We start from the raw sequence: 72,089 nt of genomic DNA on the forward strand, positions 1-72,089 counted from the left end.
CACAGGGAGAAGACAGCTGTCCGCAAGCCCCCGCGAGACACGTCAGCGGGAATTTCCCCTGCCACACCTTGATCTTAGGCTTCTACTCTGCAGGATTGCGAGTAAATTAATTTCTGTTGTTTTATGCCACTCAATTTCTGGCACTTTGTTATGATCCCCAAAATGCCCTAATACAACTTCCTTGAAGACCCAGTCAGCTTTTAACAGCCACATTATTTCACACTCACTCAGGACATAGCATATATTAGACGATTTTTATTTTTACTTTTAAAGACTTTATCCCCAGTTCCAAACCTTGGACCTTCGAAGTGAACTGTTGTTGGTAGAGGTAAATCATAAAAAGAAAACACAAGATTTTACACACACACACACACACACACACACACACACACACATCAATGTAGCTGAGTTTGTTATTGGGTTCTGTCTCCAGCTAACATGTTTCATGGCAGAAGTAACCACTGTAAGTTCAATACTTTTCATCTTTTCTGGAGCCTGGAGTTGGGCCTGGAGTCCCAAGTTCTAAGCATCATCACCAGTCCCTTCCCAACAGGTAATTAATTATGGCACCTCTTAATCACAGGAAATGTGATAAACCCGCCTATCATTCCCTAATGATAGGTGATAAGCATTGTTGGAAGCATGCTATTTATCCTCCCAGGTTATGTATTTCCATGATAGCAGAACTCTTCTGGAAGCCAGGTTTTAATGCAGACAGACTACTTTAATTTTAAGAGCTGTGGCAGAACCAGCAGTGTGTGGTTTTATCCTGTGAGGCCTTTTAGTGTCTCCAAGCACAGGGGTGTCTTGAAGGGACCAGGCAGGCCATCTTGGCTTCTGAAAACCTGGTGATGGCCTTGGATTGTTGGAAGAAGGGGAATAATGGCCCTCCAAAGATGTCCACATCCCGATCTGGAACCTGTGGATATGTTACTTTACATGGCAAAAGGAACTTTGCAGGGGTGTTAAGCTAAGGTTCTTGAGATGGGAGATGACTTTGAATTATCTAGATGGACCCAATGTGAACCCAAGCATCCCTATAAGTGAAGGAGGGAGGCAGGAGATGTGACTGATGGCAGAGCAAAGATCAGAGTGATAAGCTGAAGAATGAAGGTGGCCTCCGGAAGTTGGAAAAGGGAAGGAATGGGTTTTCCCCTGGAATCTCTGGGAGGAATGCAGTTCTGTCCACACCTTGCTTTAAGCCCGTAAAACCCATTTTTGACTTCTGACCTCTGGAACCATGAGATAATAAATTTGTGTTGTTTTAAACCGCTAAGGTTATGGTAGTTTGTTACGGAAGCCACAGGAAACTAACACAGATGTCCAGTCACTGGGTTGTTCGGCCGTGCCTCTGCAATGCGGGACTTCTAAAACCTGAGCAAGGTGGGAGCCTAGATCTTGTGAGACTTATTCACTATCACAAGAACAGCATGGGAAAAACCTGTCGCCGTGATTCAGTTACCTCCCACTGGGTCTCTTTCACAACACATGGGGATTACTACAATTCAAGGTGAGATTCGGGTGGGGATGCAGAGCAAAACTGTAAGCAGCTCCTCTTCAGAGCCCAGTCACCCAGTGCACTCGGTTTAGCTCATGATGCCCTGGGAAGACCTTTTCTGTTCTGTGGATGCTTGTAAAAAGCATTTGATTAATCTGATCGAATCGTCTGATCTTTCTAGTCATCTAATAAATCAAACCAGAGCAAACTGGTCTGCTGCCTGCTTGAGCTGATTATTGGCCTAAATTGATTGATTAATTTGGTAAATGAATTCATAGTGATGCATGAATGGCTGTCAGTGCCTAAATGAATTACCTCATTTAGAAATTATCAGGTTATTTTTTGTTCTTTTCAAAACTTTAGGATAAAATGTTAGGCACACAACCAGCGGACAAGCTTTGTGGTTGTTTCGTTTTTACTGTTGAGGAGGGGTGCGGATGTGGAGGCAGCATCAAGAGGAGAGGGGAGGATTAAGCGACCGCTGGCTCCAACTCACTTGTAAGAGTACAATAGAAGAAACAGGTGGTGGAAGAAGACATAATGGAAGAAGACTCTGGGTGACCAGCCCTACGGTCCTGGATTTCATTCACTTCAGTGCATTTCTAAGACTCTTGTTGGGATTCTATTCCTGGGCAGAGATGCATCATAACTCCATGTATATGATAAATATACTGTGGCCATCAAGTGAGATTTCTACCTAGGCCCACCCAACACATCTGGGTCTACACATTTCAGTGCCAATGGGGCCTGGCTGGTACCTACATGAGGGATGTAAGGTCAGTGGGAACTACTGTGAGGCAGTCACTGCCTGCCCTGGGATGCTTACTCCACCCTTGGGCTAGCAGTGTTTGACCTCTGGGCATATGATTAGAGATGATGCATGCAAAATGGTAGTGATGAAGGTGATGGTGATGACATTAATCTCATTGGTTCTAGTGAATCACATCCCTGAACAGATGTTAAGTGGTTCCCCCACTATTTTTAAATTCTTTTCTGCCTCCTCTTTTTTTTATTTTTAATTTAGAGACAGGATCTTGCTCTGTCACCCAGGCTAGAGTGCAGTGGCACCACCCTAGCTCAGTGTAACTTCAAACTCTTAGACTCAAAGGATTTTCCAGCCTCAGTCTCCCAAGTAGCTAGGACTACAGGAGACTGTCACCATGCCTGATTAATATTTTAATTTTTTTGTGTTAGAGATGGGGTCTAATTTTTAAATTTTGGTTAGAGATGGGGTCTTGCTGTGTTGTCCAGGCTGGTCTCAAATTCCTAGGCACAAGAGACAGTCCTTCTTTGGCCTCCCAAAGTGCTGGAATTCAGGCATGAGCCACCACACCTAACCTCTGCTCCCTCTTCTTTTGCTCATTCTTTCTTCATTTTCTTGCCTCTTTTCAAGCAAACTATTGCCTTCCCAAGTCTTTCAGGTTTAACCATCTCCAGAGTACCCACTAACTTCAGGGTAAAATCCAAACTGACAAATCTTACAGCAAAAACATCTTTGAACCACTCACAAGTCGGTATTTATCTCACATAAAACCTTAGGGAGGGGCTTCTTGGTGCAGCTCCATTTGTTATAGATGTGTAAATGAGAGTCCAGGAAAAGACAGAGCCTCCCTCAGCATATCTGGGTTGGAGGGGTGTGGTCAGCAGCAATAAAAACATGCAGGGCTGTGATCCTGGCTGCTACATGAGTGCCCCCTTGATCCCATCCAACCTCTTCCATCAGGTCAAGTGAGGATGGTGAGATAAGGTCTTGGAAGTCCTGCTCCCCACGGCCCTCTTCCCATGGAGTGCCAAAGATGCAGAGCTAGACTAAACTTGAGTAGATATGCGTGTAAGTGCAGTTAGGAGGAGATGGTCTTGCAGAGTCTCCCAAACACCAGCGCTTGGAGTAGACTAGTGTTTCCCAAGCACCCAAAAGATCTTGGGGGAAGTCAGGCAGGATTGCTATCTGTAGGAACAATGTGGTGACAACTTCTGTGGTTTGATGGCTGAGAACCAGATTCCTCATCCGGATCTCAAATCTCTGTTTACATTCCCAACTAACTCAGACATGACCCTAGGAAACATGGGTTACGCTGGACACCGTGACCTTTGACTGAGATTAAGTTTCTGCAATCTAGTGGAGTATGGGCTTGCAATTCAAATGAGATTGCATTTTAGAAAAACATCCCAGATAACCTGTCTCCTCTAGTGAATAAGAATGCAGATTCCATTCACAGACTGCCAAATTTAGTATCCCAGCTGTGCCTCTTCACCTGTGTGTGGTTGAGCAAGTGACTTGACATCCTTGTGCCTTCATTGTTTTAATCCAGAAAGTGAGTCTAATAGTACCTACCTTATAAGGGTTTTCAGTTAATACACTTTCAAGCCTGCAATAAATATTTGCAACAAACCATTGCCAACAGCAGCAAACACCTGAATTTGAGACCTGCAATTGACAAGTAATATGTTAGAATTTATTAGCTTGGGAGGTGTGTTAGGCCATTCTTGTATTGCTATAGAGAAATACCTGAGGCCAGGCGCAGTGGTTCATGCCTGTAATCCCATCATTTTGGGAGGCCCAGGTGGGCATATCACAAGGTCAAGAGATCGAGACCATCCTGGCCAACATGGTGAAACCCCGTCTTTACTAAAAATACAAAAATTAGCTGGGTGTGTTGGCACACACCTGTAGTCCCAGCTATTCAGGAGGCTGAGGCAGGAGAATCGCTTGAACCCAGGAGGCAGATGTTGCAGTTAGCTGAGATTGCACCACTGTACTCCAGCCTGGCAACAGAGCGCAACTCCATCTCAAAAAAGAAAGAAAAGAGAAAGAAAAGAAAAGAAATGCCTGAGACTGAGTAATTTATAAGAAAGGGGGTTTAATTTTTAATTGGCTCACAGTTCGGCTGTGTGTACAGGAAGCATAGCACCAACAGCTGTTTCTGAAGAGGCCTCAGGAAGCTTACAATTATGGTGGCCTTTTAGAGACTGCCTGCTGTAGTAGCCTTTGGAAATTGGAAAAACTAATATGAACAGTACAGATAATGTTAGCTGTAAATTGTCATGAATGTTTCCCCCACATTTTCCAAAAAGAAATGCGTTTTTTTTGGTTTTGTTTTCCTGTTTTACAGAATTAAAATAATCTTACATTTATATCTTTATTAAAACATAAACTCAAGAATATGAGACAGGAGGATGGTTGAGGTCAGGAATTCGAGACCAGCCTGGACAACATAGTGAGAGCTTGTCTCTTAAAAACAAACAAACAAACAAACAAACAAAAACAGAATTATTCTCTATTTCTGCATTGTTTTTGGTATTTCCCCAAGTAAGCTGTGTTGAGTAGAAAGGGGTGCATAAAGCAAGGTCTTGCACGCTATGGATCCCATGGTTTCCCATGTTGGAGAACTGCCCACTAATTTTAGGGTTGAGCTCTTCTTCTTTTTTTTTTTTAAATAGAGTCTCACTCTGTCTGGTGCAGTCTTGGCTCTCTGCAGCCTCCATCTCCTGGGTTCAAGCAATTCTCATGCCTCAGCCTCCCCGAGTAGCTGGGATTACAGGCACCCACCACCAAACCTGGCTAACTTTTGTATTTTTAGTAGAGACGGGGTTTCATCATGTTGGCCAGGCTGGGGGTTGATCTCTTCTTGCTGGAAGATGAGGAAATAGCAAAGGTCGAGGCCCTGTCTTGCTCTATCTCTCTTCAGCCTGGGAGACCTTCCCATTTCCTGGCAGCAGCTATCCCTTTCTATTCAGTCACAGTCACACCTCAAGTCCCTACCATTTCATGGTGCTGAATTAAAACTAGGTCAAGCTGTTCTTTCATTAAAATTTCCCCCCCAGATATACCTCCGCCAATTCCAGAATGGTTTTTCCAAGCCTGGTCAGTCAGTGAGAATGCCGGAGGAGCCTTGGGGGTTGCCATGGTAACCGCCGGATCAGCCGGGAGATGAGGCTGCACGGGTTAAACAAGCTGTCTTCCTCGCAGGCCGCGCGGGGCTGCTAGGGCGGGGGGCCCTGGTTGGGTTCTGGAGCCTAGAGCCAGCCTGGGATGCTGCAAGCATACAGAGAAGCAGGGAGGCCCAGCCAAGGAGCTGCGGCAGGAAGCAGGTCAGAGCCGGGCATCTGGAGAAGCAGATCGTGCCACTCAGCAGCCCGGCCCTCCCTGGGGACTGCGAGGCAGGGCCAGCCTTCTGCACTCCAGGTCACCCCAGTTTTACCCTCCCTGTCTCAGAATTCCCCAATCTGAGTGTGCCATTAATTTAACATCTCATGTGCACAATTTCTCCTGAATAAGCAAGCAGGGTTGGGTAGAAAGGGGTGCATGAAGCAAGGTGTTGCGCTGTATAGATTCCATACAAAATGCGCATTGGGCTGGGTACGGTGGTTCACGCCTGTAGTCCAAGCACTTTGGGAGGCCAGGGTGGGTGGATCACCTGAGGTTAGGAGTTCGAGACCAGCCTGGCCAACATTGGTGAAACCCTGTCTCTACTAAAAATACAAAAAATTAGCCTGGCGTGGTGGCATGGAGCCACTTGGGTGGCTGAGGCATGAGAATCGCTTGAACCCTGGAGTCGGAGGCTGCAGTGAGTCAGGATGCTCTACTGCACTCCAGCCTGGGTGATAGAGTGAGACGTGGCAAAAAAAAAAAAGTGTGCATTGCCCTCTCCTGCAACAAAGGCAGTGTTTTGTAGCACGTCTGCTTCTCCACAGGTCCTGTGTTTTCTGTCTCTGGCTCTTTATTTTTAACGCAACCTAAATAATTATTTTTCTTTCTGACAAGATGTTCACTGCCATCTGCTGACCAGACTCAGTTACTGCACATACAACTGCAAACCTGAGAGGGAGAAGGGAATACTGTGTATTGCCTGTCCTCATTCCTCTGAATGAATTGAAACTTAGATAGATGTCTCTATTTAAATACGATCATTGTGTTATTAATAGCAGAAGAAGATGTTACAGTATAGCTTGATAGAATATTGGAAAAATAGAAAAGCAGAACACAAATGACAAATCATTGAATTAATACCAAAAAGACATCCATCATTTTTCCTTCTCAGACATGTGAACCAAAGGCAAATGTCACAAATATCAATGTTCATTCTGAAACATTTAAATGAAAATATTGCCATTTAATGCTTTAAGGAGGAAATGACACCGTGAAATAAAATCAAGGGAAAATGAATCATTAGGTCTTGGTTTTGGAGTCAGTGGCTGAGGAGAGCATGTTGCCTTCAACAAGCCCAGATGGAGAGCATGTTGCCTTCAACGTTGCACAAATGGGCCGGGCACGGTGGCTTAGGCCTGTAACCCCAGCACTTTGAGAGGCCGAGGCTGGCCGATCACCTGAGATCAGGAGTTCGAGACCAGCCTGGCCAGCATGGTGAAATCCTGTCTCGACTAAAAATGCAAAAATTAGCTAGGCATGGTGGCACACACCTGTAATCCCAGCTACTCAGGAGGCTGAGGCAGGAGAATCACTTGAACCTGCGAGGCGGAGATTGCGGTGAGCCGAGATCGTGCCACTGCGCTGCAGCCTGGGCAATGAGAGCGAGACGACCATATGTCCAACACGTAAAGTTATACATTGAGCTCCATACTGTTACATAGAACATGTTTTGTCCTCCTACCTTGGCAAACAGTGCTTCATAAGGACATGGAATACAAGGTTTGACTTCAGAACTCGGGTTCCTCTGTGTGACGTACCAGAATGTCACCTCTCAAGGAGAACCAGCCTCCACTCCCCCAGCCTGTGACCCTGCCCTTTCTCTTCTCACTCTTGGCTGCCTCCTGCTTGGAGAGGTGATTAATGATGGGTGGACATCCCGGCTTCACATTTAAGTTCCACTGCAGCCCTCCAGCTCCTCAGAAGCCCGCTTGACCCCTCAGAAGGTGGACCCTGGAAAGAGGCAGGCAGGGGTGCTGGAAGTGGGCTTGGGACTGTAGGAGTATATCATTCCAGGGTCCCAGGTACTGGAGGGTGTGGTGTAGAAGGAGGTGCATGGGTTCTGGGGGACATGGCCCCTTGGCCCCTTGGAATCATCACCTAGTGGTGACCAGTCTGGCTGGGGAAGGGCAGAGAGCATCTTCTAGAAAATGGCACTGGGGCCAGGGTCTCCTCTGCCAGCATTTACAGGAAGGATTGATGTGACAGGAGGTTGGAGGCAGGAAGGCATGACAGTAAGCTGAGATTGGGAATGTTCTCTTCCCCCACCTCCTTCCCAACCTTTCTTGATCCTCCTCAAATAACACCCACTCTTCAATTACTCGTGCTCAGACACCTGGACTGTCTCCTGTATCACATCATCAAAACTCCTCTGCCTAGCATTTCAGGTTTGTGTCATTTGCCTTTTGTTCACCTTTCTGAAGGGGCAAGGGGATGGATACTGTTTAAAATGAACTCCATTAGTTTTTTTGTTCAGTTTCCTGTTTTTCCAGTGGCCTTATCAAGCCAAGACACTGTAATTTTAAAAAATGTTTCAACAGAGATATCCTTAAAATGATCTATGTGATCTGACCCCTGAGTTTAATCTTCCTGACTTCATCTCCCACTTCCGTCCCCTTTGGTTTTGAGAGTGTGACTGGATCTGCAACCTTAACTTGTGCACACATCGCTCCCTCCAGGACGCCCAAGCACATTCATAACAGACACAGCCAGGCAGACCTGGTCACTAGCAGAACTTCCACATCCTTCCTACATTGGTTTGCTGGGGCTCCCATTACAAGACACCACAGCCTGGGTGGTTTAAACAACAGAAATGTCTTTTCTCGCAGTTTTGGAGGCTAGAAGTTCAAGATCAAGCTGTTGGCAGCTTTGATTTCTCCTGAGGCCTCTCTCCTTGGCTTGCAGATGACTGCCTTCTCGCTGTGTCCTCACATGGCCTTTCCTCTGCACACGCACAAGCCTGGTGTCTCTCCCTTTTAAAAGGACACCGGTCGTACTGGATTAGGGCCCACTCTAAAGGCTTCATTTGAGCATAATGACCTCTTTAAACACCCTCTCTCCAAATACAGTCACATTCTGACGTTCTGGAGATTAGGACTTCCAGATAAGCATTTTAAAGGGAGAAGAATCCATCCCATAATACTTTCCTACTTGTGTTAGGCCATTCTCATATTGCTATAAAGACATACCTGAGGCTGGGTAATCTATAAAGAAAAGAGTTTTAATGGTCTCGTGGTTCTGCAGGCTGTACAGGAAGCAGCATCAGCTTCTGGAGAGGTCTCAGGGAACTTACAATCATGGCGGAAGGTAAACAAGGAGAGAAGTGTCAAAAACGGCGGGAGCAGGAGAAAGACAAAGGGGCCGGGGGAGACGCTACACACTGTTAAACAACCAGATCTCATGAGAACACCTTCACTATTGCCACGACAGTACCAAGGGGGATGGTGTTAAACTATCCAGGAGAAACCACCCCCGTGATCCAATCACCTCCCACCAGGCCCCACCTCCAACATTAGGGATTATAATTCGACCTGAGATTTGGTGGGGACACAGATCCAGTCTAGATCACTACTTAAAGGAGATGTTTAAAATAACATCAACAAGTAAGGGAAGGAATGCTCATGAAAAATGTCCCGGAATGAAGAAAGGAAAGACTGGACACATAAAAAGAAGTCATATGCTTAACCCTTTCATTTCTGGGGCTTTGAACTGCATACTTTCATGGAGACACACAAAGAAGGGGGGCACAGAGGCCAATGGCTAAGAGTGACCAGAAGGGGGGATCCTGTGGCTCATCCTCAGCACCTCCAAATCCAATAAATATGTATTTATATTTCTTTCTGACTTTTGTTATAAGTTTCATGCCTTAAGGTACTTGCTTTCCTGAGCCTCTGTAATACCATTCTCTTATGGCACCAGCACTATTTCTTACCACCCACCTCACAAGTTCGTTTTCTGGCAATCTTCAGTCCATTCACAGCACAAGGCTCCATCCTTTACTATCTGTCCTTGTCATTCTAGGTACTTTCCCTGGGTCTCCCAATGTTATATGGCTTCAACTGCAACTTTGATGCAAATGGTTCCTAGCTCTGTCCTTAGCATTGATGTACCCATGACACATCACCCACTTGGATGAAACATGGGACCTTCACACTCAGCACTTCCAAAGTCAGATTCATCACCTGCCTCCCCTAACCCGCTCCCTGTTCTCTATTCTATGTTATCAACATCAGTACCAGCCATAAAGCCCAGAGCCAAAGTGTGCATCTCCTTCTCACTGAGTCCCACCCTTAGACATTCACCAACACATATTGATTCTCTTTTTGTTATCATTTACGTTTCATCCCTCCCTCTCCACATTCGTGCTTTTGTTTCTGATTTTGTTGTCCAGACAATTGCACTTTCTTCTTGCCTTCTTTCTGCTCACCTTCTCTCTATTCATTTTTTCCTAAATATTTAAAAAACATTGGCCAGGCACAATGGCTCATTTCTGTAATCCCAGCACTTTGGGAGGCCAAGGCAGGAGAGCCTCGTGAGTCCAGGAGTTTGAGACCAGCCTCGTCAACATAGCAGGATACTATGTCTGTAAAAAAATAAAAACGAAAAAGAAAAACATTAAATATACAAGAATTCACAATTTTGTTGGTCACATTTGATTTAATTCTTATTAAATAAAACATAAATTAAACTTTTTGAAGTGAACAACTAATTTGTCTCGCCAAAGTTATTCCATTATCTTTTGAAGCAACTACTATATTGTAAACTTTAAATTAATTTTTGTAACAGTTACATGTCTGTATTTTTTGTATCCAGAACAAGCAACACATACTATTGTTTTCAATGTATATAAATGGTATTATGTATATATTCAATGTCGTTTTAAATTTTATCATTTTAATTTAAGATTTATCCTTGTCCATGTATGTGTGTATACAAAGTATATATATGATGTGTCTGTGTGTATGTATGTCACATATTTATATGTCTGTCTATCCATCTATCTAGAATACTGGTTCACTCTACTTCTAAATGTAGTCTGACACATACAAATAGCACAATTAATTATTGATTTCTCTGCTGAATATTTACATTTTTTTCCAATGAACATCATTGTACTTGTTTCCTTGTACACATATGCGAAATTTTTCTTTGGTTGTATACTTGGAAGTATATTTTCTGGGTCATTTTATGACTTAGAAAAATGTATGTGAGTGTGTGTGTGTGAGAGAGACAGAGAGAGAGAGAGAGAGAGAGAGAGATGACACTTGGGGACTGAAGCTGGTGTTAAAAGGTGTAGGGACCACACCAGGTCCTCCTCCCTTCCATGTCTGCCCTGGGCCCAGGACCTCCCTGGTGGCATCCCTGATTCTCTCTGTATGGCCTCTCCATTCCCTTCTGTCTTCCTCCTGGCTCCGTTCGCTGTTGCACTTCTGTTTCATCACCACGGTAGCTCTTCAGAGTCATGGCTCACTACTGCCCAGCCTCTATCTCATAGAACTTCCGAGACTCTGACCCCTCCATTGACTCAATCTCTCTCTGTTGATTTATTTAAACTCTTTGGAACCACCATGCAGTCGGCTTGTCTATTTTCAGAACAAGGCTTTAGTGATGGGTGCTGTCCTCCTGTGGCTGCTACGAATTGGAGATGGGCTGGGGGCTTGGGTGCTGCCATGCAATCTTCATGCCAGCAGGGCCGTGGGTGAGAGGAAGCTTGCCTTAGAGGGAGGGGTGACAATGGCCAGAATTCTGAGTCTGGTTTGTCCACTACACTCCTATTTTCCCCCAGAACTTAGCCACAGCATCTCTTCAGGACACATTCCTGACCTCCCCGTCTGATTCAGATGATCACTTTTATTTCACGACCCCACATACAACTCTAAGATCATGTAAATTACCGTGATCTGTTCTTTCTGATAGATGTCAGTCAGCTTGATAGCAGGAACCACATCTTGCCTGGCTTTGCTCAGGCCCCAGCACAGCATCTGAAACACATTAGATGATTAATAAATGAAACAGGTCGAGTGGATAAAAAATGCCCCAGATACTAGAATAGTCAGGGAACGCTTTATTGTTGAATTGGATCTTGCACAGGTCCCTACATTTAATCAGATTACACTGAACTTTTTCAAGCTTATCAGATTGTTTTCCCTTAATTTCAGGCAGGCTGACCTCAATCTCATGGCAAACTGAGCACATGTTTCTCTGACCCTTTCTGTGAGCTCTTTGCTCCATCTTCGCTCTCTCCAATCACTCCCACTTCCCCACAGACCTTTCCACATACACAATTTTAAAATTTTCCCCAGGTTTCTAGATCTGTCCAAATTCTACCCAAGTGGAAAACAAAAACTCAAAAGAGCGTCAAAGAAGTCTTGAATCTGGGATAGTCAACTAAGAGTGTTGGAACAAAGGAAGAGATGGTGAAAGGGTAGAGAGTTTGCAGTCGGGATCATGGAGGGGGTGGTGCCGTAGACACAGGGCAGGGCATGATAGAAGGAGAGGCTGCAGCAGGTGAAGAACTGATTAGTGGAGGAGAGGAAGGTAGGGAAGGGAGGCCAGGGGATTGGAGAGGGCATTTGTGGTCACTGACTCACCAAGGAGCCTCATGAGGATAGCACTGAACAGTGTGTGTCAAGGAAGAGGTGCTAACCTTATTGAGACATGAGAGGAGCTCAACTTAGTGATGCATAAAGGGACGTGGCAAGGAGGGGTGGTGGGTGGTAGTCTGAGAATGTGAGGACTGTAGAGGGGAGAGGAAACATGGTCTTTAGTCACTATGAGGAGCACACCCAAAACCAATGTGGGATGTGGAGAGGAAGCAGCTGCCCCTTCGAGGGGCCATAAGAAGCAGTGGCCTCAGAGCAGCAAAACACTAAAGGGACCCATCAGAGGGGTGGCTGAGGATACAGGGATTTTACCTAAAACTGGCTGTGATCCCAAAGGGTGTGTTGGCAGCGTTTCAAAAGTCGAGGGTGATGGAAGGTGGGGTCAGGGTGGCAGAGGGGCCTCACATGTTGGGGTGACATGGAGTCTAGGTCTTCCTGTGGATATGGAGTCACACGGGAGAAAGGGCACAAGGAGATGCCTCCGATGGCCTCAAGACAGTCAGTGCTTGCGAAGCTTCAGGGCTGGGGTCAGGGAACGGGGTTCTTTTCGGAGACGTGCAGAACTTTGAGGTGTCCCGTTCGTGCCTAACAGTGGCTGGGAGGAAGCCAAGAGTGTGGGAGTCTGGACTCCCTGGGTCGATGTCAGCTAGGCTGAGACTGGCGGCCCGTGAGAACCGGGATCTGGCTGGAGGCACCTGCATCATTACGATGGCTGTGCTCACCTTTCCCCCTTTCTCTCTCTTCTCGTAACCCACCCCAGGTGTGACTGGCCCTGCCCTCTGCTCCAACCTGGAAGCTTTCACAGGCCTCCTGGTATTGCCTGGGGATCTGGGGATGGAAAATTCCCGAGGCTTCCAGGTCAGGTCGGCAAGAGGGTTGCTCCGTGTCCTCCAGCACAAGAGAATTCACTGCACACCACTCCACTCTCCTCTTGTCCTCGGGCCCTTGTATCTTCCCCCAGGACTCCCTCATTTAGCACGTTCCATCACTAGATTTTACTTTTGGTCAGTGTCAGTACAGTGTCCATTTATTTCACAATTTCACTGAGAATTGCCCACCAACTTCGCCTCTTTTTAGAAAAAAAAAAAGTCTATTTTTACAAAGACATGGAATGAACCCAGGTGCCCATCAGCAGCAGACTGGATAAAGAAAGTGTGGTTCAAATACACCATGGACTACTACACAGCCATAAAAAAGAACGAAATCATGTCCTTTGCCACAGTGTGGATGCAGTGGCGGCCATTATCCTAAGCGAATTAATGCAGGAACAGAAACCCAAATACTGCATGTTCTCACTTTTAAGTGGGAGCTAGACATTGGATACACATGAACATAAAGGTGGCAACAATAGACACTGGGGACTCCAAAATGGGGTAAGGAAGGAGGGAGGCAAGCATTGTAAAACTATTGGCCAGGCGTGGTGGCTCACGCCTGTAATCCCAGAACTTCGGGAGGCCAAGGTGAGTGGATCACCTGAGGTCAGGACTTCGAGACCAGCCTGGCCAACACGGTGAAACGCTGTCTCTACTAAAAATATGAAAATTAGCTGGGCATGGTGGCGGGCGCCTGTAATCCAAGCTACTTGGGAGGCTTTGGCAGGAGACTAGCTTGAACCCAGGAGGTGGAGGTTGCAGTGAGCCAAGATCGTGCCGCTGCACTCCAGCCTGGGCGACAAGAGCAAGATGCCATTAGAAAAAAAAAAAAAAGGTATTGAGTATTATGCTCACTTCCTATGTGACAGGATCACCCACACCCTAAACCTCAGCAACATGCAGTATACCCAGATAACAAACCGGCACATGTACTCCCAGAATCGAAAATAACAGTTTTTAAGGCTAATTTTGTAACCATTTAAAAATTGAAAACAAAATATAATGGATAAGTTAATGTCGCTATGCTTATTTTACAACCTAATTATCATAATTAGAATTTAAATTTCCTACAAGTGACTCCAATTCAACTGTTAGCCATGGGAAATGCCATTTTACAAGGCAGTAAACTCTAGCAGAAAAAAAAAAGCCAGCGTTGAAACAATTTTTCCTTTTTACACAGGTCCTGGGTCAGATTTTTAACTGCATAAAACCTTAATAGTTTCCATCTACATGTGGTCATTCACCCAATAGTTATAGCTATGCCTTGTTCAGGGACAGGACCATGTCTCTTTCCAAAAGCTGAGCTGTGCTGGTGAGCAAAATGCTGAGGGGATCTGACTTTACTCACTCCACAACCCCATCAACCCCCAGAACTCTCTGGAAGCAGGCTGAGATCCAGTACGGAGCCACATCGTCCTGGGAGTATTCCCAGGATCTAGTCCAGGATTGCAGTGGAAAGAGTCCAAGGATGTTAAGGCTAAGATCAGACAAGGATGCTCTGGGAAGTCAGGTTCTGCATGTTAGCACGCAAGCCACAAATCTTGTAGCTTTCCTCCCTGAAAACTACAGTGGTCCCTTTGAGCTCTCTCTTTAGAAGATAGATCCACATCTGTCAGGCACAATGTGGCTCTGTTGAAGGTTAATGCTGAGAGCCTTAACCCCATCATCCTTCAGAGATAAAGCAGAAGCTGCCTCTGATCATCTGAGCTGGCAGGTGCTTCCTCAAGGAGCCCTGTGGAAAGTCACGATTCCTACACCTGGTCCCATTGTGTCCTGTGGCTCTCAGCAGTAAATGACTGTCTAAGATTACATTCAAAAAAGAGTTAAATTCCTGAGTGAGGAAAATTAAAAGCTGCCTCAAGTACTGCTCTTGTCAAGAATTTGTATCATGGGCTGAAAGCCACATTCTGCACCAAGAGATTAAGGGACTCACAGGGACAGGCAGTGCTGGAGGTCCTGTGAGAGGCTGGGGGCCTGAGGGAGTTGGTGCCACTTCACTTACAGGATGTTAGAGCCAATGAGAGGAGAACTCACAGCCTGCGTGGACTCCACGCAGTGGGAGGGGCTGGTACAGATGTGTGGAGAACTCAGAGACCATCTGGGCAGTGCAGATGGGCTTAATTCTTCCTTGACCTTCTGCCATTTGCGAGACAACCTGTTGTTCCAAGATTCTTTGTGATGTCCTCTGTACTTGCCCGGTTGGCCATCCTTGCTACGTTGATAGAGGCATCAGTTCTTCTCTCTGCCATCCTCTTAGGATCTTGTTTTTCTCCAAAGTAGTCACAGAAATTTGAACTTCAGTAGCTAACTGTGACTGAACTTAATATAAGTGAACTTAAAAATGTGACTTTCTCATCACTCTGGGGGATCTTCAATCTCATCCCTGGAGAAGTCTGAGAAAGGTTACAGAACCATCAGGAGAGAAGGCCAAAATGTCACATCCATCGGGTTCCAGGTACTACCCATGATGGCATTACCAAAAAGCTTATGCATAACAATCAGAGGTCGTTTTAAAAGGTGAGCCAGTCAGAGAGGGAACTGTCTTTGGTGCCAATGCACACAACCTTGGAGGCAATGGTGCCCCCAATCTACTGCTTCCTTTTGAAGGTCTGTAGGCTGAATTTGACAGTTACTGTCTTTTGTGTCCCCACAAAATCCATGTTGGTTTTGTAGTAACCCCCCTGGATGACCTGCACAGTTATCATGGTGTGAGCAGACATGAGGCAGTCTTCATCATCTATCAAGCTGGACCTGAGCTCCTAAGTTGTTCCTCTGCATTCATTAAAGGCTTGGTTTTCACCAGCATCTTCACACGGTTTTATTTATTTATTTGCTGCCTTAAAAAACTACACCCAAACCCAATGGCATGAATCATTAGTGATACATCTCTTCTTATGATTTTGTAGGTCCACCACATAGCTCTTCTGTTTCATGTGATGTTAGCTGGAGCATTGGGATGTCTGGAAGTTTCCAAGTGTCCTCACTAGCCTGGATAAATGCCGGTTGGGAGCTCAACTGGGGCTTGACTGATAAGGCCTTTGATTCTCTTCTAGTGGATCTTGCCACGTGACTGATAGGGCTTCCTCTCATCATGGCAGCAAGGAGTGAGAAGCTTAAAGGGCAGGAGGAGTTGACTGTTGCTCAATGTTGTATATGTCTTGACTCCTTTCCATTCCCATTGGGCCTAAACTTTGGAAACTCAAAAGGTAAAAGCTAAAACTAGGTTAGCTTACACCTTTTTCTTTTTAGTGGTGGTGGTTGGGGAGATGAGGGGGCCCAGAGAAAAAGGAAGTATCCGTTTAAAGAAATTAGTTAGTGACATTTCACAAAAGGACATCCCATTATGCTTATTTTAACACTACATAGGTTTTGCATAATATCTTGTTTCGTTGTTATGCAGATTTTTCACCCTTGGTCTAAGCTTCTTAACTTTCTGTAATTACATCTGCCGTTTAACACACACAGCAGGCCTGAAGGATGTGTCTGCAATAATTATTTCTGAAATCTGTTGATTTAGGTAAAACTGAATACTTTTTTTAAAATAACAAGAATAGTATATTGCATTTTTGTAAAAGCATTTGTTCTACATATCTGGTGGGCAGAATAATGACCTCCCCAAAGATGTCCATATCCTAATCCCCAGAACCTGTGCATATGTTATTTTATGTGGCAAATGGGGCTTGTGGAGGTGATTAAAGTTAAGGACCTTGGGAAGGGAAGATGATCCTGGATTACCTATGTGTGCTCAATGTAATCAAAGGAGTCCTCTTAAGTGGGGGAACCTTTCCTTAGGTACGCTCAGAGAAATAGACCTTTGGAAGTAGGTCAGAGAGATGCTCCAATTCCTGGCTTTGAGAAGAGGCTACAACCCAAGAAATAAAGGAGGCTTCTAGAAGCTAGAAAATGCAAAGAAATCCATTTGCCCCTAGACTCTCCAGAAAGGAAGATAGCCCTGAAGACACCTAGATTTTAACCCAAAGAGACCCACATCAGACTTGTGGCCTACAGAACCACAAGGTAATGCATTTGTTTTGTTTTCAGCCACAAACTTTTTGCAATCTTCTATCAGTTTGCTCAATGCTATTGATGATTAATTTTATGAGGCAACTTTCTTTTTTGGTATTTTTGCATGACTTAGATTCTTCAAAAAAGTGTGCACTCTTCCCCCCCCGCCCCACCAAACAATGAGTTTCTGAGGAGAAGGAGAAGAAAGAGAGGCATAAGGAGAGGGGAAAAGAAGAAAGCAAGACAAAGGCAGAGGAGAAGGAAATACAGAAGATACTGGGACACATTTCTGCTCAGATTTTATGTCCCATTGGACACTTGTTGGCGAAAACAAAGCCAGCCTCATGCAGAAGAAGCTGAATGTCAGGCAGAGCCAGCTGGTGGCTTCTCCCTGTCCATTCATGTGCTCATGTGTGACTGTCACATGAATCCTGAGGAATCTGCCTCACTCAAAGGGAGGGTTGGCATGGGGGAGTGTTGAGATATATTTTTTTGGATTAAAAAAAACTACACCGAATTTTAAAACTTGCTCTTGATGTCATGAATTCTCACTCAGTAGCCTCTGATGTGTGTTTCTGAAGCTTATATCCCGGGGATTGCATTTTCTCTCCTTGACTTGTTTCTGATGAGACCAGGATGCCTTGTAGCTTTTGCTTGGCTTTTCCTGAGCACTGGGGCCTTGCCATCAGCTTCTTGGCATTCGTCTGTGCTGTCCTCACAGCAGCCTGAGTGATCCTTTCCAACACGTCTTGTCACAGTTTTCCTTGCTCAGAGCTGCCTGTGGCTTCCCGTCTTGCTCTGAGTAATGCCAAGTCCTTTCCGTCATCTGCAAGGCCCGTCATGAGCTGGTCCCTGTAGCCTCTCTGACTCACCTCCATTCCTTTCTCACCTGCTTCTGCCACCACAACCAGGCTGGCCTCCTTGATTTCCATCATCACTTGAAGAAAGTGCCCCCTCAGGGCATAATACCTGCTTTACCACTGCCTGCAGGGCTCTGTTCTCAACAGCTCTGGTGTCTGTTCACTGATTCTTTTAGATCTCTGCTCAAACGCCTCTTTTCAGAAAGGTCTCCTTGTCACTCTACATAAATGGTCACTCTATCTTCTATGATTTACTTTTTTTTCTTTAAAGAAATTATCATCACCTGTCATACTTCATATATGGAATATATAATGTCATACTATATATAATGCCTATATATGGACTTATACATGTATATAGACACAAATATAGACATTATGTAAAGTATAATGTATTATATACAAGAAAAATATAGTATAAATAACATATATACTATACATATATACATATTATATATGCTGTATATATACACTCTATAATATATACTATGTTATATATGCTATATATAGTATGCATACAACATATATACTGTATATAGTATATATAGTAGTATATATAATATTACACATAGTATAGTATATATAGTATACTACATTATAATATATAGTATTATAGTATTCTATATAGTATATATAGTATTCTATATAGTATAGTATTCTATACTATATTATATATAATATACAATATTAACATAATATACTATATATCATACTAATGTAATATACTATACTAGTACCTATAATATACTATATATAATATATAAATATAATACTATATAACAGTATTATATTTATGTTATAGTATTAATATAGTATATACACTATATGTAATACAGAGTACATATAGCATATACTATATAATATATGTATACATTGTCTATATAATATATACCATATAGTATATGCATATGTATATATTGTCTATATAGTATATACTATATAGAATGCTATACTATACATATATAACCTATAGTGTATATGATGTCATATTACATATATAATAAAGAAACAGACGCACATGTATAAGTGGATTTGCATTTATTTGTTGATGAATTGTTTCTACCCAGTAAGAATTTAAGCTCCATGATGGCAGGGACTTTTTTTTTCACTCTGAATCTTTATTGCACATCCTAAGTGTTCAGTAAATATTTGGTGAATGAAATATGTTGTAATGAATGTATAAATAACAGCAAAACTTAGTATTTTTCCAGTTAAACAGCATGTATGCATCTGTGTATTCCTATGTGTCCATAAAAAGCAATGTTTTGAAATACGAGGGCCAGAAGATGCCTGCCTTAGAAAAACCTAAGGATCTTGTTTAAAATGCCTATTTCGGGGCAGAGACACTGAGTCTGAACGCCTGCGGATGGGTTCTAAAATCTGCTTTGATAGCAAAGTCCTCATGTGATGCTCTCACCAAAGCATGAGATCCAGTGGCCCGTGAAGTCCTATGAAAGAATGGATACAAGAGAAATGCAGATTACTGTATTCCCTCCAAGATTTTACTTCCTTGTTTTGATGGAGAGATAGCATGTCACCTAGAATAACGCAGGAAAAAATCACCAGAACCAAACGATATCACACAAACAAAATACATCAGTTGTGGTGTATTGTGATTATGATCAGCCCTTCTTTACACAAATTTTAAGAGGCTCCAAGTCTCCTGGGTTTACACAACCAGTGTTATAATTGGGCAGCAGTGCTCTTTGTCATTTCCCAGGCTCTGAAAATTAGATAATTTTAAAAACATCCACAGCAGTAGAAACCACAGCGATAAAACTAACGACAATTTTCTCTCCTTCTGAGAAGAGTTCCCTTTCTTTGGGTCTTCTGTTTAGCCCTAGGTGGGATTTTTTGGACATTTACTATGTATCTAGTTCTGTTGCCATTTATGGTGTTAACTCATTTAAACATCACAGCAACTCACTGAGGCAGGCACTGTTGTTATTATCCCCCATTTACAGAAGAACACACAGCATAGAAAGCTACTACATAGATCCTGAAGTAATAAATCACATTGAGTCAAGGCACTTACATAATGGGAAAAAACCCACAATTTCCATAGAAGAAAATCATTTCAAGTTATTTTGGGACCAAGGACAAAAAGGGTTCAGACAGGGGAATTATGGAGAGATGAACATTTAAGCTGGATATTAAAATTTTATAGGAATTGTAGACTCAGAAATGATGTGTGGAGAACAAAATGGGCTGTGAGGAGCAGGGGGAAGGCATTCCAGGCAGAACGATCCTCAACAGTGTATCCATGCAAAAGTTGGCATCTGGACCCTTGAGTGGGAAGCATTAGTGCCCACCAGGATTTGGGGTTTCAAGGGTGTTAACACTTCACTGGACTTGAGGCCTTGCCTTGAACTCTTGAGTTTCTCTGTTCACCAATGGGATCCATTGGGCTGGTCCCAATTCCCAAATTAGCCCAGACATTGACCACAAAGCATAGGAACAAGATTTTAGTGAAAGTTCTTAAATGCCATATGTTATACAGCAAATTAACTCAGGAGTGGGGTCCATACCTCCGCTCCTGGGCCCTAGAACAGGATTTGAAGCTGTGCCTTCTGGGTGATGCCTTCAAGTCTCCTGTTACCTGGAGAAAGAGAGCAGCAGAGCTCAGAAACCCAGCTCGGCAGGGCTGCAGATCGAAATGCCTCCTCTTCTGACAGTATTTTCATGCACCCTCAAGATTAAGAATCCCCCGCCCCCCGCTCTTTCTTTCTAACTGCACTGTTTCTTTTCTCTCTTGGTTTCATTTTCGATCTGAAAAAACAAACATTGGATCTTGTGAGAACCAGCTAAGTTGCTGCTTTGTCCTTGGGTTGAGAAAGCTGGGGAGAAATTCACTAAGGACTAGTTTAAATAATTTCCCACTTTAGACCCTCACTGAAGAGTATTAGAAACATCTAGGTTGAGAAGGATTTGTATCCTTTCATCATAAAGAACCGTTTCTTCACTTTATACTTGTTAGGAAAAAAAAAAATTTTCTGGAATGTAAATAACAGAATCCTACATAGAAAAGGGATTAAAGAGTGGGATAGGCCGGGCGCGGTGGCTCAAGCCTGTAATCCCAGCACTTTGGGAGGCCGAGACGGGCGGATCACAAGGTCAGGAGATCGAGACCATCCTGGCTAACCCGGTGAAACCCCGTCTCTACTAAAAAATACAAAAAACTAGCCGGGCGAGGTGGCGGGCGCCTGTAGTCCCAGCTACTCTGGAGGCTGAGGCAGGAGAATGGCGTGAACCCGGGAGGCGGAGCTTGCAGTGAGCTGAGATCCGGCCACAGCACTCCAGCCTGGGCGACAGAGCGAGATTCCGTCTCAAAAAAAAAAAAAAAAAAAAAAAAGAGTGGGATAGAGTAGGGTGGGGTGGGCTACAGGGTGGAAATATTATGTTAGGAGAGAGAAAGGAGGGGGATAAAATATTATCCATAAAGTTGGGCTCTCCATCTGGGACTGATGGAAGAAGAAATTTGCCTACCTTCATTGTGCAGGATTTTAAGTCCTGGTACCCAAAGGCAAAGCATCTCTGTGGGTGTGTTCCATATCATTAACCCCGGTCATGCACGGCATTTTTCCTGGGGATAATTTCCTCTCCTAGTCTATCAATGTCAAAAATGAAATATTTAGAGTCTGTAGCTGTTCTACAAGAAAGCTACATGAAACATTGTAGCTTCTTAATTTAAATGACTGATCACCCTCAATTACCTAATTCAGGCCCCACATGGGCCTTTGTTGTAGGATGCCCTGTCACTAAGCCTTGTCTCTTGTTCGTCTCTCCATAATTCCCCTGTCTGAACCCTTTTTGTCCTTGGTCCCAAAATAACTTGAAATGATTTTCTTCTATGGAAATTGTGGGTTTTTTCCCAGCCTTTGTTAACTATGTAATTCCCGACTTCCTTTCTTCCTACTTTCTTCTTTCTTTATGCAATGTAAGCTATATGTACCTGGGGTAATATTAAGGTTTTACTGGGAGTACAAAATAAGGGTATGTGGCATGCAAAAACCAAGCTCAACCATATGTAAACAAAGTCATCCTAAGTTATATTTGATAAAAGGGTGGGTATAGACTATGAATGCCCAAGTTCAGAGACCAGGATAAAGCTAAGGAAGGGAATAACCTTTAGGGGGTGCTCAAGATGGGAGGTTGGTTGAGACAAGGCTTGTGACAGGGCGTCCTACAACAGTCTGGGGAGGATACATGGGCCTTCCAGCAGGGAGGCAGCCAACCACATCAAGGTGCATCCCCACAGGGCAGTGCACATCCTGTAGATTCATGCCATTGTGTGCACTTGGTTTTCTAGTATGTTTTCACTTCCAACAGCCAGCATCTGCACCTCTTTGAGTCCTGCCCCTGGGCCAGTGCTGACTTCTGTGAAGCTTGCAGAGTCTGCTTTCTGCACACATAGGTGACCTTATCCAATGACTCTGGGTGCTGGAGTATAAGCACTCCAGTTCTCTTCCCCCTAATTGGGACAGTTTGATGTGGGAACTGCTCTACCTCCAGAGCTCTCCTGTGAGGTTGAAGCAAACTCACCTTCCTGGGGACTTTGCCTGGTAACTCAGCCTTGCTTACCTCACTTCCCATTCCTGTTCCACATCCCCGCTCACCTACCAGTTTTTCCTGGTAGCACATTCTGAAAAATCACTTTCACGTGAATCCTTGTCTCAGAGTCCATGTGCTTCTAGGGAACCCAACCAGAATGCCTGGCAGGCATGTCCCAGTCAAGACAGGTGAGCCAGATTACTATAGCTCAGTGATACTAGCTTTTCAGGTCATTTCATCTCCTCCACACCCACACTTTGATTCCATGATCACAACAGCTTCCAACTATAAATCTTCTTCTCAGGTAGTTTTTCTACAAAGAGAGAAGGCAGGAAGAACATTTCTAGCTCACTTTGGCAGTTTTATTTCACAGTGTACGTTTGGAGCTCTGGATTATAGATTAGTCTCTCAAGTGCCATCATTACAACTCTGGCCCCAAGCGTCGGACCACGCCTGGGAAATTGACAAGTCATATTTTAAAATCTGCAAAAGCTGAGACGTTTTAGAACCACATCAGGTGTCACCTTGAGAGAACTTGTTTGGAAACCACTTGGCTTTCCTTGGTAGTTTCTCTATTGGATTGCTCCGTAGTCACCAGAAGCTGCAGTACTTGAATCTCCTGGCCAGGCAGAGTTGAAAACATGAGTAGTAAATGTTTCCCTCTTCTCCATGAGAGGGATCCTCTCCCTAATTGCTATCATTTTAATGTTTGTCCCTTCCACAACTCATGTTGAAATTTAATTCTTGTTGTAGGAGTATAAAGAGGTAGGACCCTTAAGAGGTGGTTAGGCCATAGGGCTCTACTCTCATGGGTGGAAGTGGTGCCTTATAAAAGGGCAAGTTCCACCCCATCTTGCCTTCTTGCCTTCCACCATGTGAGGATGCAGCACCAGATACTAGCACCTTGGTCTTGAACTTCCCAGCCTCCAGAACTGAGAGACAATAAATTTCTCTTTGTAATAAATTACCCAGTCTCAATATTCTGTTAGAGCAGCATAAAATGAGCTTGGGCACCTATTCTGAGAAGTGGGCAACTTATTCAGTCAGAAGTTTTAGAGATAGACCCAAACACTGGGGTCAAGTTTCTTGGCTTGTGTGTTTTTGTTTGTTTGTTTCTTTGCAACTTTTGCCTTCTCAGTTCAAGTGATCCTGGTGCCTCAGCCTCCCGAGTAGCTGGGATTACAGGCATGCGCCACAACACCTGGCTAATTTTTTCTATTTTCAGTAGAGACAGGGTTTTACCATGTTGGCCAGGCTGGTCTCGAACTTCTGGCCTCAAGTGATCCTCCCGCATCAGCCTCCCAAAGTGCGGGGATTACAGGCATGAGCTGCTGCACCCGGCTCTTGTTTGCTTTTTGAGACAAGGTCCCGCTCAGTCACCCAGGCTGGAGTGACAGTGGTATGTTCTCTGCTCACTGCAATCTCCACCCACTGGGGTCAAGCAATCCTCCCACCTCAGCCTCCTAGTAGCTGGGAAAGTTCCTTGGTTTATCGCGTCATTCATAAAATTCCTTACTTACATTCTGTGAGCTCTAACAGTTGTGGATTAAGAAGAGAAACACAAGTCTGTTCTTGCGGATGCATTGAAAGTACGAAGTAAACACACAAATACAGAAATCTGGAACATGCTTGACTTTGTCTCTCCACAACAGGCAGAATCCCAGTCTAATCTTTTGCTTCTGTGCAAAATTAGTATATAGGAAATGCTTTCTTTTAAGAAGGCTTAAATTTTGATTAATAAGTTCCCTCTAAGATCTTTAAAGAGATTGATTATAATGATTAAAAAGTGTTTATAAGTCATATTATCTCATATGTTTATATGTGTATAAACATACATGTATGTTTATAAATCATATTACTATATTTTCCCAAATATACTTTGCTTCACAAGAATCTTCGTTGAGTGGAAGGTACTATAAGTTTCATTCGGTTTTTCTATTTCTGTACAGAGGTGCCAAATTCCTGTGCAGCATTTAATTCCCTTACTTTCCTCTTAACCATCCGTTACAAACTGGTGCCCAGGTGAGGTCGTTCCCATGACTGAGAATGTGGGCTCATCAGCTGTCAACTGTCAGTCTAGAGAGACCAGCACTGAAGGAGGAAGCTGTCCTCAGCTATCGTGCTGAGCAAGGTCTCAACCTTTCTGACAAAGGTTTGAAGTTTTGCTTTCTCGGCCTCTGCTTTTTGAGCTACACAATTCATGAACAGACAGCCGGCTTCCCCCTGCACTTCTGGGCTGGAACCACTGAGGGATGCTGCTGTACTGAGTTCCACCCTGGAGATACAAAACTGAAAGCTGGGAGAAATCAATGGTGATGAAATCACTCCCCTCTGTGTGTCTTTCCATTTCAGGTGACTGTTTTTCAGTGAAAACTCCAGACACTGACAACCATCATCTACAACCTGCCTCTTTCAGAGCCAGGTCAGAGGCCAGGGCAGGTGGGAGAAATGCTTTTTCTTCTGCGGAGCTGTCTGTGCTGTGGAAAGAGATGCCAGAAATAGACCTGGGAAAAATAGGAGAATGGGGACGTAGCAGATGCTTGGAGCCGTTTCTCTTGATAAATATATCTGTCCACTTCCCACTCTTGTCCGTGTCGCGGAAGGCCATTAGCACTTTATTTCTGTCTCTGCGGAGGCTCCGGGCCTGGCCCACCCTACCTCCCCTCCTGGAAGATGATCTCAAGAGGGCAGGACTCCTGGGATGAAGGTCTGACATCATGAGTTATTTTTATCCCAGTGGATTGCAATATCATAACAGCACATATCTTGTGGCCCCAGTGCTGACAAAGAAGAGACATTACCTCAAAGGTAAACTCCTTGATCTCAAAATGCCTCCCAAGGTATGCTATTTAAAGCCATTGCAAAATGAGTAACAAAAATAGACACATCTTGAGTGTGGCCTGGAGAACAATGTTTTCCAGTTTCCAAGTCACCACAAGAAGGCCTTAGGAAAAGACAGTCATATGTCTAGATGAGGTAGGCAGCCACTTGGCTAGATTAGAACTGAGGGCCAAGAAAGGTGTTCTATCACTCCAGATCTATGCAAAGCTATCCTCTCTGCTTTCCTTACTCTAAAAAACTCTCTTACTGTGGATTCTTTTGGGTTCCATTTTGCTCTAAGAGGGGAAGCTAAGTAATGCATGAAGCTGCAGCAACACCTAAGCATGATCCCTAACTGGAGAGTTGTGGATTTGAATGCAGTAAAAGGAAGAGAGTTAAAGGACAATGCAAACTATAGGATCCAGCAAGAGGCAACTGGCAGTATTTGGAGAAGGTTGACGTAAGACCAGAAAATACCTGGAGCACCAAGTGGACACAAAAGACAAACTTCAGGCAACAGAGCTTCATGAAGCTGAACCTTGTGGAATTCTCGGTTTGGTTGGCCAGAACTGGTCAAAAACCAGCTCTGGAGTCAAGCAATCCCGAAGATAAGTTGGGCCTGGCAGTAGTGGTGAGTGGCCGTCCTGCAATCCAGGACTGCCAGCTCTGGAATTCTTAGAATATAGTGCCTGTGTTTATCACCCCTCTCAGGCATCTGGGTGTCATCTCACATCCTTTAAACTCAGTGGGTTTTGGTGTCAATTATTCTTAGCCTCTTTTCTCTTTAACACACCTAACAGATGACACTTCCATGCAAGACACCTTCATCAGTAATGTGGCCACAGTGTTGGCAGTTACACAACGAAAAGAGGTGAGATGTCCTGAGTTGCTCTAATTCCATCTTTCTTGTCCTGAGTTGCCCCAATTCCATCTTTCTTGTCAGATTACTCTGTGGTGTGGAGAGAGAAAGCATTTAAGAACAGCTGGTGTAGAAGATCAGGAATATGAAACAGTCTTTAGGAGCAAGGTTTTACTGGGAAAATTTATCAGCCTCTCTACCACAGGTCAATAAAAACTGACATTAAAATCTAATTGGGTTGGGCTTAATCTGAAAGTCTCTGTGAGACAGAATCATGGGTCTTGTCGTTTGCATGGAGATTCGCTCAAATAGATGATGGTACAAAAGAAACACCCCAGGCCAGGCGCGGTGGTTCGTGCCTGTAATCCCAGCACTTTGGAAGGCCGAGGCAGGCAGATGGTTTGGGCCCAGGAGTTCAAGACCAGCTTGGACAACATAAGGAGACCTCAACTCTACTGAAAATTAAAAAAAAAAAAAAAAAAATTAGCTGGGCATGGTAGCGTGGTCCCAGCTACTTGGGAATCCCAGCCACGTGGGAACTTGAGCCCAAGAGGTTGAGGCTGCAGTGAGCCCTGCTCACTGTACTCCAGCCTGGGTGACAGGGTGAGACTCTCTCTCTCAAACAAAAATCAAACAGAAGAAACACTCCAAAAAAAAAAAAAGAGCCAACTCCGGTTTATGACTCTGTATCCTTAGGTTGAATGCCAAGTTCATGGGAATCATCCGAGAAGCCGGGACAAGAGCTGCTGTTGACGGGAGGCTGTGAATTGTGCTTTTAGTGACTCGCTAAGCATAGAACACTGACACTCAGGGCACACTGGGTGCTGCAATTTCCAGAAGGGAAAGGAAATAAAAAGTGTTCACCTTCTATGTCTCAATTTTATCTCTTATTAACAGGAACAGCTGGATAGAGTACACAGATATGCTGCTGTGTGAGTCCCTGTGGAAGGGTACCTCCTGGGGATCGCAGGCAGGAAAAGTCCCTCAAGCACAGAAGGCTTGGAGGGGACTGATCCGACAGAGTCAAAGGCACTTACGTTGTTTCATGTTCAAACATTAGAGAATTTTTATAAAATCATATAGCAGAATTTAAGAATTTCTTAGAAAACAGATGGGACAGACACCAAACACCAAAATACGATCACATTTAGTATGACTTTTTTCATGCTTATTTCTCTCCTCTTTTCACTTACCAGTGAATAGCCACGTAATTGTCCTACTAAACCAATCCATAAGCCTTCTTGACATTCAGCCCAGGGTTTTTAGCTGTAGGAAGGCTTCATTTCAATTCTGACAAAGTGGTCATTCCTCTTGGTGTTTTCATCGCTATTCAAATATCCAGTATTGAAAACACAGATTGATATCCTGCCAGCCTCTCATTTGATCACCCCAAGGTGAACAGATTTATGAGCTGTGACTATAAGATAATGAGGAGGCTTTTTATAAACTCTCTCTTAGAGTAATGCCAACAGGGGCACCAACTATATTTCAAATAATAACCTCATCTTGAGAATAAATGTAAAGGCTCCCACAGAGTCTATCTTGAAGGAAAAATTCATTTGTTTGGTTAAGTAGTTGTGGTCTGTATACTCATATGTCAATTTTATTTCTCTAAATTTACAAATTTCCGGACCTTGATGAGCATAGATATCTTTGGGGAAATGAACACTACATATAGGATTTGAAAGACTTTATAAGTTAGAGTTCAACTTCTCTTTGAAGAAAGTCTCTCACGTAATTAAATGCAGTACATGAGGATTTTAGCCCTCCACACTAACTACAGTAGCTAAAACTGGAGTGTTAGAGATAATACTTTTATGAGACTGTTAAATGCAGGTACAACATTCAGAGTTTAGGAGCTGTCTTTGGAGCCGGGCACCCCTAGATTGGAGTAGAGCCATTCACCAGCACTGGCAGGACCAACTGGAGTTTAGGATTGCTTGGCTCCAGAGTTGACGATTTTTACCATTTCCAGCTTCCAAAAATGGCATTTCATATGATTCAACTTAATTTTAAGCTTCACTGCCTTAAGCTTGTGCCTGTAATTATAACCATGAACCAATATTTAATTTTCGTAGGCAGGTGGTTACTGTAGTTAGTGTAGTACTACAGAACAGAAGACATATCCATGATTTAAAAGTTCAGGAGTACACTGCATGTTTTTGAGTCATTAGTAAATGTCATAAAGTACAAATATCAAAGCTCAGGTCCAAAGTAACCTACATGTTCTGTAAAGGTCTGAGCAATGTGGATACATGATAATTTCCCTACCATAAAAAACCGAAGAGTTATTCGCTCTGACCCCTCCCCCACACAGTGTTAAACTGGAGGCTGATGTTCATTTGACAATGAGTGTGAAGGTGAAATGATGACTCCCAGATATAATCACAGAGAGTTACACACAATACGGTAAATGCCTTTCAAAACCATTTGGTCTGCAGAAATTCTATTTGGCTTACAGTGACACATCAATCCCATCAATTTTTATCTGTTGTCTATTTAAGTCTTCTTTACCCCACAAATTTTCTTTTGTTGAGTCATCTCCCAAGGCTGAGTGGAAATCAACTACCGCCCAGGGAAATTATGCTCAGATATCTCATGAATTTGCTTTATTATGCAAGCATCTTAAGGACAAACAGAAAGGAGAAGTCAGTTGCAACTGGGCTCAGATTGAGTAATTGGTTTTAATTTTATTTTATGCTCCAAGGAAAAAACTTCATTTAAAAAACATGAGATCTTTTAGATTGTGTAGTACACTTTAATTTACTTCTAGTGAGATGATCATTTTTTCTGAAATTAAAAAGACAATGTTTTACTTTTGTTATTGATCTCCGTACACATGAATTGACTAGTTAACAAAGAGAATTTTGAGTCTCAAAATTTACTCTAATGCTTTCCAAACTTTTATTTATTTATTTGAGACAGGGTCTTGTGCAGTGACATGATCATAGCTGTCTGCAGCCTTGAACTCCTGGGCTCAAGCTATTCTCCCACCTAAGCCTCCCAAGTAGCTAAGACCAAAGGCATGCACCACCATTCCTGGCCAGGTTTTTATTTTTATTTTTAATAGAGGTGGGGTCTCTCTATGTTGCCCAGGCTGGTCTTGAACTCCTGGGCTCAAGCAATTCTCCTGTCTCAGCCTCCCAAAGTGCTGGATTATAGGCGTGAACCACTGTGCCAGCCACTCTCCAAACTGTCTTAATGCACTAGAGAAATTCTTTAACAGATCACAGCATAATGTATACTTGGGAGGAAATAATTATCAATGAAACCATTAACATTTCAAACAGTATTCTTGATAAATGCACTTTTGGGGGCCTCCTTTTTGTCAGATTGATTATATGAAGATTGCTTTTATTGAAGATGTGGTTGGCAGAGGGATCGTGCAAAAACCAAGACAAATGGTAATGTCATTTTCTTCTTAACTTTTGTTGAAATTGTTAGCATTGTCATGGATGTACACACTTCTGGCAAAAATCTTTTCAAGTCAATTGTTTCTTTTGTAATGATCTATAATTAGATAAATATAATCTATAAATTCATTTCATTCAGCATGAATGCAAATTGCAATGCGTCGCTGTGCATTGAAAGATCACTGGTGCAGGGATGACCATCAGCTCCTATCTTGTAAGATTCCCTTTCCTACTTTATAGGAAATTCCTGGAGACCCCATAAGATATCCAAATCATAGAATAATGAAGGCCCCAGCATCAGCTACTATTTTAAGTACTATTAAAATAAATTTTCTATTTTCTGATAAAGAGAGCTAATAGAAGTAGAATACCAACATTTTTTTCCTAAACTCAAATGAATGGTCCTATTAGATTACCAGCTCTCAAACGATGGTCCATGAACCACTGGCATCAGAATTATTAGCAATAATTATTTTAAATGTAGATTTCCAGGATCTACTCTGGATGCATTTTTTCAAGTCTTTTAATGAGCAATCCAACGAGTAATCGTCATTTAATGATAATACATATCAATCATATGTTGTTTGACAAACACTTTTCTAAAGCATTATGTATATTAACTATCTTTTTTTCTTTTGTGGAGACAGGGTTGCCCAGGCTGGAGTGCAGTGGTGCCATCAGGGCTTACTGTAGCCTCAGACTCCAGGGCTCAAGTAATTCTCTGGCCCCACCCTTCTGAGTAGCTGGAACTACAGGCGCATACCACCATACCTGGCTAATTTTTGTATTTTTGTTGTTGTTATTGTAGAGATGGGGTTTCACCATGTTGCCCAGGCTGATCTTGAAGTCCTGGGCTCAAGTGATTTGCCTGCCTTGGCCTCCCAAAGTGCTGAGATTACAGGCGTAAGCCACCATGCCCAACCTTGTATTAACTAATTCAATGTTTAGATCAACACTATGAGATATATACTATTATTATGCCAGTTTCACAAATGGAGAAATCGAAGCAGAGAGGTTAAGTAACTTGTCCAAGGCTACATGCTGAGAACTGGCTGTGAAGTTGATTTTAGTATCAACTTAACCAGGTCATGCAGTGCCCCGATTAAGCCTTATTTCTGGGTGTGTCTGTGGAGGTGCTCCAGATGAGATTAACATCAGCATCAATGGACTCAGTAAAGCAGATGACCCTGCCCAATGCAGGTGGCACCATCCAGTCCACTGAGGGCCCGAAGAGCACAAAAGGCAGAGGAAGGAAGAACTTGCCCCCCTTTTTGTCTGCCCCAGTATTTGAGCTGAGACATCTCATTCCACCTTTCCTGCCCTTAGTCTGGGCTTAGCACCAGTGGCCCCCTGGCGCTTTGAACTGGGACTTAATTACACCACTGACTCTCCTGGATCTACAGCTTGCAGACGGCAGATCATGGGCTTCTTGGACTCCATAATCATGCAAGCTGATTCCTCCTCATAAATCTCTTTCTCCATTAAACCTAATTGCAGTTTTTGCCATGGAAAGTAAAGGCAAAAATTGCAATTACTTTTCACCAACTTAATATACACACATGCATGCACACAGAGATAAATATATGTGTGGGTAAGGCCTATTGGTTCTGTTATTTTGGAAAACCCCGACTAATACACTAGCAGAACGGGTTCAAAACACCCTTAGATAAATGAGTACTTTAGATTATTCTTATGTGCACATCAGGTTTAAAACCACTGATTTACACTGTATTCTGAACACCTTAAAACTGATATATAGGCCAAGTGCGGTGGCTCACACCTGTAATCCTAGAACTTTGGGAGGCCAAGGCAGGTGGATCGCTTGAGTTCAAGAGTTTGAGACCAGGCCGGGCGCGGTGGCTCAAGCCTGTAATCCCAGCACTTTGGGAGGCCGAGACGGGCGGATCACGAGGTCAGGAGATCAAGACCATCCTGGCTAACACGGTGAAACCCCGTCTCTACTAAGAAGTACAAAAAACTAGCCGGGTGAGGTGGCGGCGCCTGTAGTCCCAGCTACTTGGGAGGCTGAGGCAGGAGAATGGCTTAAACCCGGGAAGCAGAGCATGCAGTGAGCTGAGATCTGGCCACTGCACTCCAGCATGGGCGACAGAGTGAGACTCCGTCCCAAAAAAAAAAAAAAAAAACGAGAGTTTGAGACCAGCCTAGGCAACATGGAGAGACCCCATCACTACAAAAATATAAAAATTCGCCCGGCAAGGTAGTGTGCACCTGTAATCCCAGCTACTCAGGAGGCTAAGGTGGGAGAATAGCTTGAACCCAGGAAGTGGAGGTTGTAGTGAGACGAGGTCGTGACACTGCTGCAGCCTGGGTGACAGAGCGAGATTCTCTCTCAAAAATAAATAAAATAAAATAAAATAAAAATAAACAAAAATTGAAAATAAATAAAATAAAATTGAACATATATAAAGAACATTCTTGATTTCTTGTTTCTGGGTCAAATTATATGTAAGACCACAATAAGGTATAATTATTAAACTGAATACAGATTAGTCCCTATGTTCCATGAAAGAGAAAACCAAATATGCCAAAAGTATATGCAGTGTTTGATATATTCATTTAGTTTATATATATATAGTCAATAGGTATGACCGTAATTGCAGTTTTGGTTTTTTTCCCCATTCAAGTTCTTTTAACATAAAAGAGGTCACACTGCTGTCTGAACGCACGTGTCATTTCTTAGCAAGAGTAATTGAGAACAAATGCTTCTCGAGCAATGTCCCTGGATCACAGAAACAGAAGGAAGGAAGCAGCCCTGTTTTGGGATGTTCTGTGCAGGTGGGGTCTATTTTTAGTCTCTCCCGCTATATGTGTCAGGTGGGAGTGTACACGGCAGCAGAATCGCTTAGCAGTGCATAAAGGCAAAGTGCCCCATTAAAACCGGGGCAGCAATTAAAGCACAAAATTGTTGTCCCAAGGCTCCCAACTCAGCCAGGCTCTCTGTTTGGGTCTCACCTGAAGGTATGTCAGGGCTGGGTGCATGGGTGAGATACATTCACTGATGTAGCTGCTGCCATGTAACCAAATATCTCGGTCAGTAGCTCTAAAGTGCCACGGCATTACCACAAAAGCATGTTAAGAATACAAACCCTTAGGACTCACTCTCAGAAATTCTGATCAATGGAATCAGCATGTTAGCAAGGATTCCAGGGGATCCCAACGCAGGTGGACTGATCACTAAACATTGCGAAACACTGGTAGAGAAAAGGGTCGTTTATCACTAGGATGGATACAATTTGAACAGAAGATATAATATTTATTTTACTTTTTTTACTTTTATTTTTGAGACAGAGTCTCACTCTGTCACCCAGGCTGGAGTGCAGGGGCATGATTTCAGTTCACTGCAAACTCCGCCTTCTGGGTTCAAGCGATTCTCCTGTCTCAGCCTTCCAAGTAGCTGGGATTACAGGTGCATACCACCACCCCCAGCTAATTTTTGTATTTTTAGTAGAGTTGGGGTGGGGTTTCACCATGTTGGCCAGCTGGTCTCGAACTCCTGACCTCAAGTGATCCTCCTGCTTCGGCCTTCCAAAGTGCTGGGATTACAGGTGCACACCACTATGCCCAGCTAATGTTTGTATTTTCAGTAGAGACGTGGTTTCACCATGTTGGCCAGGCTGGTCTTGAACTCCTGACCTCAAGTGATCCGCCCGCCTCAGCCTCCCAAAGTGCTGCGGTTACAGACGTGAGCCACTGTGCCTGGCCAGATACAGTTTTTAATCATGGAAAATATTAGTTACCTAGAACAGCACAGAGATGGAGTACAAAAATTGGAGGAAATAAATTACTGGGCATGGTGGCAGTATAGTCCTAGGTACTTGGGAGGCTGAGGTGGGAGGATCCCTTGAGATCAGGAAGTTGAGGCTACAGTGAGCTCTGACTGTACCACTGCACTCCAGCCTGGGCAACAGAGCAAGACTCTGTCTCTGGAAAAAAAAAAATTGAAGAAAAGAGAATAAAACAAAGACTGAGGAAAACAGTAACTTCAGGGAGAGGAATAAGGTTCTTATTTTCTGCCTCTTTTCTTCAGTTGGAATCACAGGAGTGAATGAGGACAGACATTCGATACTACCCCTGGTAGTGTGATGCCTTTTGATGGCTAAAGCAAGTGGCCAGGCTGTTTCAGTGTCCTCGAGGGTACCACTTTAGGGCCATGTCTTGATCAGCATGCAGGGTCACATGGAGGTTGCACTTGGAAACAGTGGGAACAACCAGGGATCTTGGGAGGCTGACTTTGTAGTACTAAGAGGGTGGGGTGCCCTTGGTTCTTGCATGAGGATGTGATCTGCCTGTGAATAATTCCATTAACTGGCAGAAAAGGGGAACCTGCTACTCAGGGATAAGAAAGAACGTATCCCTGATCCTGGTCCTCTCTATAAGGAGTGTTGTTTGGATGGAGGACCTTATTTATGGGTTCAGAGTAGGAAGAGGAATTTACAGTTAGGCCATTAGAGGCCTTCTCACTTTCAGATGTCAGGGGAACACATCAAATTTGTTTCAGGCCTTTCACCAGAGACCAGCTGCCTATTTGTTTATGTTCTAAGAGCAAGGCTTGGGAGAGAGATAGGATGCTGGTCCTTTCTGTTGAAAGTCCTAGTTAGGTGCCTCCATTTTTACGAAAAGTCCTGTTATCAGGTGTCATCACCTTTAAAGGCTATACTTTCACATATTTCTCACCCACACCTACGTTCCCAAGGAAAGTAATTTTGGCCTGTCAGCAGCTCAGATTTTCATCAAAAGTCTCCAAAGAAAGATCTGACATTTATGTAAAATTGAAAAATATGTTTCAGCCAGAAATACTAGAATTTACCCCTGGATAAAACTGGAGCAAAGAGACTTGCAGAGTGAAACGACATTGTTTTAACATCCTACACATTTGTAGTTTGGCAACACATGTCCCTGACTTTCAGGGACACTAGAATAAAAAGCTCTACACACTTTGTTGCTGCGCTTATGGAAATAAGTGGTTAAGAATGCCATCTACCGTGTCACTCAGTGCTCTCTCTATTTTAAGTTTCATGTAAGAAATTTATTTCAAGCTTAAGTGTAAGGAAAAGCTGTTCCTTTTGTTGATAAACTGGCATAACTTTTCTACAGATGCACTAAGACATCTGGAGATCTGTTCCAATCTTTGTTTCTTTTTATTTATATATTGATTATTGATTATTTATTTATTTATTTTTTTGGAGACAGGGTCTTGCTCTGTCACCCAGACTGGAGTACAGTGTTGTGAGCATAGCTCACTGCAGCCTTCAACTCCTGGGCTCAGGCTATCCTCCTACCTCAACCTCCCTAGTAGCTGGGACTACAGGCATGAGCCACCACACTCGGCTAATTTTTTATTTATTTTTTTGTAGAGACAGAGTCTTGCTTTGTTACCTAGGATGTCTTGAACCTCTGGGCTAAAGCTATCCTCCCACTTCAGCCTCCCAAGGTGTGGAAATTATTGGCATGAGCTGTTCCTTGTCTCAATCATCAACCTGACCCTATCTTTCTCTTTGTTGATAGTTTCTCTAACTCTGACTTGTTTTTTCTTTTTATATATATAGCTATGAATATTGAGTAATATTGCCTCAAATCTTTTGTGAAATTAGGTAGGTAGATAGGTAGATAGATGGAGATAGTACTTTTTTTTTAATTGAGGAAAATGGATTACTTCCCCTTAGCATTTGTTCCTTTTATTTTTTCCTGCAAGCTGTACATATTTAGACACGTATAATGCTACACTGTTCTTCATTGCAGTATTTCTCTGCCTGTTGACTTTATTTACATGCATTTATTTCACTGTTGAGTGAAATAAACGACTGCTGCATTGTTTTAATCTTGGGTTTAGCGATGACCATGAGCAAGAGCTCCCATTCTTAGGTAAAAAAATGTGAAAATATTTCACAAATGAGAAGGCATTGTGCACATTTTTTTTTTTTTTTCCACCAGGGGCATTTGCAGCAGCCCTCACCATGATTGAACTCAAATTTCAAGCCTGGTGATACGAGCAATAGCAGAGCTGTTCCCTGTCTGTGCGTAATGTTTCATGACCTTGGCGTACATCTTCCTGAGACTCAACTTTGAACTGAAGTTTCTCTGGGGAGGATGCCCTCCAAATGGTGGCTTTCATAGTGCACTAACTGCCCCTTTTCCTTAGAGTTTATCTGTTGGTAATGTCACAAAGGATACATACTAAGTTTGGGAAGTGTCAAGAGAGAGACATATTAATTTTAAGATTTTTTAAATCCTCTCCACTAACTCCTGCATGACAGCTCTCAAACAGAACGTATTCGCTTGGGTGTTCATCCCAACACACGCCCCATCTGTTGTCATGTCTCTAGGGCTGGATTAGATATATCACATGATTAAATAAATAAATGAATCGCTTTAGAGTCGGAGTTCCATGTTAAACCCTCTTTATTTTATTTTATTTTATTTTATTTTATTTTATCCTTTTTTGGATTTTAACTGGATGACAGCTTCAGTTTGTTGCCTTTTTAATGCTGTTTTCCTTTTTGCTGCTACTAGGAGATTTAAACTAATTGAGGTTTATACCAACACAGTTTACAACACTCTAATAAATCAAATGTTTACAAGCCAAATGAAGTTTTAAAACTTGGTAGCTTAGAAATAAGTATTTAAAAACAGCAAGTAGATCCATAACGGAGACGAAGGAGGCAAAATACCCCAAAGATCAGATAATGTTCACTACATATAGTTTTTATGAGGATTAAATAAGATAAATAGTACAAAGCACATAGAATACTTTCTGGTACATAATATGAAGGTGAAATAAATTATAGCATAGTAGGCTGTCTTAGCTGAGCACAAACTGATATTCAGTTTGTTATTTGTGAAACAAGCGGATTTCGAGTGTAGGTACCATTTTTGAGTTCTACTGGAAATGTCTATGGTGAAATATCTACTAAATTAATTGCACATTAAAGTAAAGCTAAAGGCTACAACTTGGAAATCAGTGACAATGCCAGATAGTCAATGGACAGCAAGGATGTCTGAAGTGGACCATAGTGTAGAAGAATGCTTAAAAACACAAGCCTGCGAGGGAAATCAGCAGGTCTGGGCTTGGAGAAAATTTTTTAAAGCATGGATCTTTCTCCAAGGAGGAAGAAGTCTAGTAAGAGAAGAGAGATGATGGACAAACAAAAACTTGGATGCAATAAAGAACAAATATAAGCGGTTCCACACTGGAATGTGGGGAGGTAATTAATGGGTAAGTGTGGTTAGGGGAATTTCAAAATCATGGACCTTTCATGGAATTCTTTCTTGCTTTCAACTGTTTTGACCCATGAGGATAAGAAAAAGAGAATAGCCTTCTGAGTATGTTGATTTAGACCTTGTATATCTTAACATGCTACCTGGCACAGCTGAGCTCCAAATGTATTTGTCTTAGTCAAAAAATACAGCTTTCACTGTGGTGTCTTCTGGGCAACTGCCTTCTGTTTTGATCTTTCCTTGACCCACATTTATAGTCATTGAATTTTAGAGTCACTGAATTCAACCTGAAGGTAAGCTTGTCTGATATCCCCATTTGGTTAACAGCAAAACTTTTGGATAAAGTAGATTTGGATGAAAACCACTGGTTCACTGCTCAGAAACCTTAGACAAGTTAATTAAGTTCTTTTAGCCTTGACTGCCCAACTAAATAAAAAATAAACTAAATAAAAACATTACTAGCGCAGTCATTCTCATAAATGGACATTATTACTATTCTCTTTAGGACTCTATTCTCTTTAGGACCCAGGCAGACTAAGTGATTTTTTCAAGCCCACATAGCTAGTTGTGGAATTCAGAGTCATATCAAGAGTCTCAGACAGGAGCTATTACCACTACATAATATTAGTCTTTGGATCCCCAAAAAGATTCTTTCATTTCTCAAAAAAGAAAAAAGGAAAAAGGAATCTCTCTTCTGACTTTCATGCTATCTGAATTTTTTTTTCTAAGCTCAGTTAATGATGATTATTCTTGGACGTGTACTTCGAGAAAATCTACTTCAGAAGAAAAGCTACACTTTTGTGGCAGAACAGAATAAAAGGTGTACTTGTACCTTGTAGGTGTACATTGTGAACTACTCAATATTCCAAAGAAAGGAGAACAGTGAGAGAACGAGAGAGCAAGATGAGTGTGTGTGTGTGTGTGTGTGTGTGTGTGTATTTCCCCAATTTTTTGGGCTCCAACTCTGTGCTCAGACACTGTACTAGGTATTTACAAATGTTATCTCATTTAATCTTTGCCATACTCTGAAAGATAGATACTGTATGGTTACAAAAACCTGAGGCTCAGAGAAGTTAAGTAATTCACCAAAGCCACAAAGCTTGAAAATGACAAAACCAAGATTTAAATCTGGTCTGTCTATGCCCCAAACTTACAGTAATAATGAATGAATTACATTGCATGCCTCTATTGCCTACCTGATATGAGTACTAAATGGAAATTGTACTTGAGAAAGTCTCATTAATAGACCTATTGAACATGCAACTTTACATAAAGGAATAATGAAAACCACCAAGCAAGAATCAGATTTACTGACTCTTTATTTGTACACATAACAACTTATTTAAACAAAGACAAATAACAATAACTTTTTTTTTTTTGAGACAGAGTCTTGCTCAGTTGCCCAGGCTGCAGTGCAGTGACACGATCTCAGCTCACTGCAAGCTCTACCTCCTGGGTTCATGCCATTCTTCTGCCTCAGCCTCCCAAGTAGCTGGGACTATAGGCACCTGCCACCACGCCCAGATAATTTTTTTTGTATTGTTAGTAGAGACCGGGTTTCACATGTTAGCCAGGATGGTCTCGATCTCCTGACCTCGTGATCCACCCACCTCGGCCTCCCAAAGTGTTGGGATTACAGGCGTGAGCCACCATGCCCAGCCAATAACTTATTTATTTTTATTTAAATAACGTGTCTATTTGGACAAAAAGTTTATTAAATGGATCCTTCCCCTTTAAGCATCCCCTCTTACTTGTCTGATTAGCAGAGCTGACTGCTGTGCTAGATCTGAACACAAAGTTGAGTTCTGAGAAGGGAGAGTTAAATGAGGAGAACGCTAGCTATCCTCCAAAATTCATCTCCCCTTCTTATGTGTTAACGCAGCAATATCATGGCTATCCAGTTTGATTATATGTTCTAGTCTACCTTGTAGTAGGGATGACCACGTGACTACATTTTCACTAACAAAGGGTGAGCTTGGGACTTAATCCATGTAGATGTTCTCTTCAGTTTATTTTACCCCTTACAACTGGCTGTTCTGGAAGAGAAAGAAAAAGTGGCAGAACAACAAATATATGAAAAAAGGCTCAACTTCAGTGATTAGAGAAATGCAAATCAAAATCACAATGAGATAACATCTCATACCAGTCAGAATGGCAATTATTAAAAAGTCAAGAAACAACAGCTGCTGACAAGGTTGCAGAGAAATAGGAATGTTTTTATACTGCTGGTGGGAGCATAAATTAGTTCAATCATTGTGGAAGACAGTGTGGCCATTCCCCAAAGATTTAGGACCAGAAATACCATTTGACCCAGCAATCCCATTACTGGGTATATACACAAAAGAAATCATTCTATTATAAAGATACATGCACGGGTATGTTCATTGCAGCACTATTCACAATAGCAAAGACATGGAATCAACCCAAATGCCCATCAATGATAGTCTGGATAAAGCAAATGTGGTACATGTATACCATGGAATTCTATGCAGTCATAAAAAAAGAATGAAATCATGTGCTTTGCAGGGACATGGATGGAGCTGGAAGCCATTATCCTCAGCAAACTAACACAAGAACAGAAAACCAAACACTGCGTGTTCTCACTTCTATGTGGGAAGTGAACAATGAGAACACATGGACACAGGGAGGGGAACAACACACAGTGGGGCCTGTCAGGGATGAGGGGGGAAGGAGAGCATTAGGAAAAATAGCAAATGCATGCTGGGCTTAATACCTAGGTGATAGGTTGATAGGAGCAGCAAACTACCATGGTACATGTTTACCTATGTAACAAACCTGCACATCCTGCATTTGTACCCCGGAACTTAAAATAATAAAAAAAGAGAAAAAGCAACTACATAACTACTACTAAGAAAAGTGGCAGCAATCCAACTTTGACCATGTAGGGGTTGTATCTAAGGGGTTATGACATGATGGCTTGAGAGGAGGGTTGGAAAGAGCTGCTCTGCTTACCACTCACTGCTAACCTTCAAACTGATAGCTGACAGAGAAATTTCCATATACTTCAAGGTGCTGTGTTTTATGGTCTCTCTCTCTTTTTCTTTCTTTCTTTCTTTATTTTTCTTTTTTGGCAACTGTTTAGCTTTATCATAACTAAAACAGGGATAAAACAGTTGGGTAAGACTCCCTGGAGAAAGAGACTTGAGTTGGACCTTGAAATATTTATTGAAGATTAATCCAATGGAAAGCAAAAAGGCAAAGACAGAGAAGAAAAACTCTTCTTTATATGTGGTGTAGGAATTAGACATTCCCCTGTCCATTATAAAGTAGAACAATAAAATCTGTCCTTGGCGGGAGACTCACTTTATGACAAAATAAAATTGCTTAACAAAGTAAAAAAAAGACACTCTAAATGCAAATATACAATAGAAGTATGTATTTTTAACTCTTATTAAAGTGTCTAGACCTGGTTCCCTGTACATTATGGGGAATTTTTAGTGGAAGTAATGGAGTTCTATTTGGGATTATATAAAATTGTAGGATAAAACCTACTTTAGTTCTATTGTACAGTTGAAAAAAAGCACAAGCAATTACTATTTGACTATATTTTCCACGTCCTTAATTATGTTACGCTTTACATTTTATCTTTTTGAAAACAAATGTTTTGCTAGAGCCACGATGGAGTAACTGGTACCAGATTTAATATCCTACCATAAACAACTAAAAGCTGTTTTCAGACATTGGACCAAAAGCGGTATAAGATGGATATCCTTGAAAGAAGAGAAATGAGAAAATGAACCTGACCATTACCCTGGCTTTCTGCCTGGAGGCTTTTTCTGGGCAGTCATCCAGGCAGGAGAAACTTAAGGAGAACATGGTCTTTCCAAGTTGAGAAAATAGCGATCAGAGTCTGCAGGGGTTGAGGTAACTGGAATGCGCAGTGTGAAGAACCAGACAGGAAAAGGGTATGCAGAGAAAGGGTTCCATATATAGGTAGGGAGGTCACCTTAGTATTGTGGAGTACTCAGTGGCACATGCAAAGGGTAACATTCCATGAGACTGAGAAAAGAATGGGATGGGATGTGTATGCTAAATAATTCCCACAGCTCACACAGGGTGGGAGGAGATGTTCATCTTTCAACCAGTCAGAGTGAAGTGAACAACTGGAACATTCAGTAGAGTCCCTTGAGAAGAAATGGTTTAGCAGTAGAGTGAAATGATACCTAGGGTAAAGGCAACATTATATCTGCCCCAATATAGTTTTGAAACAAGCCTCAAAATAATTCAGCATATCCTCAAGTAATTTTAGTGCATTTGAGAAAAAGTCCAACACTCTTTAAAGACAACAAAATCTAGCACTCAACATCATACCAGTCACTAAGCTTAGCTTCCAATAAAAGTTTACTAGGCACATGAAGGAGCAATAAAATGTATTCATAATTTGCAGAAAATATGTCACTGATCCAGAAAAGACAATGAAGATATTAACAGACGAGGACCTTAAAATATTTATTGTAAATACATTAAAAGACTTAAAGGAAAATATAAATATCATGAGGTAAGATATGGGAAATATAGTTTTAAATAAACTAATAAAATTTATAGAGCTGAAAAACACAGTATTTCAAATGAAATTTTTACTGGATGCAATAAACAGCAGATTGAACACTAAAAAAAAAGCAGGCGAGGCGCTGTGGCTAACGCCTGTAGTCCCAGCACTTTGAGAGGCCAAGGCAGGTGGATCACAAGGTCAGGTGATGGAGACCATCCCAGCCAATATGGTGAAACCCCATATCTACTAAAAAAAAAAAAAAAAAAAAAAAAAAAAAAATTAACCAGGTGTGGTGGCATGCACCTGTAGTCCCAGCTACTCGGGAGACTGAGGCAGGGGAATCACTTGAACCCAGGAGGCGGAAGTTGTAGTGAGCTGAGATCGCACCATTGCATTCCAGCCTGGCAACAGAGTGAGACTCCATCTCAAAATAATAACAATAATAATAATAACAACAACAAAATAATAAAAAAGCAGTGAAGTTGAATACATAGCTTTAGAAACTATTCAAATGGAAATAAGAGAGGATAAAAAGAAGCAAAACAACTGTCTCAGTTACTCATGGGATAGTATCAAGCAGTGAAACATGTGCAACTTCAGCCCCATAAAATCGAGCTGTACAGAAAACACCTTTTTAAGTTACAGCCAAAAAAGTATAAATTTGATTACAACCACAAAGCCACAGATCTAAGAAGCTCAACAAATTCCCAGCAGAATAAACACCCATAGAAAACTAAACCACGGCACGCCACAAATCGTTTAAAAACACTGAGTAAGAGAAACCTGAAGAGCAGCCAATTGCTGGGGTACAGGCATAGTGTACAGGGGAACAAAGATAAAAAAAAAAGACCGTGGCTATTTACAATCAGGCTAGAAGACAGTGGAACATTTCTTTAAATGTTAAAACAAATAAAAACTGTCAACCAAGAATTTCGTATGTGCAAAAATATCTTTCAAAAATGAAGACAAAATAAAGGATTTTTTTCAGATAGCTAAGATGCTCAGATAATTTATTAGCAGAATATCCGCCCTCTAAGAGTTTCTTCAGGCAGAGGAAAATGATATCAGATGAAAATATTGAACAGTGAAGAGTGTAAGAAATAATAAACATGTAGTACATTTTAATTTCTTTTTATATTTTTAAAAATATCAAATATTTAAGGCAAAAATATTAACACTGTATTTATTATTAGGTGTATAACATATGTAGAAATAATATGTATAACAACACAATGGCCAGGGAGAATTGAATTATCATTGAAAGTAGACTCTAATAAGTTAAAGATGCATATGAGAAACCCTAAGGCAGCCATTTAAAAAATATCAAAAGAGTAAACCTAATAAACTAATACACGGATAAAATGGAATAATAAAGAAATATAATTAATCCAAAAGAAGGCAGCACATGAGAAAAGAAGGAAGGAAATACAGATGCTACAAATAGAAAACAAATGGTAAGATGATACACTCACCATATTGAGATCCTCACTAAATATACATGGTCTAAATATTCCTGTTAAAACCGCAGATTGTCAGTCTGGATAAAAAGGCAAGACCCAACTATAAACTATCTACAAGAAACATACTTTAACTTAAAAAGACACAGGCAGGCTAAAAGTAAAAGGATGGAAAATATTTACCATGCACATATGAGTGATAAGAAAGGTGGGGGTGGCTATATTAATATTAGTCAAAGTAGACTTTGGATCAAGAAATACTGCCAGACATAAAAAAGACATTTTATACTGATAAAGGAGTTCATGCTTCAATAAAATATCATATTTCTAAATGTGTATGCACCTTGCCTAAAAACAGAGCTTCAAAATACATGGAAAGAATTAAACAGAACTAAAAGGAGAAATAAATACACATAGATAATTGTAAATTTCAACAAATCTCTTTATGTTATTCATTGAGCAGGTAGACAAAGAAAATCAATAAATACTTAAAAGTCTAGAGCAAAATTGTCAGTCAACTTAGCCTAACAAAAGTAGAATGTATATTTCTCAAAGTTAATATAGAATATTGACGAGGATAAACTGTTGAGCTGTAAAATAAATCTTAGCATATATAAAAGGATTGAAGTCTTATAGAAAATATTCTTTGATCACAATGCAATTAACTAGAAATTGGAAGCAGAAACATACCTTTCAGATCTCCTAAATTTTGAAATTAAACAACACACATTTAAATAGTTCATGGGTCAAACAAGAAATAACAAGGGAAAATCGGAAAATAAATTTTAAATTGAAAAATAATAGAAAACTTAATGCATCAAAATTTGTAGGATGCAGGTAAAGAGAATGTAGAGGAAATTTGTAACTTTTAAATACTATGTTAGAAAAAAAGAGCAGTCTCATGATTTAACCCCATACTTCAGGAATATAGAATAAAAGAGCAAACTAAACCCAAAGTATATACAAGGAAAGGAAAAGCAAAAATAAGAACAGAAAAATCAATGAAATTAAACACGAACAGAGAAATAAACAAAAGAAAAAGAAAAATCTGTAAAATATTAATAAATACATTTCTAGACAGAAAATTAAAAATGAAATTATATGAATTAGCAATATAATAAATGACAAAGACATCACTACAGATCTTCTTTATGTTACATGAATTATTAATTATTTTATGCCAATAAGGTTGACATCTTCAATTAAATAAAAATTCCTTTAAAAATTATCAAAATTTACATAAAAAGAAATAGAAAAACTTAATAGCCCTTACGCATTAAATAAACTAAATTTGAATTGAAAATGTTCCCACAAAGAAAATGTCAGACCTGGATGGGATCGTTGGTAAATCCTATCAAATATTTAAGAAAGTAATAATACCAATATTTTATAAGACGTTTTGTAAAGTAGAAGAAAAGAATTGTCCCAGCTTGATTCACAAGGTCGACATTTCCAAAAATATGCAAACATTGTGCAAGAAAACTAAATTACAGACCAATATCCCTCATTAACATGCATGTAAAATTTCTTAACAAAATATTTAGCAAATTGAATCCAGTAGTATATAAAAAAATAACATGTTATAACCAAGTGGGTTTTATTCCAGGAATGAGAGGTCAATTTAGTGTTTGGAAACCAATGTAATTACCATATTAACAAAATAAAGGAGAAAAAAATTACACAAGATTATCTTAATATATGCAGAAAATTATCTGACAAAATTTAACACTAATTCTCTAAGAACTTTCAGAAAACTAAGAAGAGAAGGTAACTTTCATAATATGGTAAAGGATAATGATACAATCCCATAGTCATTATCATACTTAATGGTGAAAAACCAAGATGAGGAAGAAAACAAAGATATCATTGTCACCACTTCAACACTTTACAAAAATCATAGTCAATGCAATAGGATCAAACTAAATAAAATGTGAGAGGAAGCAGAGCAAGATGGCTAAATAGAAACCTTCGCTGAGTGTCCTCCCTGGAGAAACACCAAATTTAACAACAATCTACACAGAAAAACACCCTCATAAGAACCAAAAATCAGGCAAGCAAACAGTAGCTGATTTTAACTTCCTATTACTGAAAGAGGCACTAAAGAGGGTAGGAGAGACAGTCTTGTATTGCCAACACCAACCCTGCCTCATCTCCTGGCAGCAGCCACATGGCATAGAGACAAAACTGTGTGCTTTGGGGAGGAGAGTGTAGTGACTGTGGGAATTGGCATTGGAACTTAGTGCTGCCAACACCAGGCAGAACTCAGCCAATGAACATGGAGGGAACATTTAGACCAGCCCTAGCCAGAGGGGAATTGCCCATTCCAGCAGTTGTAATTTGAGATACCACAAGCCTTGCCACTCTGGGTTTAAACACTCTGGGGTTCTACATAAACTTGAAAGGCAGGCTAGTCCACAAGGACTGCAACTCCTAGGCAAGTCTTAAGGCTGAGCTGGGTTTGTAGCCAGTGGACGTTGGGGGCAGGTGATTTAGCAAGACACCAGCCAGGGTGGCCAGGGAGCGCTTACACCACCCATCCCCCAACCCCAGGCAGCACAGCTCACAGCTGCAAAAGAGATCCCGTCCTTCCACTTGAAGACAGGACAAGGAAGAGTAAAGAAGACTTTGTCTTGCATCTTAGATAACAGCTCAGCCACAGTAGGATAGGTCACTGGGCAGAGTCGTAAAGCCTCCCACCCAGGTCCTACCTCCTGGACAATATTTCTAGACACACACTCAGCCAGAAGGTAAATTGCTGCCTTGAAGGGAAGGACCTGGCTCTGGAAGGATTCATCATCTGCCGACTAAAGAGCCATTGGGCCCTGAAAAATCAGTAGTGGTAACCAGGTAGTACATGCCATGGGCCTTGAGTGAGATCCTGAGATGTGCTGGTTTCAGGTGTGACTCAGCATATTCACAGTTGTGGTGGCTATGAGGAGAGACTCCTTCTGCTTAAGAAAAAGCAGAGGGAAGAATAAAGGGGACTTTGCCTTGCAGTTTAGGTACCAGCTTGGACACAGTGAAAAAGAACACCAACTAGACTCTTGGGGTTCTCAACTCCAGGCCTTGGCTCTTGGATGGCATTTCCGGACCTACTCTGGGCCAGAGGGGAGCCCACTTCCCTGAAAGGTGAGTCTCAGGCCTGGCAGCGTTCACCACAAGCTGACTGAAGAGCCCTCAGACCTTAAGTGAACATTCGTGGTAGAACATTAAGTGAACATTTCTGGCAGAAATCCTCATGAACTTGTGGTGGTAGACATGGGGAGAGATGAGTCTGTCTGGGGAAAGGGGAGGGAAGAGTGGGAAAGACTTTATCCTATGATTTTGGTGCCAGCCTAGTCACAGTAAAATAGAGCGCCAAGTAGATTTCTGAAGTTTCAGTGGCTCCTGGCTGGCATCTCTGGACTTGCCTGAGGCCTGGTGGTGGGGAGTTGGGTTGGAACTTGGCACCCTGAAGGGAAGGACACAAGACTGCCTGGCTTCACCACCAAGTAGTGGTTACAGCAGGCTTTGGGAAAGACCCAGTGCTGTGCTAGTTTCAGGTCTGACCCAGCACAGTCCCAGTGGTGGTAGCCACAGTGGTGCTTGTGTTACCCCACCCCCAGCTCACCAGAGAGCAGCTCACAGAGAGAGAGAGAGAGAGAGAGACAGAGAGAGAGACAGAGAGAGACACACACACACACAGAGAGACAAGAGAGTTTGTTTGGGAGAAAGTAAGGGAAAAATACAAGAGACTTTGCCTGGCAATCCAGAGAAATTTTCTGGATCTTATCCAAAATTACCAAGATCATACCTCTAGGAGTCTGTAAGAATCACAGCATTACTGAGTTTGGAGTGCTCCCTAATGCACATACAGCTTCAGTGACCAAAAACTTGGATCACAACACCCAAGTCCCTTCAAATACCTGAAAAGCCTTCCCAAGAAGGACAGGCACAAACAAGCCCAGACTGTGAAGACTACAATAAATACATAACTCTTCAATGCCCAGACATAGAGGAATATCCACAAACATTAAGAGTATCCAGGGAAACATGACCTCACCAAATGAACTAAATAAGGCACCAGGGACCAATGCCAGAGAGACAGAGATATGTGACCTTTCAGACAGAGAATTCAAAATAGCTGTTTTGAAGAAACTCAAATTCAAGATAACAGAGAAGGAATTCAGCATTCTATTAGATAAAGTTAACATAGACATTGAAATAATTAAAAAGAATGAAGCAGAAATTCTGGAATTGAAAATGCAATTCACATACTGAAGAATGCATCAATCTTAACAGCAGAAATGATCAGGCAGAAGAAATAATTAGTAAACTTGAAGACAGGGTATTTGAAAATACATAGAGGAGACAAAAAATATGAAAGAAAGAAGCATGCCTACAAGATCTAGAAAATAGTCTAAAAGGGGCAAACCTAAGAATTATTGGCCTTAAAAAGGAAATTAATACATATCAGCAGAGAAAAACAGCTATATTTAAAGCAATACAGGAAGAAAGAAAAGAAGGAAACAAAGGCCACAAAACAACAGAAAACAAATAATAAAATGGCAGCAGTAAATCCTTACTTGTCAATAATAAAACTGAATGTAAATAGACAAATCTCTCCAATCAAAAGACATAAAGTGGCTAAATAGATTTAAAATATAAGACAGTGTTCTGTTGCTTACAGGAAAAATATATTTTATGCCATTGGAAACCAAAAAAGAGCAGGAATAGCTATACATGTATCAGATAAAATAGACAAAATAGATTTAAAGACTAATATAATAAGAAGAGACAAAGAAGGTCATTATATAATGATAAAAATGTCAATTCAGGATGCAGCTGGAAACCATCATTCTTAGCAAACTATCACAAGAACAGAAAACCAAACACCGCATGTTCTCACTCATAGGTGGGAACTGAACAATGAGATCACTTGGACTCAGGAAGGGGAACATCACACACCGGGGCCTATCATGGGGAGGGGGGAGGGGGGAGGGATTGCATTGGGAGTGATACCTGATGTAAACGATGAGTTGATGGGTGCTGATGAATTGATGGCTGCAGCACACCAACATGGCACAAGTATACATACGTAACAAACCTGCACGTTATGCACATGTACCCTAGAACTCAAAGTATAATAATAAAAAAAAAAAAGAAAAAAAAAGAGCACTGGTGAAGGTAACTACCTAGATAAATATAAAAGAGAGAATAAATGAAAAAAAAAAAAAAAGCAGCTCACTGAATTTCCCGTGTTTTAAGGGAATATCCAAGCAAATTAAGTTACAATGTGCTAACAGTTAAAACTAAGTTATAATTTGACCTTTATTTAACTAGATAATGCAAGACATAATAAAGAACCTTTAAACTGCAAAAAAAAAAAAAATGACAATTCAGCAAGGGAATATAACAATTTTAAATATATATTCACCCAACACTGTAGCACTCAGATATACAAAGCAATTATTATTAGAGGTAAAGAAAGAGATAGACCCCAGTACAATAATAGCTAGTAAAGTCAGCACCCCACTTTCAGCATTAGACAGATCATCCAGGCAGAAAATCAAAAATGAAACATCAGACTTAATCTGCACTATAAACCAAATGGACCTAGAAGATTATTTACAGAACACTTAATCCAACAACTGCAGAATAAATACTCTTCTCTTCAGCATATGGATCATACTCAAGGATAGACCATATGTTAGATCACAAAACAAGTCTTAAAACATTCCAAAAAAATTGAAGTAATATCAAGCATCTTCTCTGATCACAATGGAATAAAACTATAAATTAGTGAGAGGAATTAATAATTGGAATCTATACAAGCACATGGGAATTAAACAATTCTGTTTATAAAACAGGTTTATCAACAGAAGGATGGATAAAGAAAATGTGGTACACATATACAATAGAGTACTATTCAACCATAGAAAAAATGAGAGCCAGTCATTTTCATCAACATAGATAAAACCAGAGATCATTATGTTAAGTAAAATAAGCCAGGCACAGAAAGACAAACTTTGCATGCTCTCACTTATTTGTAGGTGCTAAAAATTAAAACAATCTAACTCATGGAGATAGAGTAAAAGGATGGTTACTTGAGTCTGGGAAGAGTAGTTGGGAAATTGGGAGGGGGAAGTGGGAATGAATAATGGATACAAAGAAATAGTTAGAAACAATGGGTGACTGTAGTCAAAATAATTTAATAATTTAATTGTACATTTTAAATATCTAAAAGAGTATAATTGGATTGTTTGTAACACAAAGGATAAATGCTTGAGGTGATGATTACTCCATTTACCTTGATGTGATTATTATACACTGTTTGCCTGTATCTACATATCCCATATAGTCCACAGGTATGTAGACCTACTATGTATCCACAAAAATTAAATGTTTAAAATTAAAAAAAAAATAAAATGCATACAGTTGTAGAAAGAAATAAAACTGTATACCTTTGTATATGTCATGATAATTTATATAGAAAATCATAAGAAAACTTCAAAAATCTACTAGATGACTTTGACAAAGTCATAGGGCTCAATTTAATATAAGAACTGCATTGTGCTTCTATATACTGGTAATAATAACTGGAAAATAAAATCTGATCAACTACACTATTTAGCATGGTATCTAAAAATATGAACTATTTAAGAATAAAATATTTGCAAGATCTGTACTTTAAAAACTTCAAAACATGTTGAAAGAAATTAAAGATAACATAAACAAGTGTATATATATACTGTGTTCATGGAACAAGAAACTCAATATATTAAGACATCAATTCTACTCAAATTGGTCTATAGCTTGAATGATATGCTAATCAAAATCCCAACAGTCTTCTAATGTAGAAATTGGCAAACTGACTATAAGATTTAAATAGAAATGCAAAGAACATAGAACATAGAATAGACAAAGTAATTTCGAGGTAAAAAAAGAATAAAAATTCAAGATCTAACCATCTGATTTCAAGACTTCCTGTATGGTAACAGTGATATGGTTTGGACCTGTGTCCTTGCCAAATCTAAGAATTGTAATCCCCAGTGTCGGAGGTGGGGCCTACTGGGAGGTGATTGGATCTTGGGGAGGAGTTCTCATGAATGGTTTAAAACCATCCCCACTTGGTACGGTATAGTGAGTGAGTTCTCACAAGATCTGGTTGTTTAAAAGTGTGTGGCACCTCCCCTCCTCCCTTCTTGCTCCTGCTCTGGCCATGTAAGATGAGCCTGCTTCCCGTCGGCCTTTCATCATGATTTTCAGTTTCTTGAGGCCTCTTCAGTAGCAGAAGCCGCTATGCTTCCTGTACAGCCTGAAGAGTCATGAGCCAATTAAACCCCTTTTCTTTATAAATTGCCAGTCTCAAGTATTTCTTTATAGCAGCCAACTGACTAATTAGAACTGACTAATGCAAACAGTCATCAAGATAATGCAGTATTTGCATACAGATAGACCTGTAGACCACATATGTGGTCAACTCATTGTTTATAAAGGCAGCAAGGTAATTCAGTTAGGATGGTCTTTCCAATAAACAGTGCCCTAATCACTGAATAGACATGGATTAAATAAAAAGAACCTCAATGATTTCCTCATGTCACATGCACAAATTTACTCAGAATGGAGTATAGGTCTAAGCGTAAAAGCTGAAACCCTAAAAGAAAATATAGGCAATAATCTTCACAATTATGGAGTAGGCAAACTTTTCAGGCCACACAAAGGACACTACAGAAAATGGAGAAACTGAACTTCATCAAATTTTAAAATTCAGTTATATGAAAGACACCAAAGAATATATTGTCCAAGCACCATGTCTCATGTCTGTAACTCTAACACTTCAGGAGGCTCAGGCAGGAGGATCCCTTGAGCTCCAGAGTTTGAGGCTGCAATGAGCCATGATTGCACCACTGTACTCTGGCCTGGGTGAGAGAGCAAGATCCTGACTCAAAAAAAAAAAAAAAAAAAGAAATAATATATAATATATGAAGAACTCTCACAACTCAATAATAAGAAAAATTGAAACTACTTTTGCAGAAATTATAATAGTGAGAAAATTATGACACTGAAAGAAATCTAACCTGATTCCATCTAGCTTCTAAACTCCAAGCTGCCCTTGTTCATTCGTGGTCATAGGCTGAACTAACTTTGGAAGGAACTTAGTTTATAGCTTAACTTTGAAACAAAGACAACAGCCCTTTCCCAAAACCAACTCCCATCTTGCCTGGGAACCAGACTACCTTTATAGGAGTAATATATTAGCCACAAGATTAGAAATTATGCTCTGGAGCCATACAGCCAGAAACCACAAGATGCTGAACCTCCCCAATTGCTCCTAGAGATAACATCAGTATTGTAAAACCTAAGACTGGTGCTCGAGATACTTTCCAGACCCTGCATTCTGATCCACCAGCTAGCACCCAGACCAGTAATCTGGCTCTACCAGTTCTGCGATCCCATCCAGGAATGGAAGACAAAAAGAAAAATCCACTTCAGTCTCCTATGATTTAATCTCTGACCTAACCAATCAGCACTCTCTACTGCCTGACCTCCTGTCTGCCAAATTATCCTTAAAAAACCCCAGTCTAAAAATTTTCAGGGAGGCTGATTTGAGCAATAAAACTCCAGTCTCCCATTCAGGTGGCTCTGAGTGAGTTAAGCCCTCTCTATTGCAATTCCTTTACCTGGGCACGCAAAGGACAAACTCCTTGATAAATCACCTTTACTTGGGCAGCAGGCAAGGAGAACCCATTGGGCAGTTACAAAATGGCCCTGTTTTTAAAAATGGGCATAAGATTTTAGCAAACATTTCACAAAAGAACTTCATGAATGGCCAATAAACACATGAAAAAACACTTAACATTACTAGTCATTAGGAAAATGTAATTAAAACAATGAGATACCACTTTATACCCATTTCAGATACAACTGTCAGATTTTTAATGGGCTAAAACAGAAACAACCCAAATGCCCATGGATACACATATTGGAGTACGTTTATATAAGAGAATACTACTCACCCATGAAAAGCACGGACTAATGATGAATATACAGCAACACAGATTGAATCTCAAAAAACGTTCAGCTGACTTTTTAAAAAACCATCATATAACTTCATTTGTATGGAATTCTAGAAAAGGCAATCCTAATCTACAATGACAGAAAGGAGACCAGTGGCTGTCTGTGACCAGGGCTGGGGAGAGTGGTTACTCCAAAGGAAACCAGAATTCTTTGGGGTGATGTCAATTCTCCATGTCTTAATGTGGTTATGGTTACATAGGAGGATACATTTGTCCAATTTCTTAAAATGTAAAATAAAGTTAATTTTTTTAAAGGGAGACTGTTTCTCCTCTCTGTTTCGTTTTGTTTTCCCCTTCACTTTTCAGAGTTGAGCTGCACTTAGCAGATTCTCCTGGTTACTTTGAATCAGGAACTCCTCAAAAAGTCTGTTGTTGAAGGCAGAACCACAATTAGGCAATTAGAACAGCTTGATTTGACAACTAAATGTAGAAATTCCTAATGAAAAAAAAAAAACCACTTGAAATGTTGCCACATATGGAATGGGCTGGAGAAGATATCACTGAGGCATCATTGCTGTAGGGCATCCTTTCTAGGGAAGGGAAAGGAGGCAAAGGACCATGAGCTCATCATGATCAAGGATTCTGAAACTTCAGTTCATTTTTATTAATAAATTGCCTTCATGTGGCCGATGAATCGCTGGTCTGATTGGAAACTCTTTCCTGCACCGAAGAAACTGCACCAATTAACAATATTCATCTGCCAATTCAGCTCTGCAGGTTCAGGCTCATTTAACTTGACAAAAATAGCTTCTTTTTTCTTGAGTAGGGGAAGTTTTTCTCTGCCTCCAGCCCTAGTGATGGGCAGAGATGGTGGTGGAATCTTATTATAGCCTCCCTGTCCCTGATGCTCTTTATCCAGCCGCAGCGCCACAGGCTGCCCGTTTTTTTTTTTTTTTTTGGGGGGGGATACCCATTTCACGACCTTCTTTGGTTTCTTTACCACAAAAGTCACTCTATGTCTTTTAGCCCAAAGCCCTACTGCAGTGTTCTCTGTCTTTATCCCTTTACTCTTAATATCTTCTTTATTCGTTCCTTCCCTTTTCCCCTTTTTCCCTTTTCCCCTTCTTCCCTTACCCCCTTTCATTCTTCCGCCTTTTTTTCTTTAATTTTTCACCAGCCCTAGCATATTCTAAACTATTTACCCCTTTCAGGATGTAATCATGAACCGACACCTGCCATAGTAATCAGGTGATTTTTTTTTCTCTGCAGTTTTCTTACACTGAAGTGGTACCACCCTGCCCCCATCACCATCAACTCAACTTCATTTTAAATGTTCTACTCTTGTCCTTAGAGAGACTGGCCAGTTCTTCCCACCATTTCAGACCATCATAAATTTGTAAATATAGATTCATTTGCTGAGCCTAAGTTTTCTGCATGAAAGTAAATCCCTTTTGTGATACCTACAAAAGCCACAGAATCATCAACCACAGTTCAAAAGAGCAAATGATATTCACTGCATCACAATGAACTTGATTCTAAAAAGCAAATTATTTGCTATATAATAGAAACAGGCAGGTTAAAACCAGTAATTGAGTGTGAAAGAGGTCAGAGAAAGTTCTGAGGGTGATATAAAGTTTCATTACCTTGACTGAAGATGGTTTCATGGAAGTATATTATGTCAAAACTCATCAATAATACACTTGAAATATGGATGGTTTATTTACATTAATTATGCCTCAATAAAGCTGTAAAGCAAAGGAAATAAATAGTAAAAAACAAAGACAAACAAAAAACCGATGACTTAGGAGTAATTAGCCAAGCTATTCTTAAATGTAGGCTAGTGTATATGTAATTTTAGTCTTGCTATTTACCAGCTGTATCCTTATTCTATGAAAATCTCATTTTACCTTAAAAAATTAGGATGCGAGGACATACCTCTGAATGTTCAGTGATCCTGGGATGCTCTCATGCAAGCTCGTTTCACTGTGAGCTGATGAATCAGCATAAAAGCTGAATGGTAGCTCATGATCACACTCTGTTCTGCCAATAAGAGTTTATTTTAACTCGCTGTTCCCATATTTTGAAAGAGACTGACTTCTGCAGAAGTCTACAAATCAGAGATATTATCAACCCTGAACTCCCAGTAGCTTTATTTTTATTCTACATGGTCACACAGGCTACTGGAGTTAATGTCCTATAGGCATGTGGGGATGCCGGGCACCTGGCAGGTATACACGTTGATCAATTCATTTGACCACATTTTTTTGCAAGGAAAATTTTCCTTAATGTGTCTTCAAATAGAAAAGTCTATGAGTAATCAAATGTGAGTGACAGAAGGGTAACCTTATTCCACTAATGTCCCCTTTAAAAATTTTCCCCCTGAGCAACCATAAAGAATAAAAATAGTGATAATTATCAGTTCTCCATTTTTGCTGTGGAAGCTGGGGAGCTATGAAATAAATATACAGCTCAGTTTCTCAGGACATTAAAAAATGCATTATGCATGTTATTCTCACCCCAGTGACAACTTATTTTTTTTAACTATTGTTTTTTCTCTGACCTGATCCTCCCCCTTCCTTCCTTCCTTCCTTCCTTCCTTCCTTCCTTCCTTCCTTCCTTCCTTCCTTCCTTCCTTCCTTCCTTCCTTCCTTCCTTCCCTCTCTCTCTCTCTTTCTTTTCTTTCTTTTTTTCTTTCTTCCTTTCTTTCATCTTTCATATCACAGAAAGTTTCCTCCAATCATTTTTCTAACAAGGTAGAGGGCAAACAAAGGAATAACAAACTTCCTTTAGATATGAGAAATGTGGATCTTTTTAAGTGTTATTTTCAAGAGTCTTAAGGCAACATAGGATAATAACATAACATGAAAACTGTGGAGATAAATTGTGATCTCACGTGAGCCCCAGGGTGGCCTTTATTAAATCATGCTTACTTCTTAGAGGGCTGGGCAGACATAAGCCAGTGTTTCAGAGAGAGTCTGAGGTGAAAGCTTTTCTCTCCCCAACAATGGCATATTTGTAGTAGAATATTCTCATAAGAGTCTTGGTGAACAAAAATATACAGGGATAGAAGGTGGAATGGAAGGAAGTCCATTTCAGAAGGAAATAATCCCAACATAACTTTCAGGATATAACAATAGGTTATTAACTGGTGGATTTGGCAGGGAAAATTCTGCTACATCATTTTTTAAATCTTTCTTCTTCTTCCTTTCTTTTAAATTTTTATTTTTATTTTTAGAGACAGTCTAGCTCTGTTGTCCAGGCTGCAGTGTAGTAGCACAATCATAGCTCATTGCAGCCTCCGACTCCTGGGCTCTAGAGATCCTCCTGCTTCAGCCTCCTGAGAGCTGGGTCTGCAGGTGTGCACCACCATGCCCAGCTAATTTTTTATTTTTTGTAGAGACGGGGATCAGCCTCTATTGCCCATGCTGATCTTAAACACCTGGCTTCAAGTAATCCTCCCACCTCAGCCTCCCAAAGTGCTGGGATTATGGACATGAGCTACTGTGCCCAGCATGAAATCATTTATGATGTGTTGACCATTTTTCAACTGGATATGAAGGCAGTATAGACACACAACTGTGAATTTATCAAGACTTGTGCTCTGTTTATTTAGTTTCTTTATATGGGAATTTTCAAACAAATGTAAAGTGGAGGCATGTACACTGCAGTAGGTAATGGCTGTATCAGTCAACACTTAGCCTTGGTTGTCATCACCTATCTTCATGGACCAAAAACACAGATAGAGTCTAGAAGAATGCACAAAGCAGCTTTTCGCCAAGGGCTAAGTTTCCATTCTACTTGCTAACCCACACAGAATGCATAGAAGGTGGAGATTAGAGAGTGACTTCTACACTCCATTCAGCAGATTCCAAGTTTCTCAATGTCCATGAAGAGTCTTCACTCTAGAGCCTCAAGGTTACTAAACTGCCACTTTTCAAGGTTCCTATTCTTGCTTTCTCCTCCATGCTTCAGTCTTTAACTCCGTTTGTCTTCCCAGTTTTTCCCAGATTCTGCCCATTTGGTCTCTGGAAGGGGTTGGCAGTCACTCGGCTCCATGGGTTTTATTGCTAGGTGGAGCCATAGTGAAGTTTCTATCACATAATCAGACTTATTATTTCAAGGCCAAGACTGATCTACTTTTATCAGTTAGAACTCCTTAGAATGCAAGTGACACAAAGCCCAAGCCAAGGGACTTTGGTTAAGTTTGTCCTCAAGCACTCGCTTGTTCTTTTGGCTTCTAGTATGTCCTTGCCCTCATCTACTCAGGCTTTCCTACCAATTGCTGGCTGGCTATTCTATAGTGACTTAAGGTTCAACATCAGACACAGATGCAACAACCTTGCACAGACTTCTCCACCAGCAACATAGTTTCATAAAAATCTAATCCCTATAACAAACCTTTTAATCTATATTACTTCTCGTGGTTCTACTTCGCTGACTAATAATATGCCTTTACATAAGACATTCCAAGGTCTTGGAACAGTCTATGCGCATTGTATTCATCTGTTCTTGCACTGCTATAAATAAATACCTGAGAGTGAGTAATTTATAAAGAAAAGATGTTTAATTGGCTCACAGCGCTGCAGGTTATACAGGAAGTATGGCAGCATCTGCTTCTTGGGAGGTCTCAGGAAACTTACAATCATGGCAGGAGGCAAAGGGGAAGCAGGCACGTCTTACATGGCCAGAGCAGGAGCAAGAAGAGGTGGAGGCGCAGGCTAGGCAGGTGCCACAGACTTTTAAACAACCAGATTTGGTGAGAACTCTATCATGACAACAGCACCCAAGGGATGGTGCTAAACCATTCATGAAGGATCCACCCCCATGATCCAATCACCTTCCAGCAGGCCCCACCTCCAGCACTGGGGATTGTAATCCCCAATGTTGGAGATTTGGTGGGGACAGAGATACAAACCATATCACACATATACTCTGTCTGCCCCTCTCTTGATGAAAAATTGCAATCTAGTTTAGACAGTCGGTCTTAGTAATAGCGAGCATTCTCTTTTTATGTTTTATTGAAGTCATTAGTACAAATAATTATAAAGCTTGAGTCACTATTTAATATCATGTCATAAGCATTATTCATGCCCTTGCACAGTCTTTATAACCATAATTTTTAAAAGGCTTGACAATATTTGAGTGGATGCTCTATAATTTCATTATTCACTTTCCTATTGTTGGCACTGTAGGTATTTTCCAATATTTTACTGTTATGAATAATGATCTGAGGTACTCCTTCATGCATATAATTTTTCCATAGTTTTGGAATATTTGGTTAGTCTATAATTTCATAAATTGAGAGTAAAGATATGTAAAAGGTATGAACCTTCGTATTGCTTTTGATTCATATTGTTTAATTGCTTTCAGAAGGACTAGGACAATTACAATCCCGTTAGTAATTGGTAATATCCTTGCTAACTTTGATTGTCCAGCTTGGACTGAGTTGTACATTCACCTGACTGTGATGAAGCAACTGGTCCTGCCGCTTGAGCAGTGGGGTTTCTGAGTCTATGGAGTTTTTTCTTGTTGATTCTCAGTTCATGGTGGAGTCATTCAAGAGTATTTCTGGCATCTTGGCAGTCCTAAGTGCCATGCTCTCTCTAGAAATTCTACAAGTTAACATCGTGATCAAAATGTAGCTGCAGAGTAAAAAAGCTAAAAAGGAAACTGAGAGTTTCTAGATCCAGACATGGATTCCTTATTCGATTATTCTACAAATGACTTAAGAAGCAAAACATTCAAAAAAGTAACTAAAGCTGTATGTGGACTGATGACTGCAGCATAGTTCTCTTCTTACCTCATGATCAGTCAGATGAAGAAAGTATGAACATTGTATTATGGCATATTGATTTTGCCATTCAATGTGGAGAAGATTTAAAATTTAAATAACCAAAGGAACATGAAAATAAGTCTTGTATGTTTGATGAATATTTTCAAGGACACCAGGATGAATGAAGAGTTTACTAGGGAGTAACTGTCCATACGTGAAGAGCCTGTGGCCAAACCGGTAGAATATTCTTCTCTTCGAAGGATGCAGTAGTAGAAAGCTACATATTTTAATGAAATAAAAAGTACATTTTTTTATCAGCAGCATGCCTGAATCAAGTTTTGAATTATTCTGAAACTGTTGCTGCTTAATGTGGAAACTTGTAGTGTTATTTTGAGAGCATCAGTTTAAATTTAAAAGTCAAAATTGAAATGAATGCACATAGATTTGTATATAAATGAGCTGTGCAACAGTTAATAAGGCTAGTACAACCTTATTTTTACTGTTTGTATTGTTTTTGAGGTGCAGGAATTGTTGTAACAAAAGATACATGTCTTTCCAGAGGGAAATGTCTGGAAGGATATAGGTAAGACTACTGCCCATCTGTACCTTACCATTTCCCTACATTGAAAGTGTATTACTTATATAATTAAACAATTTAAAAGGGAATATCATTTTAAAGTCTTTCCTGATTTAACAGAAAAAAGTACCTATTCAATTTGAAAGGCATTCTATATTGCCTGTTTTATGCTAGTATCTATCTTCTGCTTTACAATATCTAGAAAGTATCAATATCTTTACTGATCCAGAGTATACCTGAAATATGTGAAAGACACTTTCCCTAGACATTAATTTCTGAGTTGTGAATGCAATCTGCCAAAAATCTGAGGATTTGACCACATATTTTCTAATTAAACTAGGATACTTATTTGGATCATTTTTGTAATTGGAAAGGTTAAGAGAATCATCAGTGGAGACAACGTTGAGGCTATAAAAACACTGCAATTAATATCTTATCTTTTAAAATTTTAGGCAATAGCACTTTTGCTCTTCAGAATAGCATCTTAAGGGAAAGCATATTGAATTCAATCTGTTGTGTGAAATATTTTCAGTTAGAGAAGGTACAGTATGTATATATAAATGAATGTACAGACTGCTGATGATTTATTTTGGATCTATAGCAGCCTTGGAAATAGAACTGAGTTTTATATAGATCTTTCAGAGTCAGGGTAGCCCTAAGCTCTTTATAGAGCAGTAATTTTGGCTGTGTCTAAATAAGACCCATCCTTACAGCTGAAAGATAAAAAAAATTCAGATAATGAACCATTTAATTTTTTCTGTATAATGTCACATAAATGGTTTGATTTGGGGCTTCCAAAACTGCATGGCTATTTTGGCTTTATGGATGCATCTTTTGCAAGTCTCAATGCCCTGTAAAAGTGGGAAGGCTGTCAGAAATATCTTTAAGTAGGCCGGGTGTGGTGGCTCACGCTTGTAATCCCAGCACTTTGAGAGGGCAAGGTGGGAGGATCACTGGAGTCCAGGAGTTTGAGACTAGCCCGGGCAACATTGCGAGACCTCACCTTTAAAAATAAAAACAAAATTTATCATGTGTGGTGGTGGTGCACACCTACAGTCCCAACTACTCAGGAGACTGAGGTGGGAGCATCACTGGAGCCAAGGACTTCAAAGCTGCAGTGACCTATCCAGCCTTGGTGACAGAGCAAGTTCTTATCTCAAAAAACAAAAAAACAAAAAAGAATGTCCTAGGCAGCCTACCGGGTAGGGGATGAGAATGCTTTTCCTGGCAACTAGTCATGGAATCAGCATGGCATTAGTGAGTTCAAGATGCTGCCCAGGAATACAAGGAAAGCTCTGTCTCAAAAGGAGCAACTCTAGCCTGGCTGTGGTGGACTAGCTGCAGTGAGAAGTAATTGGAGTAGTCAGTATTGCTGATGATTTCCTGGCTTGCCCTCAGACAGGACCCATCAGAGCCCCTCAGTTGCCTGGCAGGTAAATACATGTATGTGACGCTTCCTACCTTATGTTCAGGAGTAAGTTTAGCACACGCGTCTACAAAGAGTAGCCTTTTATATCCTGAACTATGCATTTTGCTATATTAATAGCAATGCCTCACATTGGTATAGATTTTCTGAGTTTCTCAAACCCATTTATATTTCCTTGGATTATCCATACAATAACATCTCAGCCATTAGCTGCAAGTCTTCTCAGTTCCACCTCTATGTACCTCAATCTTCGTCTTCTCCCTTCTGTCCTTCTAGTTGAAATCTTTATTCTTGCTTGGACAACTTCAATTGCCACTGAGCTGGTTGTCCTACTTATTATACTGCCTGATGCTATGACAACCTCTTCTCCATAAAACAGCTTGAGAAAGCTTTAAAAATTATATCTCATGACATATTTCTGCTTCCTTAAATCCTTTGTTGCTTTCTAAAGAGCTTGGGGAAAATCTGACTTCCTTACTGTAGCATGAAGGCCCTGCCTGATCTGGTTCCTTCTGACTTGTCCAGCCCATCCTTCTCTTTGTCTCACCCATGGCCACATAGGCCTTTTCTAAGTTCCTTGAGCATAATCCAAAACTGTCTTCCGTGAGGAACCTTGCACCTGCTGATGTGTCTGCCTGAAAACCTCTTTGTATGGCTGAATCCTTCTCATCCTTCAGGCTTTAGCTCAAATATCTCAGCCTTCAAGAATCCTTCCTCTACAAATGGGACTTCATGAAGAATGTGGGACTCAGATAAGGATGCACAACTTTGAAAGCATGGAGCTGGACAGAACCTAGTTCTTCCAACTCCTCATCCATGATGCCTGCCATGATGCATGCCAACCTGTGATTTAGATGCATTTCTTCTGTCATGAACTAAGGAGAAGCTAAATTATAGGGACAATGTCTTTTATGTTTGTTTGCTTGCATTATTTTGCAGACTGGAAAATGGGGAGAGTATTGCAGATGTTAAATAATTTCTGAGTGATTGAGACTGATTCTGGCAGGAAAGATTCTGACCATTTGAGAACCCACACAGATGTGTGCTTACCGTCTTCCACAGAGACACGCACACATGGGTCCCTTTTAAAAATCTATAGAGAGACAGCTCTCCTTGCTCTATATTTGTCTGAAAGGACCCTGGAGATTTGCATTTAAAAATACCAGAAAACATCTCATTATGAGTTCTTTGAAATAAAATGGAAGTATATGTTAGGCCCAGTTTCTGCCCCTGTAAGTCATATTTTCTCTAAACTATCAGAATAAACAGGTCATTTTTCCTCTGGACTATTTTGTTTAATCCAACCATTGTCATGCAAATACAATTTTGGCGTCTCTTTGTGACTCATTCTCACCTTTTTAACCTAGAGGCTCGCCCCAATGTCAGCTTGTCTCCTATGAGTTATTCGTCCAGGTTTTGAGCATATTGAACACATATGGCATGTGTCACCTTGGACAGGCAAAACCAAGGAAGGATAAGAAACAAAGAAATGCACATTGCTTTTCTTAACCATTAATAAGTGATATACATTTGCAGTTCAGATTTTCATGGTCTTATATTTTCGAATAATTGAATCACACAATAGAAAAAAATGTAAAAGGTTGTTTCGCCCCATAGTCTCATAGATACATTAAGTCTCCTTGGCTGTGTCTCTGCCAAGCCTCATTCAGCCTCTCTTTTAAGACGTCCAGCAATGGGAACTGAGTCTCTCCTGGGACTGCACCATCTTTGCAGAGCATTAACTGTTACAAATTTAAGTCAAGCCTAAATTTGGGGGTATTAGTTTGATCAGCGAATAGCATATGTTTTCATTTAGGCCGTCAATTGAACATGAAAAAGCCAAAAACAGTGCACTATGGTCAACTTCTAGAGAACTGTAGAGCCATTAAACAAGACACGCTGTATCCTAAAAATCTGGCCACAATGCTCAATGAGGAGACCATGGAAGCCTTTGGCAATGTGTTACAGAGGTCAAGATATGCTATGTATTCCATGAACATCCCTGGGTTACCTTCTTTAGTCTAGATAGCTTTGGTGACCTCATGTTGCCCTCTGGTATCCTGATAGTAGGCAATGTTATTAAGTAAGCTCAACTCCAGGTAAAGATTTGACAAAGATTTATGTATCAATAGATTAAAACTCCTTCTCCCATTGCATAATTTAAAAAATCTCCTTAAAGCTCACTCACCTCTCACTTCCATGATAATACATACCATGATAAACAGTGGAAGAGCCTGATAATTTGATTTTATTGCCAATCGAGAGCTGTTCATCTCTGCACATACCACATGATAATAGTATCTTCCTTTTTCCCTTGGAATCTTGGTATTTATGGATGCACAGTACCCTCCAATAGCACTAGAAAAACCACCAGTTGAATCTAAAGCTCTCAATGTCTTCCCACTAAGGATACTATGTCTATATGTCTTCTCAAAATCTAGTATTCACAATCAAAACAAATGCTACAGTTACGTAAATTCTATATCTTCAGTTTGGAAAAAGCTAAAGGATCCCAACTGTACACATGTTATAAAAGAAGGAATGTGGATTCTCACTGCATGGCCCCAGACCTAGGTAGGGAAGTAGAGGATTATAGAGTTCTGAAAAGAACACAGGCCAGGGAAACAAAGAGAAGAAAAATATGGACCAAGAAAGATTGGTGATGACCTTAAGCTGGGTAAATATAGCTTACTTCAATTCTGTTGGACTATCCCTCATTTTAACATACTATAATGATGTGTACATTTGTTTGTAACTGCATCAAAAAGGAAATGAGATTAGCCTGGCATGACTTACTCGTTCTAACTGAACCCATGCTGGCTGCTAATGATTGCTTTCTTTTTAAATGCTCCCAAGCCATCTGTTTAATAACCTATTCTAGAATTTTGCCTGAGAAGAATCTCAACGCCAGTGAAGTGAAAAGATCCCCAGGCAAAGACCAGGGGACCTGGGTTCTAGCTGTGTTCTGTCATTAACCAGCTGCTAGGCAAACACCTTAGTCTAGCTCATCCTGTTTCACCTCAAAAATGAGTGGGTCAGAAGAGATGATCTTCATCGCTCCTTACAGGTGTGAATCTACGATTCCTTCATTTCATTCATCTGTAGTTTTTGGAGTCTACTGTTTCCCCTGATTAGAAAATCAGGACCTTAACCATTTATAGTCTTTGAATGTTGCTGCTCTGTGTCTTCTAGATCCTGCTCTGCCACTAGCTTGTTAATTAACTCTGGAGCAGGTTGTTTAAATTCCATGGGTCTCAGTTACTTCACTTTAAAAATGAAGGAGTTTAAATCAGATGATATCTAAATTTCTGAATATGAGTCTCTAATGTCTAGTTATATTGGATATTGTTTCTGTGATCACATTCTGTACATTATTGGAATAACCAACTGTTATGTGTTTGATTCTTGAGCATAGAAACATAGACTTATTAGTCCAAGTTGGGCAGAAAGCTTAGACATTATCAAACAATTTATTGAATAATATTTAGAATGGCCAGTTACTTTCCTCCTTGACTTAAGTTTAAATGCTCTTCTTACATTTTTTCTTTACTTTATTTTATTTTTTGTAGAGATGAGGTCTCACTATGTTGTCCAGGCTGGTCTCTAATTCCCAGCCTCAAATGATCCTCAAGACTCAGCCTCCCATAATCCTGGGATTACAGGCATGAGCCACTGCACCCGACCTAAATAACCTTTTATTTCTGATTCATGCTGAATTTGCAAAGGCTCCTCCCTCTTTTCCCATTGAACTGTGAAGTCTGCTGGTTGGTCCATTTGCATCGAGGAAGGGCACCAAAGCTCCAAGGTTGCAGAAAGAGGAATCTTGCAAACTGCTTCTGTTTCTTATATCACAGGTGATGAATGCTTTGGGTTGTGGAGCTATTTTATTCTGGCCTGATGGTGTTGCATGACTCAGAATGGATGATTCCCACAGGAAGGTCTGATTTTTATCCTTTGACTAAAATCTAAAAATAGAGCCTTCAACTCATCCTGGACTCTCAGCTGTCATATGCCGAAAAAACCTGGACACTTGGCATGATTGCTTGTAGCTTTAAACGAATCACCACGTTCTGTACTTTAAAATAAAGAACAAACCCATATAAGTGTATGAACCTGGAATGTTGTTTCATTTGCTATTGCCTTTATGCTGGGGAATTATGCAGCTGAAGGCAGTTTGCCTTTCAAATTCATTTGAGTACAATTTCAAACGTGCAAACTCAAACACCTTGAGTTTCAAGGTGACCATAATCAGGTTTGGCCAGGAAAAGAGATATTCTGTCTAATGACATAGCCTTGTTAAGTCTACCTTCCTAATAATAATAAAGGCTGATGGAACTTTACGGTTTACCTAGTCTCATTTTGTGTGGATGAATCATCCGTTATCATTCTCACTTCAGGAATAACCCAGTTGGAGTTTAGTGAGTGCTTTGCTTAAAGTATGGAGTAGATGAGCCAGAAGTGGAATCCACGATTTATATTATACTTCATTTCTTTCCACTGCCAGTACGTTCCTGGACCAAACTGAGGGTGGGGCTGCTTATTCTCATGACCCAATAACAAGATGCAGATGAGCCGGGAAAGAAGGGAGTTTATTCCATAACCGTGTGCAAGGAGAAGGCCTGGAAAATATCACCAGACCAAGTCAAAATTACAAAGTTTTCCAGAGCTTATATACCTTCTAAGCTATATGTCTATGTGTAAGTGTGCATTCATCTAATGACATAAGTGATTAATTTCTTCTAATCTATAACTAATATCTGAGTTCTGAAGACCTTCCTCTGGAGCCTCAGTACATTTACTTAATCTAAATGGGTCCAGGTGCTGGGGTGATTACCCTTATCTTGTCTCCTGCTAAGTCACGGAGGTTTGGGGAGTTTCTTCAGACCCCCAACAAACTTGTTTGTGGAGGTCTGAGGAGTTTCTTTAGACCCCCAATAAAATTTGTTTAATTCTAAATGAGTCCTGTTAAGAATTCCCTCATTATCTTTTCATACTTCAAGGCCCTGGAAAGGCCTAGGCAAAACTCTTGGTGGGTTTTTATTACATTCTAGCCTTTGTATGAGGGCACTGGTTCTATCTGTTTTTAATATTTAACTTAACCAGTCAGTCAGTGCTGAAACAGCTATTATGGAGGCCTGGGTTAGTGAGACCTGGCCTGCCACAAGTACACAATGAACCATTCCCCTCAACACAAACACAGACAAACCCCACAAAATATTAGGCAAAGTCAGTGCTACCTTCTCCATGAGCCCTGTCCAGGTGTTCAAGTGCACATAGACCCATGGATGGTCCCTGTCTCTGAGTAGCTCTTGTAGCTAATGTTTGTGCCACATAATTGAGGCCCCATTCCTTAGCTCTTTGTAGTGTTCTCATAATCATATGTCCTAGCCAGACTATTTATTTTATAAAAACCTTTCTCTTCTTGGTGCTGTGGCTCACACCTATAATCCCAGCACTCTGGGAAGCCCAGGTGGGTGGGTCATGAGGTCAAGAGATCGAGACCATCCTGGCCAACATGGTGAAACCCTGTCTCTACTAAAAATACAAAAATTAGCTGGGCGTGATGGTGTGCACCTGTAGTCCAAGCTGCTCAGGTGCCTGAGGCAGGAGAATAGCTTGAACCCGGGAGGTGGAAGTTGCAGTGAGCCAGGATCATGCCACTGCACTCCAGCCTGGTGACAAAGACTCCGTCAAAAAAAAAAAAAAAAAAAAAAAAAAAAAAAAAATCCTTTCTCCACACTATGCATAGAGCTGGGTCCATAGTAGATTCACTAGTTTAGTTCAGGAAAATAAGCTTTTAGGATAGAGAGGAGGAATAGCCCCATTCCTGGAGTTAAATGGGACACCTCTAGCACTTAGCCTACTTCAGAGGCCTCTTCTGGTCGTGTGGATAAATCACCGTGTGCAACTTCAATTAGTCACACACAGACTCACCATACTTCAGCAGTAGAAAGAGAAAAAAAGTTACGATACCTAAATTAAGTCCTTTGAGACCCTGGTTGATAAAATTCTTAAATATTATACTGGAAAATATTTCCCAGCGTCTCTCAACTAATTCATTACATGACTGCATGATTAGGAAGTAAAATCAAATTGCAATAGCAACCAGTTTGATGATTTTAACTGAATCAGTTGGTGAATTCAGTCATGCAATCCATAATAATGGTTAATTAAATTTTAAAATATTCAAATTGGGTTTATATGCTCCTGTGGCCAATGTTTACTTTAAGTCTCCCTTTGTTCAGTTCCAGCTTCCGCTCTGGGAAGTTTCTAGCAACAGGCACAGAGCTGTAACAGAGAATGCTGCAGACATCTCATTAGGTCTTAGATGAACCTGCTGAGCCAAATAGGAACGCAGGTTATTACACTTCTTTTAAGAACTAGAGCCAGGTGTGGTGGCTCACGCCTATAATCCCAACATTTTGGGAGGCCGAAGCAGGTGGATCACTTGAGGTTAGGAGTTGGAGACCAGCCTGACCAACATGGTGAAACCCTTTCTTTACTAAAAATACAAACATTAGCTGGGCATGGTGTTGGGCACCTGTAATCTCAGCTACTTGGGAGACTGAGGCAGGAAAATCACTTGGACCCAGGAGGCGGAGCTTGCAGTGAGTGGAGATCATGCCACTGCACCCCAGCATGGGCGATAGTATGAGACTCTGTCTCAAAAAAAAAAAAAAAAAAAAAGTGGACTGGTTAGGGGGAGCATAGAGAATTTGCAGTTTTGTGCATAGAAGCAGATTAATTGTGAGAGCCATTATGCCCACAATATGCCACTGGTTAGTCCTAATATTCCCTTGTCGGAGGTCCTGAGCATGACATTGAAAATCGTCTTGGTGGACGCCGGCCATTTCTCCAAACCTGTACCTTCATTTTACCTACTTTGAATCTATGCCAGTTATCAGTGCCTCATCTCCAAATCCACTCTTCTTTCTCCTGCTTTGTGCTTCTGGAGATAGACCCTGGAATATGTCTCCTCGGCCAGTGCAATTAGTCCTTGACAGACATAAGAGTGTGGGAGAGATATTAAAAGAGGACAGGACTTGTCTTTCCCTTGCTGGTACTTTATTTTTCTTGTTCTTTCGGCATAGCCATGGCTGCCAGCAGGTGGCTTCCTTGTTTAGGAATTTCACTGATTAGAAGTAAGAGACAGCTGAACCCTCGTGGGGCCATTCATACAAGTCCCTATTTAGGGAACAAAGCAGGCAGCTTTCCTGCCAGTGGGGCTAGGGATACTGCAAACCAAGGAGGTAAGCCCCAACAGCACCCACCATGGGCAGTTTCCTGCCAGCCCGTCCTGGCCTGTGGCATCTCAGCAAACTTCTCCATCTGGTGGGCCATGGATCCATTGTCTCCAACAAGGTAAGTCTCAGCCATGGAATGGAGCCTTTTCCAAGTTTGTTACTTCCTTGGGCACTCAGTGACTTAATGGAGTGGTTGTACTCTAGAGCTGCTATTTCTGTTTTTGTTTTTCGTTTTTTTGTCTTTAGATGGAGTCTCATTCACTCTATCGCCTAGGCTGGAGTGCAGTGGTGTGATCTCAGCTCACTGCAACCTCCACCTCCCCAGTTCAAACGATTCTGCTTCAGCCTCCTGAGTAGCTGGGATTACAGGCGTGCACCACCATGCCCAGCTAATGTTTGTATTTTTAGTAGAGACGGGGTTTCACTATGTTGGCCAGGCTGGTCTCGAACCCCTGACCTCAGATGATCCGCCCACCTCGGTCTCCCAAAGTGCTGGGATTACAGGCGTGAGCCACTGTGCCTGGCATATTTCTGTATATTAAGAGTTATCTTTATCTCTCTCAGAAGGTAATCCCTTGTTAGTAGTTAATAACTTTGATGTTAAATTGTCCCAGTAAAAATTACTCGTGTGGTGTCTGTTCTGTGGCAGGACCCCGGCTCTTGTAGATGCTGCTTCATAAGTAGATCATCCTTGCCCTTTGGTCCAGGCTGGGTTCGACTATTGATTCTGTCTTCTGTTTGGACCTTGTTTTAATTTGTCTTTGGACTTTGCTCCTTGGCACTGATAGAGTTATGCTATGCCTTAAAATTCCCCCAGGTGCCATGAATTGGTTTAAGCAGGTTTCACAGCTACCTGTAAGACTATCGTCTTGGTAGCAGCATCAACCTTCCCCATCTCTATCCCTCACCCCTACTTGTCCAGGAAGAGTGATGCGTCAAGTTCAAAAAGTGCAAATAAGATGATCTGTCTACAAAGCTGCATGAACTGCAGAAGTATAAAGTACTTGTTGATTCATCACTGCTGTTTGAAGGGATACAATTGAAATGGTTCTTGGGAGCATCCTGTTGCTGCTTTGGTGAATAGAGGCTGTGTAGCTAAAAGACCCTTAGAACATGTGTGTGAGATTACAGAATGGTAATTACCATTGTTATCAGCATTTATTGAAGGTTTACTGTGAAGCAAGTGAAACTCAGAGATCAAGCAATATGCTCAAATGCATCCAATCAGTAAGAGGTGGAGACACCATTTTTTCTTAGGTTTGTTTCCAGAGCACCCCTGCCTTTTTTTTTTTAAAGACAGGTCTTCTATTACCCCACCTGGAGTGTGCCACAGACTCCCAAAGTGTTGGGATTACAGGCATGCCCACCATGCCTGGCATAGAGCCCTAGATTTTAAGATCTTCACTCGAATCTCTTCCCTGCCTGACAGACAACAGTGCTACTCCCCTAGGAACAGACCTTAGCTGTAGGAGAGGTTTGCTTTAGGAGCCACCATTAGAACTGAGTTGAGTCCCACCTGTTCTTTTTAAATAAGCGAGAATCCATAGCATAATAAACCTTAGACCACAAGCTATGAGCGTCTGCCTCATCATTATCAACTAGCCATTGAATCCGGTTGAGAGCCATGGCCAGAATCTGGCCAAAAACCTTTGGTCTGAACATTTTCCTTGCTCCTTTGAGCATTTGCTTTGATTGATTTATTAAAGGTCATTGAATTTCAGGTGCTGGGTATCTTTAGAGCCACATAGCAAAATTTAGTTTTATACTTTGCTTTCATGAGTTACACATTAAGACAACATAGAAAAGGATCAAGGTAATAGAAAATATATAAAAACTATGGGTGTTAGGAATAAATAATAAAAATAAGAGTCTCTCCAGGGAAGAATAAGTGCAAATTGTCCTATGTAACAGATATGCTTCTATAGTTTTAGGTTTTACATTTAAGTCTTTAATCCATCTTAAGTTGACTTTTTGTATATGGTATGAGGAACGGGTCCAGTTTCAAGCTTCTGCATATGGTTAGCCAGTTATCCCATTAATTGGATGGGGAGTCTTTTCCACATTGCTTGCTTTTGTTGATTTTGTTGAATATCAGATGATTGCAGGTGTGCAGCTTTATTTCTGGACTTAGAGAATCAAGTTATCGCATTTTTCAAGAATATATATATTTTTAAATATGTATTAGGAGAGTGGCCCATTTTCAAGAATCACTGCCTGAATTCTTCTGCAAAGTGAATAATACCTGAATTGTATTAAGGAAATCTAGACTTTCATGTATCAAGTTTGCCTAAAGCATGATCCACTATAGCATTACATTTGTCCTATCTGGATCCTAAGGCCAAACTCCTCCCTCCAACCTCTCTATCAGAAACCCCTATGACTTCTTGATAATATAGATGATCTGGAATTTTTTTGACTTATGATTTGGCTGGCATTCATATAAAATGTCAAACTGCTATTTCAGATGGGAGAAAGTTGCATTTTTTTTTTTCCAAGCTGTCTTTCATATACAGGTTAATTCCTGCAGGGACTGGAAACTAAGAGTTGGGGTTAAAAGCAAAGGAGAGAAATGAAATATACCAAGAAATCACAGGTTAAGCATTTAATTATGACCCACTTATTTTTAACAGCATGATTCCTCTGGACAACATTAACAACTTTCAAGTTTAATTTTACCTGTCACCACTCTCTCAGTAACTTCAAATTATCCCAGTAACTATTTTGCTTTTTCCTTGCTTTTTTTTTGTTTGTTTCTGGAATAAATAGCGAAAGGCCCTGTGGGCAAGTCCATGTACTGACCTGTGCAAAGTGAAGCTTGTAATAGCAAATAAACTCTGGATAAATGAGATTCATTTCTTTTACCTGTTCATGACTTCAAGTTAGCTTGCATTTCTACTTCAAAAATATTTGATATACATCAGGTGTGAACATTGTTACTCCTTTTGTTCTTGTATCAGGTGAATAAGGTAGGATTTGAAATCAGCATGGCAGGGTCCAGTGGAAGAAGGCAGCTGAAGTTTTTTGAGGGTGAGTCATGTGCTACACTCCTTATCTCCATTAGCCCATTGGATCTCACATTGGCTCCATAATGTAAAGAAGATTTATGAGCAAAGAAATCTGAGTGTGTTTTTTCTTGTACTAACTGGTTTGTTACTCACTTAGCTATAGAGTTTGAATCTAAATAGTTAAGGTTATGGTTAGGATTCAGTTTAAGGCCAGGGACCAGGGTCAGAACAAACTCTACTTTCTAATGAGAAAATGGAATTGCAGAGAGATTAAGGAATGTTTCCTGTGTCACCCAGCATATTTGTCTTCTATGCCTGCTGTAACAGATGATCACACACTGAATGGCTTCAAACAATACAAACATATTACCCTGCAGTTCCCTAGTCCAACATGGGTCTCACTAGCCTGGAACCAAAGTGTTGGCAGGGCTGTGCTCCTCTCTGGGGCTCTAGCATGGAATTGTTTTCTTGCCTTCTCCAGCTTCTAGAGGAACCCTGCATTCCTTAGCTCCTGGTCCTCTTCAAAGCCAGCAACGGCAGGTGGAGTCCTTACTTTGAGGCACTCCAACTTCCCCTTTAGCCTTCCTCTACACTTTTAAGTGTATTTGGGATTATATTGGCTCCACCTGGATAATCTAGGCTACTCTCTCACTATATTACAGTCAGCTGATTGGAAACTAATTCTCCTTTGCCCTGGAATCTAACTTACTCACAGACTTGGAGGATGAGTACACGGACATCTTTGGGGAAGGGGCTCTCTACTCTGTCTACTCCACCCAGCTGCTTTCTGAAGCGGTAAGGAACATAGGGGTTTAAGCAGTCACTTTTTCAGATAAATAAATGAAAGCTCAGAGAGCTAAGAAAACTGTGATGGGGTGGGGGATTTGCAGACTGAGATTTCTGCAAATCTCAGGGGAGCACCGATGCTTAGAGAGGTCAGGACACTGTCTTCATAACATTCAGTTGTGGGTTCGGGGGTTTGGAGGTTGGGATTGGGTGTGTTATTGCTACTCTCCGGAAGAGGGAGAAGAGGAACAGAGATGGAACTTGGCTAAAGGCTGAGGACAACTGACTTAACATCTGTGGGCTTCTGGTTCCTCCTCTGGGAAATGGAGAGATACATTTCCCAATCTCAAGGGTTATTGAGAATTTAAGTGTTTAATGCATGTGAGGTGCTTAGTACAGTGCCTGACACACTAGTCAGTACCTATAAATGTTTGTCAGTTTTATTATGATGAGGTTAATGAAGATGAGATGCAACATGTCAATTTTGTAGTTCTGTGATTTTTATCTTGGGTCTAGACTCCCATATCAAAGCTTGTATGCTCTCCATTGTACTCAGTAGATTTCTAGAAGCTATTAAGCAGATGGGGAGGAGTTCAGGCACAGTCGCTTATGCCTATAACTCCAGCACTTAGGGAGGCTGAGAGGGGTGGATTGCTTGAGCCAAGGAGTTGGAGACCAGTCTGGGCAACATGGCAAAACCCCATCTCTACACATAATACAAAAATTAACCTGACGTGCTGGTACATGCCTGTAGTCCCAACTACTTGGGAGGCTGAGCAGGGAGAATCCCTTGAGCTGGGGAGGTCAAGGCTGCAGTGAGCCATGACTACAACTGCACTCCAGCCTGGGCGACAGAGAGATACCCTGTCTCAAAAAGAAGGTGTGGAGGAAAAAGGATCCCTAGGGGGGTTAAATCTGACCTTGACTAAACCACTGACATCTCTGTTGTGAACAAAACTCTTGGCCCAAAGGTTTATGATGCATTTTTTTGTACTTTATTAATAAAAATGGCTATAATCTCAGGGGAACTAGGACAAAATGGCTAAATACCCAACCTAATGCATAAGAGAAAAGAAATTCTTTTAAGAAGTATTATTTTATGTACAAATCATGGTTGACCTACAAGGAATTGAAACATTCTTGGCAATCGTGTGTGTGTGTGTGTGTGTGTGCACATGCTAAGATACTGAAATATGGCAAGCCATACAAGAATTCGCTTCTGTGGACACAATTCACTTATGCCAAGATACAAGGACAAATTACTGACATTTAGAGAAAAGCCAGGCAATGGAGCAGCAGTGAGGAGTCAGCAATGTCATCTCCAGAAAAATAATACATGTAGGGAAAAATTAGCAAAGGCCTGAATGTGTCAGAAAGAGTCATCCTCCAGATAAAGGTTACGGGGATTGTGTCAGAGAAAGGGAAAGAGGACAGAGGCCCTGAGACAACACAGCACTGGGAAGACTGGAAATCAAGGGAGCAGACGGGGTCTCCGGAGGATTCTCAAGCACTTTGACTCAAGAATTATTTCCTTTTCAGTGATACACAAACAAGCATTGCTAATTCCTAGCTCTAAATAGTGAATAAAAAACTCAGAGTTCTTTATAATTTTTATTTCTGTAACATACTTTTAATATTTAGATCATGGAGTTTTATTTTTTCCAA

At 41.0% G+C, this 72,089-nt stretch overlaps 1 pseudogene; it reads left to right on the forward strand.

The window, feature by feature from the left end:
- The first annotated feature begins 25,480 nt into the window (after window positions 1-25,480).
- LOC112630992 lies at window positions 25,481-57,571 on the forward strand (annotated as a pseudogene).
- Window positions 57,572-72,089: the final 14,518 nt, after the last annotated feature.

This window comes from Theropithecus gelada, chromosome 9 (assembly GCF_003255815.1).
Source record: "Theropithecus gelada isolate Dixy chromosome 9, Tgel_1.0, whole genome shotgun sequence".
Lineage (NCBI taxonomy): Eukaryota > Metazoa > Chordata > Mammalia > Primates > Cercopithecidae > Theropithecus > Theropithecus gelada.